The sequence below is a fragment of the Strigops habroptila genome, chromosome 11, assembly GCF_004027225.2.
Source record: "Strigops habroptila isolate Jane chromosome 11, bStrHab1.2.pri, whole genome shotgun sequence".
Taxonomy (NCBI): domain Eukaryota; kingdom Metazoa; phylum Chordata; class Aves; order Psittaciformes; family Psittacidae; genus Strigops; species Strigops habroptila.
In genome coordinates this window covers 1,330,589-1,382,878 of record NC_046360.1, presented here as the reverse complement: position 1 = coordinate 1,382,878, position 52,290 = coordinate 1,330,589, and the positions used below count along the sequence as shown (strand labels likewise).

The 52,290-nt window shown below is 56.4% G+C and overlaps 1 protein-coding gene across 2 annotated transcripts; it reads left to right on the top strand.

The window, feature by feature from the left end:
• Window positions 1–21,316: 21,316 nt before the first annotated feature.
• Window positions 21,317–49,990, top strand: FAM222A (family with sequence similarity 222 member A). Of its 2 annotated transcripts, XM_030501097.1 has the most exons (3): window positions 21,317–21,817; window positions 36,819–36,949; window positions 47,533–49,990. In XM_030501097.1, the coding sequence occupies exons 2-3, from the start codon at window positions 36,868–36,870 to the stop codon at window positions 48,735–48,737; spliced, it is 1,287 nt and encodes a 428-aa protein (XP_030356957.1). In that variant the 5' UTR covers window positions 21,317–21,817; window positions 36,819–36,867; the 3' UTR covers window positions 48,738–49,990. The 2 variants fall into 2 exon arrangements, with proteins under 2 accessions (XP_030356957.1, XP_030356958.1); XM_030501098.1 differs by lacking the exon at window positions 21,317–21,817 and having other exon boundaries at window positions 35,138–36,949.
• The last annotated feature ends 2,300 nt before the right edge of the window (window positions 49,991–52,290 follow it).

Here is a 52,290-nt window from a genome sequence, read left to right as displayed (position 1 = left end):
CCCCATTGTCACAATGTAGCATGGAAGTGGTGTGAGTGATATGAGAAGAAAGGGCTGCAGCGCGCATGGCAGATCCTTTGATTCCCGGTGGCAGGTTGGGAACGACGCAAATGGGGGCTTGCGCCAGCATCACCCCCGTGTGCAGCATCCGCAGCCCAACCATCCCGCTCTCTGGCATCACGCCTGCCCGATGGATGGATTGGGGATACAGGGTGGTGACACCTGTATGGGGGTGCTTTCAAGGCTAAGTGATGTGACCAAGGCCAGGCAGAATGGGTGGCCCCATCCCTCCCAGCCATCCTGCCCCATCCCATCCCCATCCCGGCGCTGCTCTGCTGAGGGCATGGGAGGTTTGGAGCACTGACTGGCTCCGTGGCTCCTTATGGGGTTGGCTTTGCCTTCTCAGCAGCAGGATGTGTTGTCCTGGGGGTGTATTATAGTCCCTGAGGTCACATCACTTGGGGTTGGGGTGCAGATGGGGTCTGGCTATGCCTTGGAGGAGCAGCCTTGCACCCTGGGATGCCCTGGGCATACCCATGGGCATGTATGTACCCCATGGGAGGGTGCAGGTGGCACTTCTGTCCCTCTTCCCCACTGCAGCACAGGGTTTCCATGCTCTGCAGGGACAGCAGTGCCACCCTTGGCCCCCCAAATCCCTGCCTTGCCACCCAGCAGTGCTACAGGGACCAGGACAACCCGCTGTCATGGTGCGAGCAGCCAGCACATGGCAGCCCAGTGGCACACGGATTGTCCCTTGTCTTGTCCCGCATCTTCCAAGGCTGGGAAAGAAGCGAGGGAACAGCCAGGGAATGTTTTCCATTAAGTAAATGTTACCTTTTAAAATGACATGATGTGGGAACGAGACATCAAACAGCCAGACGGATTGCCCGACTGAGAGGCACTTTTCCATATGCATTCAGCAAATGCATTTGTTTTTGAAGACGAGATCCCGGGGGATCGCAGGCGGGAGCAGGAACTTGTTCAAACAATTGTAAATGCCTTTGTACAATAAACAGCGGAGCCGCGGTGCGGAGCCTAGTGCTCCGACTGGGCAGAGCCAATGGGATACACGGAACAGTGGCATGATGGAGCCTGGGCACCACAGGGCTGGTGCTTCCCTGGTGTGCATCATGGCCCAGCTCCATGTCCTTGCCCCATGTCCGTGCCATATGTCCCTGCTCTTGCTGTGTGTTTCCCTGCTCCGTGTCCCAGCTCTGTGTCCCATCCCATGCCCTAACCCCCAGCTGCATGTCCCTGCCCCATGTCCTTGCCCTATATCCCAGCCCTGCAGACGTTGGTGGTTCAAGCTGGTTTCTGCAGAGCAAAAGGGGAGATGCGGGTCCCAGCTCGATGTTCCATGCTGGACAATGCCAAGCTGTTCCATGGTGTTCCATGCCGTGCCGGGCCATGCCGTGGGCACCCAGGGCTGTGGGTGCAGACTGGGGGGAGCTTCAGGTGGGGACAGCCCAGAGCCAGCACTCTGAAGGAGCCAGGAGCCAATTGAGATGCAAATGTCCTTATTAATCAAGGACAAGGGGAGGAATGAGCAGAAAACACCCAATACAAGGGCAGAGCGTTTTGTTACACCGGATGCTTTTCAAAGTTGCTAATGAGGCATCAGCAGCTCTTTTCATCGCCAGATTATTTGCTGTCTGGATTCTCCAGCGACCCCGTCTCCTCCCGGCGCTGGGGCTGGGGCTCTCTCCGCTTCCCAGCACCTCCCAGCCTGTGCCTGGTCCCAGCCTGTCCCTGTGCCTGGTCCCAGTTTGTCCCAGCAGCAGGAGGAAAACCAGAGCAGGGCCATAACGAACCAGCTGCAATGAGAATGAAGCACCCAGTCAGTAGCACCGCCTGTGAGGATGTGATCCTGCTCGCTGTGTCCTGCCTCGGGGTCACTGTCCCCACACTGTGTCCCCAGCTGCCCTCCCCGGGCATGCTCACACAGAGCCATGTGCTCCCATCTCCATCACTCTTCCAGGATCACTTCTCTTTCTCCCGCTGGACCCAGAAACCCTCCAGGAATGGTTTATCCTTGTGATCCCACTCTGCCTGCAGTGGGATGGGGATGCTGGGGGGGTCATGGGGCTGAGCCACCTCCACTCCCTCTACAGCCACCCTATTCCCAGCGATATTCCCCCTTCCCAGCAGCCCCGACCTGCTCCCATGGTGTTTATTCCTGAGCAGGGCTTTGTCTGCTGCCCTTAATCTGATTTCGTGCAGTTCAGCTGCAAAGGGGAGCCCTGTGCAATGAGGGGGGAGCGAGCAGGGGGGCTCCAGGGGGGTCTCAGAGGCCCCACTGCAGCACCCACAGGGGGGAAGCATCAATGGGTGCTTTAGGGAGGACTCCCGGGACCATTTTCCCACTCTGATTGAGTTTCTTGGCTTCCTGCTACGGAGCAGCTACAGAGGGACTGGGAAACTGGGAAGTGGGGTTCAGGGCACCCATCCCTGTGGTCCCCACAGCCACCCATGCCCAGCCGGGGGACCACGACCAGCATGTCCCTGATGGGTGACCATACGCCTGACCCTGCTCCCAGCCCTGGTGGGGATCTGCCATGTGTGAGGGCAGTAAGAATGTTGGCACATGGCACAGGGGCTGGAATGATCCCTTGATTCCCTGACCTGGGGCTGCCAGGGCAGTGGGATGCTCAGGGATACCCAGGGCAGTGGGATGCTCAGGAATACTCAGGGCAGTGGGATTCTTGGGGACACTGAGGACATCCGAGGCCAGAGCACTCCCGTGGCAATTGCAGGACAGGAGGGATGGCGCCATGCTGGGCCAGTGCCATTCCCAAGTGCCTGAGCACACCCGGGAGCTGGGATTTCATAGCTAAAAGCTGGTCCTGCTCTGTGTCCGTGAGCTGCAGCTTTTCCTGCCCTGGCCCTGCTGCAGGGCAGAGCCAGCTAAAAACCACAAATACACCACAAAAGTAGTCAAAATAAACCAGACTCGTTACAATGAAGCCAACCTGAACAAACAAACTCTGCCGTGATTCAATTAACGGAGCAGTTAAGCACATAATATTGTTAAGCAAAGCAAAACAGCCTTTTGATGTGTTAATCATACTCGTGCCTGGCAAAACTCACTGAAAGCAAAGAAATCTGGGCCCCCACTTTGGGGGGAGGTGGTGACACAGAAGGGGAGCGGGATCGGGGTCCCAGGATCCTGGTATTGCTCTGTGGGATGGGGATGGAGCAGGGTGGGAAGGGGATGGCGGGGACCCAGGTGCCACCGCGCTCACCTTTACATGTCAAACACGTCCCTGATTTTATTTCAGTTTCATTTAAGCGAGGCAATTTCTAAGTAGCCCAGGGTCTGCTGCAGCCGTTGCGCTTGGATTTCATACACAATGTGCTCCCAGTGGGAAAGAGCCAATATCAGAGATCTCAGGAAAACCTGCCCCTGGCTTTGGCCAGGAAAATAAACCAGAATGGGAGTCATGTAGAGCAGTGAGAGCGGTGGGATGCTGGAGCATCAAGGGGATGTCTCAGCCTTTGTGGGTCCTATGGGTGAGCGCTGGAGCTGGCAGCTCCCTGGGGCATTCTCACCTATTCCTTCTCAGTCCCATGGGGAATCTCAGCCCTGAGAGTGGAGGACTGGTGAGGCAGAGGGGCTGCATGGAGGACAGGGACTGTCCATCTCCCTAGGGAAGGATGCTACAGGCTCAGCCCCAAAGCAGCCACCAGAGAAGCCACTTCTTCAGAAGCTGGTGGCGCAGGGTCGTTCCTGTGTACTGGGGGCATGTGGCAAAGGAGGGGAACAGGGACAGGGATGGGGACAATGCGCCGAGCATGGGGTGAATGAGCAGCAGAGGGGAGGCAGCTCCCAAGCCACAAATAAGATGCAACATTTCCATTATAGTCAGCACTAAGAGGGGAGAACAATTTAAATGCAAAATCATTATCCCAGATCATATCCACAGGAATTGATTGCTTTGCTCCAGCACTCCAGCACTTATCCTGCCACGACACAGAGCTGCAGGAGCAGAGGGTCCCCATTCCCATGGGATCCCTGCTGCCAACTATCAAAGCCAAGTGAGGAGTTTTCCCAGTTCTATGTATTTGCCCTCACACCTCTCAGTGCTTCAGATGGGTTCCGGCTCTGGTGCCTCGTGCTGCTCCCACACATGACTCCTTTAACCCCCCACCATCCGTAGCAGCACAAAGGGCTCTGTGAGGTTCCTGCGCAGCCTCCGGGCTCTGTTTGTGACGAGACGTTATTAAATTGATTTTTTTTCCCCCTTTACATGCTCAATGAACATTAAAATTAAAGTTCTGCTCAGTCTCCCCCTGGGGCGAGGAGGGGCAGTGGTCCAGCGGAGGTGTGCCCATGTACCGGCACGCTGAGGCTGATCCCGGCATCACTGCGGTGCATGGGATGGAGATCGGTGTGGCTGGAGAAGGGGCACCAGGAACAGTGAGCACCTGGGAGCATCATGAGCTGGGAGGGAGGTGATGGATGCCAGGTCCCAATTTGGGATCAAACACCCCTCGTGTGGCTGGTGACCTGACCCAGTGCCAGGCTGTGTGCCCCCCACCATGGGGTGCCCCAAGGGCCAGCCCTTCTGCCAGCACCACAGAGCAGGCAGAGAGGACCAGGAACCTAAGCAAGGGAGATGCATCGCATTGGGGCACATCTGGTGCTGGGACACATCTGGGCACCGCTCAGGGCACTTCTGGTGCTGGGGCAGATGTGGGCACTGCTCAGGGCAGGTTTTGATGCATCACAAGGGAGGAGAGGGGTGGCTGCAGGGAGGTGGCAGCTCCTTGTCCCACTGGGGACCGGGTCCTGGGGCTTGGTCTCGGGGTGGGGGGGGGTCAGGAAGAGGCTCCCCTTGTCCGCCCCTTCCTCCTCCTCCTCCCCATCACTTCTCCTCCCGCTCCAGCCCCAAGGACTCAAATCATTGCCTAATTTAGAGAAATGACGGGGAGACGGTTTTCCACTGACACCGTCACTACTGGAAATTTACTTCAAGGTTCATTGTTGGCAATGTCAAAAGTGATGAAAACCAATAAAAAGAACCAGCACAGCATGAATGTCTGGGTGACAGCGCGCGGGGGGGGGGCCGCCCCAGCCCCCTCAGCACAGCCTCAGCCTCTACAGATAAAAGGTAATTGAAATGTTAGTTCCATTAATATTTCAGCGTGCCCCACATCTGACAGCCGCGCGCCTCACGCTCTCCCAGCCCTGTCTCTTTAGCTCCACGGCTGCTGGGGGAGGAGGATTCCCACAGCCCCAGCACACGGGGGGTGTCGGGCAGGGCTGGGTGACACAGTGTCCCCGAGTGGCACCACCGTGGGGACACTGGTGCATGATGCTCAACACCTCTCATGGTGCAACCAGGCTCAGCCTTGGTGCTGTAAGAGCTTGGGGTCACCCTGGCATCGGCCCTGGTGTTGGGTTGGAGGTGGGAAGAGTCACTCAGCTTGTGCATTGGCACATCACACCCCAGCACATCACACAGTGCACCAGCACATCACACCGTGCACCAGCACCACACAGTGCACCAGCACATCGCACAGTGCACCAGCACATCACACACTGCACCAGCACATCACACCGTGCACCAGCATCACACCGTGCACCAGCACATCACACATTGTGCACCAGCACATCACAGACCATGCACCAGCACATCACACAGTGCACCAGCATCACACAGTGCACCAGCACATCACAGCGTGCACCAGCACATCACACCGTGCACCAGCACATCACACCGTGCACCAGCACATCACACATTGTGCACCAGCACATCACACACAGTGCACCAGCACATCACACCGTGCACCAGCACATCACACATTGTGCACCAGCACATCACACACAGTGCACCAGCACATCACACAGTGCACCAGCACATCACACCGTGCACCAGCACATCACCACACACGGTCACGTCACACACTGTGCACTGGCACATCACACACCACGCAGCCCCCCCTGCACCCAGCAGAGCGTTTCATCTCCCCGCGCCTGCCTCGCCGCATCCTCATCTATATCAAAGCATCAGGCAAATTAAATTGTTTGCAAAGCACTGTCTGCGCGTCTGTTTTATTCGTGCTCTGGGAACACGGCGCTGCCGAGCCGCCGCGCCTGGGCCATTTTGTTGAGTTTTCCCTGTAATTCCTGTTCAAAGCCCCGCGCTCCCGCCTGCCTCCTGCCATCAGGCAGAGTGCTGCCGTGCTGCTGCCTGCGCCAGCGTCAGAGCAGAGGCTGAGCCCCAGGATCCCCATGTCCGCCCCAGCGCACCCCTGATGGGGAACATGAGGAGGGCCTGGCTTGGGGAGCCTGCCAGGGAATGGAGGGTGGCATTAAATGGTTTCCCTTTGGATTGAAGGATGAGGATGGGAGAAGCGCGTGAGCAAGGCATCTGCTCTGGGGTACAGGGCACGTGGTCCTTCCTGGGTTGCAGGGAGAAGGAGGATGCTGTTTTGGGAGCCACCAGCCCTGTTTGGGCACCCATGGGTGACACCGACTCATGTCACCCCAGCTGAGCCAGAAGATCCCAAAAGGACCCCTTGAGATGCTGGTGATTGCATCCTCCCCAGCTCCAGCCCCACCTCTCCCACCAACAACAAGCAAAATAAACTCTTGCCACTAAATTGCTTCCCATAAATCCTCCACTCCCAGAAAAAGCCCTTTTTCTTCTCCACTGAATGGTGGTGGCTGGAAACTGCCGTGTCCCAGTGCCATGGCACGGAGCTGTTGGCCCCAGCAGAGATGTTTTTCACCTTCCCATGGAGCCACAGCAGGGAAAGGGCAGACGGCAAGTCACCTTTTATTGGGTTCAAGCTCCTCCTCACTGTTCCCCTGCTGGTTTTATCCCTCTTTCTCACTTTTATGGCAAAGAATTGGATTTAGGTTGATCTGATGGTGAAGACAGTCTGCCTGAATCCATCCTGCATAGCAGCACCCTGGGTGCCCCTTGGGTGATGGGTGACGCCCAAATCCATGATCCTCACCATGGATCTCACCACAGGCACCTCCCCACGGGGGGCTGGGGGGATTATTTGTGTTAGCAAAAAGTAGATTAAAAGCCAAGAGAGCAATTCGTTGCTAACACGCTGTGTGCAGCAGGATCTGCTGCAGTTGTCTTGGTCCTGAGCCACGGTAATTGTATTCTATGAAATATTTATTCATTTTCATTTCAATTTCATTTCCAACATGTATTTCCTATAAAATGATGTGGGGGAAAAAAAAAAAGGAAGAATCACCCTGGATGCATTTATCATCATCACAGGTTTCTTCCCAAACCTTCCCCGGAGTGGCACCGCCGGGCAGGACCACACAGATTGGGTTTGTCTAAAAACTTTAAATCCCATTTTTCATTCTCTGTGGGGTTCTGAGTGCTGCAGGACCCACTGGAGCTGCACAGCACTGAGGGCAGCACCCCTGTGCACAGTGAAATGCACCTATGTGTGATGAAACACCCCTATACAGAGTGAAATATTCATATGGACACTAAAATACATCTCAACCCGCTGCAGATCCCAGCCTTGGGCATGATGCCCCAGAGCTTGGAGCAACCTGGTCTAGTGGAAGGTGTCCCTGCCCATGGCAGGGGGTTGGGACTGGATGAGCTGTGATTGCAGGGCGGGTGGCACCTGCCCTGGGGATGGTAAATTTAAGATGATGATCAATCAATCCCTGTAAAACTCCTTCCCCAGTCGTTATTTCCAGGCTGATCGTATCCACTGCCTGATAAACAGTTGATTACTTCTCCTCCCAGCCCCGCGCCCAATTTGCATACAATAAATATTGCCCTCGGAAGCATGCATGGGAGAGCTGAACCTCTGCTCATGCTTTATGTATGAGAAATAAACACGAGATCAAGTTTGCATAATCAACACAGATTTAATTTGCGAGCTCTTCCACTCGGGTCCCCGGCTGCAATCAGGCTCCGTGCGTGTGCACGCCTGACAATCCGCTTGGAAATATCTTCATTAAGTGATTGGGGACCACATTCAATTGCCGATGGCAAAGCACACGGTGCCCGGTTGGGATGTGAGCCCTTGGAATGCCACAGCAGGACAGGGCACGGCTGGGAAGCACACCTCCCCGCTTCCCACCAGCCTCACACACAGAAGTTCCCTTTACTGCCTCTAAAACAGGTTTTGCTTTACTATAATTTGTCGATCTGTGCTTCCTTGTGCATGCTAATATATGCAAAAAAACACTGGGGCTCCTATTAAAATGCCATGAAAATCTAATGAAATTAATGTTGGCAACAAATATTACCTAATGGAAGAGCCTCCGGGAAAAAAAAGAAGGAGTGCAAATATATATTTGCACATATTTAAAGAACTCTGTCAAGTAGTTTAGCTTCACAGTTTAGGTTTTATTAAAAAGGAGGGGGAGGAAGCACAGAGCGTTTAAAAAGCCCAACGTGAGCAGAAGGGCTCTCATGAATTATATGTTTAATTTCAATGAAAACTGTTGCTGATATAATTGAGACCCTCTCAGCAGTGCTGGTGCTGAGGGGGGTGAGCTTCCACTAGACAAAGTCCATGTCCAGAGAGCATCCCATCCAGCAAGCATCCTGTCTGGTGAGCGCTGAATCCAGCGAGCATCCCATCTGGGGAGCATCCCATCCATCAGGCCTTGCGTCTAGCAGCATCCCACAGGGATGGCAGCAGCACCAAGGCCTCCCTGGGGAGGGGACACCCAATTATACATGTTTGTTAACTTAGGTGTTAACACTCTAAAGCCATCTGGCAATGACAGCTTATTATAAGCTTATCTCTTGCAGAAAGCTACTCCTGATCGGCAATTACAACAGCTACTATTAATTCCTCTTTAAAGGGCCCTGGCAGGTAATATGTGCCCCTAAATTTAAGATTTGAAATATATCTAAGACCTCGGTGCCCCCTCCCAGCACCCAGTGGGGTCCCCAAGGGCCAGGGCTGTGCCTGAGGGGTGATGGGGACCTATTACTGTGGCTGGAAGACACCAGCTTGGCTGATGGATGTGAGGTTTGGGGTCTGGATAATGTCCCCTCCTTGTCGCTATGGCTTCAGAACTCAGAGCATCATCTCCACCAGTGGGATGGGGCATGAGGGGACAGTCCCCACGGCACCCACACCCCACTGTACTGCCAAGTGCTGCTCCAGTGACTGTGGCGAGCAGTAATAATAGATTTTATGATCCATAAAAGGCATCTTTAATGGTGAAGAGCTTGTATCTGTGGTGTAATGGCATTAAAACACTGCTGGCGGGCAGCCATCCCGCCTGCCAAGGCGAGGGGCTTCCTGCCTGCCGGAGTTTTCCCACTGTGTTACTGTTTTACCCATGGAAATAGAGCGAAAGCACTGAGGAGAATCTGCTGCGATACCTTTGGTGCAGCACAGTGCTTGGCTGGCAGGAGCACCACCATCCCCAGTCCCACACGGCAGCACCATGGGGATAGAGATGGGGACGAGGATGCTGGTATGACACCCGATGGCATGGTGGGGCCTTGGGGTACGTCCCTGTCCCTGTCCTCATCCCCATTGCTCCCCTGAAATCCCAGCTCTTGCCCCTCCTGCCCATGAATGATTAACTTTCTCTTTAATCTCCCTAATCTCCATGACTTCCATGGCACTGAGGCACCATCCCAGGTGCCTGACCCTGCTCCTTAAGCACTTTAATTACTCAGGAGTCCCAGGTGATGCTGGCCTGACCTCATGCACTGGCCAAGGGCTGCTGGGAGGTGATAAATGAGAGGTCTGAGCTGCAGTAGCCGTGTCCTTATGCATGGAGAGGGATGCAGAAGCTGGAGATACCCTGGCACAGCCTTGGCACCGCATGGCACAACCACGGGAGACCCGGTGAGTGGCCATGGGCACAAAAATCACCAAATTTCCCACATTGGATTTGCAGTCCTGGCTTCACATCCAGGAAGGAGCCACGCAGGACCTGCTAAGCCAGAAACCCACGTGGAAGGGGACTGCTTTGACACCAGGAGCATGTGGACATTTGTACTGGTAAGTAATCCAGAAAGCTGTTTCAGGTCAAACCTTATCATGTTTGCCCTGAAATGTGGATATTTGGGATTTCCTGGTTTTTTGGGGTCAAGTTAAGCCTTTGCAAAAGCCTTCCCATAGATGTGTATGTATAAATAGATAGATAGGAGTATGAAGCTCTATTTTTATACTTACATAAAAATGAAGTTAATTTCCCACCATTGCGATATCCAGTAACAAAAGTGGCAGCATATCACCTGGGAAGCATCCGGATGAACAGCCCCAGGAGCCATCCACCCCTGGTTCCCAGCCCAGAGCCCCTCTGCCTCCCTCGGCCTCCCCATGTGGGCTGTTCAGTCTTCACTTTAAAACCCAACACCCCCGACTTTGCCCATCTCTTTTCCCAAGTCCAAAATAGCTCCGGTGGTATCCGCTCGGCTCTTCCAGAAAGGATTGTTCAATATTTCTCGGTGAGCTGTGGGATGTCTGATGTTAGTGAGCACATTAAACAGGGGTATAAATTCGTAATGAGAGCCCTGAAATGAATGGTACTTATCATTTATGGATGGAATAATTAAAGATACTGTACTTGGAGGTTTTACATGGTCCTGTAAATTGTCATCCCTGGAAGGAGGGGAATAAGTAGAAGTGAAATGGGTTCAATTTGGGAAGCTGAGGAAGCCCCTTGGTGCATCCTGGAGGATGCCAGTGCCAGTGGTCCTCACCCCATCACTACTGGGATGTCCCTGCTCCTTCCCGTGGTTCCCCTTTTTGGCTCCTAGAAAAAACAAGTCTGGGCTGTCAGGAATCTGGAGATTTAAGCTTTTTTGATGACTTTCCTGCCCTTGGGCACCTCCTGCTGTGGCAGATCGAGCCCCGGGGATCCTGTCTGCTGCTCAGCCCTCGTGTGGGGTTATGCCATGCCTGGTATGGCACAGCACAGGATGCTGCAGGCGGTTGGGTGATGCTCTGCTCCGGGCATCCCAGGGCCATGCACAGGCCATCCCTGGGGTTTTGGGGGGGTCTGGCCATGGGGCACGCTGTGCCATGGGGCACCCAGCCCACCCAACACCCTGGGGATCCCCAAGTCACCCCGGTGCACCCGGGGGGCAGAGCCGCATCTCCCGGCACCGCGTCCTCTGTCCTATTTTAACTCAGATCATCTAAAATACTGTAACTATGGCAACTGCTGCAGGTGAGACTCATTACAGTTAATCCTCTAATTACTAACTACCTCTTCAATCAGTTGTAATTACTTTGGGGACACAGTTAACCTCTCATTAGAAACGCATGGCCACGTTTTACCAAAAGCACAAACAGTGACATGCCTGGTAATTTAGCACCGCGGCACTCAAGGCCACTCTCCTTCTTTTATGCCGGCACAATCTCATCCCTGTCATTAACCAGGAATGGTTGTCATGACAATTAATCATTCAATCCCTCATCAGCAACTTTTGCCAAATGTCACCCTGCTCTTGATCAAATGAGAAGGGAAAATTAAATGAATCAATTCAGCACCCTGGCATTTGTGCCTATTTGTTTAGGGGGGGTTGGTGGTTGATTTGGAGGTTGCCCTGCTCTGCCCATGAGCCAGGGGCTGGGGTGCCTTGTCCTGGGGCTGGGGGGCACCTGGTGCCCTCCAAGGAACCCTCCTAGTGCTTGAGGCCACCAGGTGCCCCTTTGGGCTCCCTGACCTGATATAGCAGCCCCGGGACCATGGCCACCCAGATGTGCTGTCCCCAGATGTGCTGTGGTGGCGGCTCGGCCAGCCAGGTGAAGGCTAGTGACCTGCAGAGCAGAGTGCAGTGCCTGCTCCTCCGCTGTGCCCCAATTTTGCAAACAAGCCTCTCTCTCATCATTTTCCTTTTAAACCTGTAATTAGCTGGAGTCATTTGCTGCATGCAAATCCCAGCCCTTAATTGCCAGCGCTAACCTTGAGCAGCACTGGGGCTCTCAGGGGCCTCAGCCCCATGGCCATGACGGACCCTCTGTAGCCCCCAGCTCCAGCCTGGGGCTTGCAGGGGGTCAGGGGGCTGCCAGAGCTCATGGTCCCACAGAAAATGTGTTGGGATCTCAATGCAATCCCAGTGACCCTGGGACAGGTTTGGACCCCCATCGTAGGGCATGAGCCCCCCAAGATATTCTGCCCCGAGGTGGCACTGCTCCATTCAGGTCTTCATTTGTTGTTCCTGGGGGTTGATCCAGGCCAGCTCCCATGGGATCGTGGGGAGATGAAGTTTGGTGGCTGTGCATCGACAGGGACACTTCTCAGTGCAGATACGCATTGGTACCGCAGGACATGGCTCACCCCAGGACACGGCTCACCCCAAGGGGTGTTGACCAGGGGTGGAAACATGGCGTGGTCCTCAAGGAGGATGCACCCATGACCTGCACAGCCCTGCGATGGCAGGGAGGCTGTGTCAGGCTGGGGAGGGCTGAATCCATCCCTGCCATTGCCGGGGAAGGGGGAAGTTTCGCTGCGACTCAATTATAGGAGACTGTAGAACCGCATTAGGGAAGTTGGCATTTAAAGCTTGATGCGTTTGGACAGTGTGTCTCTCCCCGGCTCGGGGAATCGATTACCCGTCAGAGGGCCGGGCGGGCTGGGGCACGATGCTCACTCCGCTCACACCATGCACAACACCAGCAGCCAGGGCAAGGGTTGGGGGTCCCCTGGGGCAGGACAGGGGTGCCTGTTCCAGGGCAGTGCCCCCGTGCTGCAGAATGGGGATCCAGGGGGTCCTAGCATGGCTCAATGCTTCCTTATTTAATAGCTTTGATTGTGAATTCCTGTCCTGTTTGCTCACACACGTGTGGCATCTGCCGCCAAAAGCATCCGGCACCCACCTCTCTTGCTGATGCTGGGTCAGTGCCAGTGCTGGGGCCATGCTCGCTCCCCAAATCTGGTGTGGGTGATGCCATTCAGCATCACATCCCCAGGATGATGTGGGAAGTGTCACTTTGCTGTAGGCTCACTTCTTTCTGCTCCATGTCCCACCACTCTCCGGGCACCTCAAGGTAGCCAGGATTCAGCTGCGGGTGATAGATGTGTGGCTCAGGAATGGGGTTGCCATTACATTGGGGTGTCCCCTGAGGGCTCCTCTGATCAGACAAATTCCCACTGGGTGCAGGGAGAGCACCGGGCACCTCTGGCACAGCTTCAAGCACCATTGGCAGTGCTGGGCTGTGCCGGTGCCACCCTTCGTGCCCTGGCTGTCCCAGCTACCTGGTGAGCCCCTGATGAGTTCCCTGTAACCTGCAGTGCGCAGATGAGCGCTGATCCCGGCAAACACTAATTGGGAAGCTGTGTCCTGACTAATGGATTTGCTGTGTTAACATCGCGCGCCCGGCCGGCCCCGTGCCTGCAGTGCAGCGGGGTCACACGCATCCAGGGATGCTCCGAGGGCTGCTGACAGCCAACACTGCTACAGTGCTCTATGCCACTGGCTCACGCCAGGAAAGACCTGGAGCAAGCCAGGATGGTGCAGCCAGGCTCAATCTCAGCACCTGGGGATGGGATGAGCCGGGACATTCCCTGCAGGGATGGGGCAGTCAGAGAGGGTGTTGGGACAGGCAATGGCTGGGATCCAGAATGCTGTCCCGTGGGCGACATCCCCTGGGCTGGCAGCAAACCTCTCCAAACCTGCTCTTGCCCACCCAGCTCCATGGTCCTCGTGGCAATGCTGGGAGAGGGATCACCCTCTCCTGGGAGTTTTGGGGGGAATAGGGGGTTCAGAGTGGCGATGGGACCCAATGGGACTGCATGGAGGGGTACAGGCATCCCCAGCAGGGTCAGGGGAGGGGGCTCAGCTTGGGCCAGCAGGGATGGAGCATTGGTCCTGGTCTATCCAGCTTTGCTGGCCTCGCAGTGACTTGTTGCTGCAGCGCTGGGCCCGCAGGAGCTGGGCAGGAGCCCGGGGCTGCGGCGCTGCCGCTCGCTCTCTTCAATTCTTTATGGCGCTGCATCTTTAATAGCTTTACAGAGCCCATTTAATGTGCTCCGAGACATGAAGTGCTGTCTAATCAGCACATTTAGGAGAATTGCCCACATCCTGGTCTCGCTGCCATAAAACAGTGCCCGCAGAAGCAGCTGTAATTAATGCCTTTTTTTTTTTTTCCACTCGCTCCCTCTTTCTCCCACTGAATCAATTTATAAAGCACAGACTTCCTCTGCTCTGGAGCTTTTAGGCTGGTTTACTCCAGCATCCGAGGTGACTCGTCAATTAAGCAGCTGTGTATAATGGATGCTTCAGAGTAAAAAACGCACTCTGATTCCCAGAAATGATCAATGCGCAGTTTTCTCACACAAAACACAGGCTCGCACGTACCCACCGGGCTCTGCTCACCCTCCCGGGGCTGAGCCACCAAGGAGGAGAGGATGGGGCTTGGAAAAGAGCTGCCTTTGGAAGGGAATAGATAAAATGGGCTGGGAATTAGGGATGCGGCTAATTGCTGTCACTCGCCTGGGCAGGGGCCTGCTTGCTGTCACCTCGAGCGGGTGCCAGGTCCCTGGGAAAGGCATCGGCCCCGAATTGAGGTTTCTGCGCTATAAGGAGCAGGTCAGTGTGGCCACAGAGTGCCTGGGGTGTCCTGTGGGATACGGCCCTGGTACAGCCCCTGGCACAACCCTGCCTGGGGCTCTCCAGGGAAGTTCACAGGTTCTGTTGCATGAGCTGGAAGTGGCTCCTAATTGGGAACAAGGAAAGGAAAAGGGAGAGAAAGTGGAGCTGAGGAGGGGGGGGCTGAGCTGGCAGGAAAGGGCCAAACACCCCCCCTGTGCCCCCTGTTCCGTTCTGGGCCACTTCAAAGCCTCCCAGTGCACAAAGGCCTTTGCTCTTCCGTAGGGATCAAAGCCCCGCGGTGGGCAGGACACCGGCAGTGCTTGGAGAGCTCAGCGATGCACAATGCATCCTCCTGGTTCCCCGCATCCCAGCAATGCCCAGCTCCATCCGGCATTCCCGCCTCCTCCCAATTCCCACTGCCATGGGGTGCAATGGGAGCTGAGCCCTCCTGCACCCTGCTCTGGCCATCACCCCACTGTGGGTGCCCCTGTGTGCCCTCAGCATCCTTCCAGTGCCTGGTACCAGCTCCCTTCTTGCTGCCCCAGGGATGGGGACAGCCCATCGTGGTGCCACCCTGAGGTGATGGTGGGGGGTCAGGAGCAGTTTTCGCAGCTGATGGCCATGATGAGCCTTTTTATTTCTCTCCTGCGAAAACACTGATATCAATCATTATCACCCTGCATCCCTGGGGCTCTCACAGCCTTGTGTCTGCGTTGTCCTGCTGAGCTTTGGAGTGGGGCCAGGCAGAATCCCATGGGGACAGCACAAGCGTTTTGATATCCTCAGCATCCATGTCACACTGTCCCAAGCTAACACCAAAATGGGGACAAACCTCTGATGGTGTAAACTGGAGCATCTTTGGGTGAGCGATCCCCTGGGGGCAGGGGGCTATGGGGCTGGGGACGCCTCTTGGCACATGCACTGCCCCCCCATCCCTCTCCTAAGGGCTCCCAGCAACAGAGGCAGTTTTCCACTCCTTTCGCTTTCTTTGCAACTTCACCCTAATAAATCCTGCTGGAAGCTGGAGCCCCCTAAGAAAAACACCATTGGGAAAATGCTGGGAGACAGCGAGGCCATGGATCAATCCCGGCCCCGCGCTGCTCCCGCGCCTGCCCCGCTGACCTCTGCCGCGCCGGGGCAGCCGGTGTCTCTGCTCCATAACCGGATTTACGGCTGTGGGCTGGAATACATCATGCAGGGACGGAGCCGCTCGTATGCTCTATACATCTCCATTAATCTTCCCTGGGCGCTGCGGGTCATCGGGCCCTACTCCTCGGGAAGGGACCTCCTGATCCCAGGGGGAGAAGGGATCGCAGTGCTGCTGGGGGGCAGATGGGATGGGAGGAGCAGAGCCTGGTGCCACGGCCAGGCTAGACCAGGGATACAGGCTTTGCCCATCGCTTTGCCAGCGCGGTGCTGCCTTCCTGGAGGTCCCAGCTCAGCTGCGATGCCTCCCAGAGCCTCAGTGCTTTTGCTTGCAGCAGCCTGATGTAAATGAACATGCAGAGTGTGGGGATCCTTCCCCCATGCGCGGGTGCCGGCTGAGTGAGGGGAACACAGACGCGAGCGGAGCGCGGCTGTCGCGGGAGACGATGCTCTTATCAGAGCAATGACACCGGCAACGGGCTTGATGCATTTTTAATAACTCAGTTTACATTCGTGACTGGCAGGAGGATGGAATCAGGTGCTTCCCTGGCTGAGAGGACGGGGAGCTGAGCTGGCTCTGCCGGGGGGCTCTGGTCCCACTCACTTGGAGCCATCAGGCATTGCTCGGTGCCGTGGGCACTGGGCTGTCCCGCCACAGTGGCCTCAGGGATCATTCACATTCCTTTTCTCCCCAGTCAGTGCCCTACCATACCAAGTCCACTGGCAGCTCAGCAGAGCCATACGGAGCTGGGAGCAACACAGGGGAGAAGGGGAACTTGCTGAAACAAGCAAATTGCACTGATTCCCCTTTTCCAAATGTCAGCAGATTTGGAGGGGAAAGAAGCAGAGAAGTTAAAGGTGAAGATCTCCTGGGAATCTCCTGCTTGCTCTGATTCTGCTCCCGCAGCCCTGCTCGCAGCCCAGCTGCCCACAAGACAGGCTCTCCCCTGGGGCTGCCCCACTCGGTGGAGAACACCCTGTAATCCAGGCTGACAGCTCAGGCCAGCTCCGCTCAGCAAACGCAATTAAGCATCGTAATCGAGTGATCTGGGGGAGAAGGAAACTTCCATTGCAGAGCAATGGAAGGGAAATAAAAAATTCCATGCAGGAGTGAGGTATGTAACAGTGCACGCAAGGGATGGGGCAGGAGCAAACCCAGAAGCAACATCACACTCGGCCCTAATCATCTCCTAATGATCATCACCTCACAAAGCCAAAAGGTTTTGGCCAAGGAGCTGGTGAGTCCCAGTGATGGAGCTCTGAGCTCTAAAGGAGGAGGCAGCCTGGCTCCATGGGGCTCTGCGGGCTGGAAGGTGCCCTGGGGACCATCACAGGGGTTGTGATGCCCATGGGAGAGGGGGACAGTACCCTCTGCTGCTCTGCGATGGCCAGGGAGCCCTGGAGACCCCCGGACCCTCCTGCACTGTGGCTCTGCCCAGCGATGCTGCTGAGCGCTCCACACAAAGAGGCTGTGAAATGGCCCCGTGCCGGATATGAAACATTCCCAGGTGAGATAAAACCAAATCGCCTGTCACTCAGCCCCGTATCTCCAGTGGCATCAGAGCCTCGTGACTAATAGGGCTTAGAAAATGCACCGCAGGCTGGAATCCGCTCTGCCTCGTGTTCCTGTCCCCATCACAAGGGCTTTTGGCCCTGCTTTTGAGCAAGGTTGAATTTTCCACACAATACAGATGAAGAAGAAAGAACAAGGCACAGGATCTGCTCCATCACTGGCAGGGAACTGAGTGTGGGGATAGGGAAAAGCAAGGATACAGGGATGCTCCCTGGCCGATGCTGGGACGCAGTGGGGCCATGCTGGGCTGTGCGTGTTTCTTGCAACCCCATACTGTGGGTGCTGTGATGTCCCCTTGGTGCTGTTATGGGGTGGGAAGGATGCGGGGGGGGTCTCACAGGAATCGTGGCTCTACTCCTTGTCTGGAAGCAGGGAAGACCCTGGGGGAAGTTGCAGGAGCCACGATCCATCATGTGCCAGTGACCCGGACAGGATATTTTTAAGCAGGAATAAAAATAGACTCAGGCTGATGATAAGCACTCGCTCCCAGCATCGCTGTCAAGGGGGCTGTGGGTGTGTTGAGGTTCAGGATGCACCCCAGCCCCTCACACCCTGGCCAGCCCACCCCAACCCTGCATGGTTGTGTCTGTGCCATGCACTGTTGGTCTCGGCTTGCTCTTAGGGTGGTTCTTGTGTCCCTGCCTACACCCTGGGCACCATCACCCTGCCCAGGCAAACCCCATCCTCCTGCAGCCTGCGAATGCTGGGTTGTCTGTGCTGGGCTGATGATGCCCCTCTAGAAAACACGCTGCCTCATGTACGGAGATAACGCAGGCTGCCGCTGGCCCCGGGACCTGACTGCAACAGAGATTTGTTTCAGTTGAATAACTTGCTGAATCTATAAATAAACTAGAGATGGGGGAAGTGGCCACAGAGCTCGGAGCTTCTGCCTCCCTGACCCCTGCAGATCCCGAACACTGCCCAGGGAGGCAGCGAGGAGGATGCTCCTGGGACACGGCTCCTTGCCCAAATAGGAGCTTTCTGTGCCCAGACCAGCCGCCTGCCTTCTGTGCCCCCCAGGTCCAGCACTTGGGGTGCTTCTGGCTCCAGGGACCCTGACAAAGGCACCATATGGGACCAGTTTCTCACATTGGGCAAACCCCACTCTCGGTGAGATTTGGGATGCAGGAGCAAGGCCATGGGGCGAGGGGCCGCAGATCCTCTGTGCCACAGCAGCAGCTTGGAAGGACCCCCACTGCTGCTTTCCTTCCTCCTCCTTCCTCCTCCTCCTTCCGCTTCACGCCTGGCTGCCCGTGGCCGCTGCTCCGCGCTCTCCATTTGCTTTCCCAACAGATGTTGGTGCTTCTCCTCTAACGAGCGTTTTAACACCGGAATCTCGCTCGCCCCTTTGACTGGGAAGCAAAAAGCTTGACATCTCCCATCAGCATCAAAGTCACTGGCCCAAACACCCTGCACCCACCGCGCTGCCAGTGCCTTGCTCCTCCAGTGCTGCCTGTGCCACTGCGGCACAATGCCGGCACCGCCACAACAGTGCTCAGCATGTGCATGTCCCCCATGTGCCTGTCCTTGCCTGCAGGGAACTGCCTTTCCAGACCCTCACCCCAGCGGTGCCCTTTGGGGAACTGCCTCTGGAAACAGCTGGGAAAACCTCCTGGGATTTGCTGTGGAATGGGGATCGGGGTTGTTAGCCAAAACTGAGCTATGGGAAGCACCCACCTGCATGCCAACACTTCTGTTAGCGCCCATCCCCTCCACCCCTGGCTGTGCCATGGTAATCCTAATGATGGGCAGGAGCTGGCAGGGGGTGAAGGCACCGTCCCCCCACTGTGTCCTTCAGCATCTCTTTGTGTCCCCGTTGCCAATGCAGGAGGGCTGCGTGCAGGGCAGGAGGCAGCGATCCCAAATATCGATGCTGGCCCCGATCAATGCTATCTCCTTTTTCCATGCCTATGAGCTCATTGATTTTTTCTTTCGTTGTTGTTACCTCTCTGTTTATGTAATGTCTGAACTTTGCACAACTGAACCGTTTAATGTGCAGAAAAGAGCCCTGTTGCCATGAAAACGGACCTGCAAATGACAGCACGAATGCGGAGATATCCCTGTTTTATTGGGCCATACTGAATGTATTTTAACCTTGATAAGTCAATAACTTTTGGTACAAAAGGAACGAAAGCAGATAGGGCTTTCAGAGCCTTGAATGCATTTAAAGAGGAGAGTAATGGCCCGGTTTTAATCCCTTGGAAATCTTTCTCATTCTGAGGGTCAGTCATTTCCAGAGCACACTGACATTTTGGTCCAAGAATTACAGCGTGCATTTGTCAGGATGAGAGATGGAAATGCTCAGCGCTCTGATTGCCAGCTTCCCAAATAATGAGGTTAAATTAAAGGGACACCATCATCTTAAAGAGCAACTTTGGGTGGGCTCCCCGGTGCTGCAGGGGAAGGAGCTGCCCGGGGCCACCCCGGACCCAGCCAATGCATTATTTATTCGTGCTAAAGCAGAAGGACTTTTACAAATCTCCCTCCGCCAGCTTCCTTTTTGCAATTCAATCCCTCTGGATGTGGAAGCGGAGCCGGTCTCACTTTGCAGAGCTCATTCATTAGCAGATTAAGGCTCTCCTTGTGTTCCCAACATCGCCGGGTGAAATTTATGTTCCGGCAAAGTATTCACGGGTTTCCCTGAATCACAAAAGTGTTTTTCCTCTGTAAAGGCAAAAAAAAAATAGCAAAGGATGTAAATGGGGAGGTCAGAACTGCTTAATAGTATCTTCTTGAAGGCAGTGCCAAAACACCCACCTTTTGAAGTCGGCTGCTTCAAGATGGATCTCTTCCTCAGCAAAAACGCCGTCCCCCTTTCAAGTCCTTGTGAGTGACTTGAGGTGGTTAAAACATTTTCTGAGAAGAATGAGGGCTCCTTTTTGTATTCTTTTTCCTTGGTGCCGAATAAAAAGCCATCTTTCTTCCTGACTTACTAATAGCTTTGATTAAATTATCTTTGAAAAATCTAAGTGCTGCTCACAAATCTATAATGGTTTTATTCTTATCGCTGGCCTAGATTGCAACACAGAAAGCAGATAAATAAGCTGCAGAGAATGCACAAAGCCGCACAAGAACCTGCCAGATCCATGAGCTAAAAATGTTTGAACTGAAACAAATGAATAGTATGAATAGCCCTGCTCAAAGAGGGAATTGATTCAATATAACGTATTTTCACAGGGAGGATAATACGTGTTATAATTACACGGCGGAATCGCTCTCCTGAAAGCATATCTAGCTATTATTTTAATTTCTTGACTTTCAGCACTTGCTGGATCACGAGTGGAGACTGGATCTTCATGTGTTTGGAGATGTTCAGTCTCCCCAAATGGCTCTGCTCTGCTCCTGCACACCGAGGCCCTGTATGCCTGGGGAGCTGCTGGCGCTTCCCTGGACGGAGGAGCTGGGAAGGCCCAGAGAAAAAGCCAAATGGACCCAAAATCCCTCAAAGCTCATGGCTGGGAGGCAGGGAGGAGGGAGGCGGTGAGCCTCGTGGGCACACGCTGGGCTGGTTTGGGGGTGCTGGGTTGTATATGTGTGTGTGTGTGTGCATAGGGCTCCTTGTCATCATTATGGACAAGAGTGAACGGGTTGATTCTCAAAGTCCTCTCTGTCCGCCCTCCCTGTGGCAGGGGGATGCCCGGTTTGGGGATGGCATAAAGGACTCCAGGACTAGTGCTAACGAGGGCAGACTCAGCTGTAGCAGCGCTTGCCCTGGCTCAGTTGCGGCTGTGCCCATCACCAGTGTGGCCACAGCTCCCGGTTGGTGACGGCTGTCCCCGGGTGACCTCCAGCCGAGGTTTCGCCTCCTGTCTGCGGGAGGGCGGACGCGGAGAACCCGTCTCTGTGCCCTCGGGGGCTGCGGGAAGATCCCCGCCTTGACTCCCCCCTTAGGGACTACAACTCCCATGGCGCCCCGCGGCTCCGAGCAGCGGCCGCGGCGCGGCGGGGTTCGCGCGGGGCACGCCGGGAGCTGCAGTCCCGCTCCGCGCGTCCGCGGGCGCGCCCGCTTCGAAATCTCCCGCGAAAGGGGCGCGTGTGCGGGAGGCCCCGCCCCGCCCCGCAGGACGCGCGGCGGCGTCCCCTTGGTAACGCGCCGGGGGCGGGGCCGAGCCGCGTGCGGCCGCCGGGCCCCGCGCGGGGCGCTCAGTGTCGCCGCCGCCGCGCACCGGGCGGGAGCAGCGCCGGGGGCCGCGCCCGCACCGCCCCGCCGCCATGGAGCGCTGAGCCGCGGCCGCCCGCGCCCCGCTCCGGCCGCACCACGGGCACCGACCGGCGCCGCACAAAGGAGGCGGAGGAGCAGCAGCGGTGCGGGGGGATGCCCGCGGGGGTCCCCGAGCCCATCCGCGCGGGGCTTATTTTGGTTTAATTCAATTCTTTTACCGGATTTTTCGCCCTTCCCGTCCCCGCCGCCGCCGCCCCGGGGGCAGAGCGCCGGGAGCCGCCGCACGCTGGCCGCGCACGGGGCGGGGCGGGCCGCCGGCGGGGCGCGGGGCCGGGCGGGCGCCGCCGCTGGTGCTGCGCGGCCCGGGGGGGGCGGCCCGGCGAGCCCCGCACCGCAGCGGCCGGAGCCGGCCCGGATCCAGCTCTGACGGTAAACGGCGGCGAGCAACGGGGAGGGTGGGGGGCACCGGGGGTGGGAAATTACCGGCGCGGTGCGGGGGGGGGTGTGTGTGTGCAGCGGGGGACCGGGGGGCTCCGGCTCCCGGGGCGCATCGGAGGCGGCGCCGCCGCAGCGCGGAGCCCGGCGCGGCTCGGTTTCCCCCGGCCGCGCAGCCGCGGGGAAGGAACGGCGGGGTCGGAGCTGCCGCCGGCGGCCGGGGCCCGGCTCGCCCGTCGCTACCGGAGAGGAACGGGAACAACTTTTGGGGGTTTTTTTTCCCCCATTATTTTTTATTTTTAATTTTTTAATGGCTTTTTTGGGTCGTCCGACTCGTGAGTGGAAATAAAATATCCACGGGTGCCTCCACGAGGAAAGCTGAGACACTTCCACCGGAGCCGTCCGGGAGCTGCTGCCGCCGTCCCTTCCCGACCGGAAAAAAAGGGATTTTCTCCTCGCCCGGAGAAAGGGGACGCGGGGAAGAGCCCAACCGGGACACCGGGGCGGGATCCCCGCCGGTGCGGGTACCGCCGGTCACGGAGGAGCCGAGAGGAGCAGGACCCAGCAGCGATGCTTCACCGAGAATCCCGTCTCCCCGCCTGCCTCCACCGAGCAGAGCATCTGCGGGAACACGCACCTCCCGACACAAGCCCCGCTGCGGAGGGAGCATCCCTGTGGCATCATCTGGATCGCTGGGAATACGATTCAGCGGGGATGAGGCATCGTGGTTCCCGAGAGCTCATGGGCAGCACGGCCGGGCGTCCACCGGGGCCGAGCAGGCTGTGCCGCCCCTCCGGCTCGCTCCCGACCGAAACCGAGGTGTTCCCGGTGGCAGGTCAGCCCCGGCATCCCGATCCGGCTCCGGGGAGAGCCGCCAGGTTGCGGGAATTGAATGGCCGGAGAGGCAGGGCCTGGATGCGGGGAGCCGGCGGCAGCTCGCTGCAGGTGACACCGTGCCACGGCTTCGGCCCTGCGGGTTTATTCCCGGGAGAGGCGGTGCGGAAGTTTTACATCCGCTCGGTGTTTTCCAAGGGAGGAATTTGCTTGGCATCGGGCAGCAGTGGCTTGCCTGGTTCTGGTTGTTGGGGCACGGGTGGCTCTGTACGAAGGTTTTGGATATATATATGTGTGTGTGTGTGTGTATATGTGCATCCTCCTGCTATAGGGATGCTCCTGTTCAGAGGCTGCAGGCAGCTCGCCTGGGTGGGCGATGTGTTTCCGTGGAGGACAGACCGTTCTGGGCCATGGGGGTCTGCGGGCATGGGCAGAGCCATGTAGCCCCTTGCTAAGGAGTGTTCTGTGTCTTGCTCGGGGTGGTTTGGTGAGATTGGGCAGTTTTGTACCTTCCTCTGCCCCTGTGATGGGGTTTTCCCATCCGGTGTGCTGGGCACATGCCACCGCTCCAGTGCTCTGGTGGGACCGTGGCTGGCAAAGCCTTGGCGCATGGGCACCTGTGCGGGGATGTGAGGTGGGAAACATGCCTGGCAGAAGGTACGTGAGATCCCAGCTCCTCGGGAAGGACTTTTCCCATTAAGGATCCATAAAACTTTCAGGAGTGGATTTTCAGGTGCTGGGGTGAGCTGTGTGCTCGGATCAGGCTGCCTGGAGGCTGTAGCAGGAGAAGGAAGCTCTCGCCGCGGTGCCTTCTTCTGACCTTGTGTGTAGAGCAGGGGAAGATAAAGCCATTCCCTGGCTGCAGGAGCCTGGCTTGTTATCCCAGCTTTAGGAATGAGTGGGTCGGTACCAGTGGGGCATGGAGCAGTGCAGGCTGCCAGAGGAGCTCGTTTCAGCTGAGGTCATCATTAAAAATTGAGATATCTGATGTGAATATTTATCCCCAGGCTGGAGCAGAGAAGCCCACGGGGGGAGGAGGTGGGGCGGCTGCTGCTGGGGGACAGAGCCACATCACCTCGGTTTTTAAGCCCCTCTGGTTATCCATCTTATTTTATGCCTAGAACACACATCCACCTCTGAGGAGCCTGTTCCCTCCTGGTGCTGTGTTTTAGTCGCAGGCTCCTGCCCTGCTCAGGAAGGGCTCTGGGTCTCAGGACCGAGGGTCTCTGGTGTCCCACGACCCCGCAGCAGAGGTCCACACCGAGCTGCTCCCCCGTGCCCACAGCATTAGTGCCGGGCTTTGCATCCCTGCCAGGCAGCTCAGTTCATTTCGCCTGAAGCGGGTTTCCCTGCATGGCCTGAACTTGTGCTGGGAAATCTGCGGTGAAGCCTAAATATTCGGTGGGATCCAGCCCACCCCGCACCCTCCTGCTGCCAGGTACCAGGGGCAGGGGTGCGGGTCCGGGGCGATGGGGAACAGAGCAGGACATCTTTCCCGGCAGGATGCGGTCCTTTGGGGTGGTGTCTGGTGCTGGGGGGGTCCGCGGACGGTGCCCCCCCGCAGGGATGCTGCAGCTGGTGGGGGGGGCCCGGGGGCTGCACCTGCAGGACCCCGCTCCCGGCCCCGCCGGCATCTGCCGCCGCATGTCCGTCTGCAGCGGGCGCATGCATGCAAAGAAATAAGACATTTCTTTCTCTTCTGCCTGCGCATTCCTCAAAAAGCTAATATTCATGAAAGGTAATTCAATCAAACCACGATGCCTATCAGCTAATGCAGCAAAGCTGGCGCAGGGGTGAGAATGGGAGCCAGGAACACAAAAGCCCTGTTTTATTACCTCCTGCTTGCCTGAGAATTGCTTTTCTCCCTCGAGTGAGCCGGCTAAAGCTGGCTTTATTATGTTAACCTATTTGCGTGTCAAGAGCTATTGTGCCTCTCTTTATCTGTGTTTGTATTTGCTCGATGCAGGGAATAAAAGGACGAGGCGAAAATGGATGGCTGGTCAGTGCTTTGCACTCTGGGGGCACTGATTGGTTGCTAAGTGATTTGCATCCCCGGTAATCGCTTTTATCTCGGAAGGATGTCGTGTATAATTATAAGCCTACTGACATCTTTTGAAATCTGCCTAATGGGTGTTTTTAATTTACATGGGAAGCAGGGGCTATTTGTGTTGCTCTGATTACAGGTTGTGTGCGAGTGTATGGTTTAAAATATAGATATTTCCGTAGACGTGGGGGACTGTGAGTGACGAGGCTGTGATTTTTGGCGAGTCCCTGCTCTCCCAGGGACGGGTGCAAGAGCAGAAGTCACCAGGCGTGAGTTTGGGGTTTAATCTCTTAGCACACCACTGTGCAGCCTGGGGTGCTGCTGGGCTGGGTTCCCATAGTCACCCTGTGAAACCAAACTCCCCTCTTCAGCCTAGGACAAGGTTTTGGGGAGGGTCATGCAAGTGAGCCCTGCTCCGGGCACCCAAGGCAGCGTGGTGGTGATGGTGGTGCTCAGGGTGGTGTGGGGATATGGCAGTGCCAGCGGTGGGGAGCCCAGGCTCAGCCCCCCATGCACAGAGTGCTGGTGCTTCCCGGTGCCGGGGGGTCAATGTTTGCCCGATGCTCTGGTTGAGCCGTGCTAAGTGGTGGTTCTGCAGAGCTGTGTGATCCTGTGCCTGTAGTGGAGCTGCAGCTGGTGGGTTCACATGGAGCCACCGTGTTTGCTCATGGCAGATAAAGCTCCTGGTGACCTGCGGTCCCATTGCCAGCCCTGGGCACCTGCACCCAGCCTGCTCCCAAGGGGGAGCCACACCAGAGCTTCCTGATGTATTAATGGGGCTCTGGTGTGCAAATGGGGTGTGCTACTGGGGTTGGGGCATTGGCAGTGCTGTGGGTGCATCGCTTGGGTGGGTAGTGGGATGTGGGTGCTCTGAGACTATCCCAGATGTGCTCGGATATGGAGGAGCCTCGGGGTGCAGAGCAGGAGCGCAGTGCCATGCCGGTTGTGCACTTGGCTTTCCTGCTTTCTTGCCTTCATGCTGGTAAATCAATGTGGTGCCTTGGGGTGGAAGGCTGAAGTGGAGGTTACGGAAAGATAAGGGGTGTTGGGGTCCCTCTTGAGGCTCTGTGTGCATTTTAAACATGCAGATATCCTGATGTGAGGTGGGTGCTCGTGATGGGCGCAGGGGCTGTGCTCCCTCTGTAGCGGTGCTAGTGTGGGTGAGGGCGCAGAGCAGAGCCCAGGGGGCAGCTCACCCACAGGGACAACTTGGACCATCTACCTTCCTCCTCCTCTTCCATTAAAGACCACAACGGAGCCTCAAGTGCACCCAAGCGCATTCCCCAGCTCCCTCTGGCCACGTACAAGGTGACCCCATCAATTTGCAGGACTGAGGCAGTTTGATGGCACCGTGGGCAGCACTGGGGTGGGGAACACGGGGCATGGGGGAAGTGTTGATATGGTGCAGTGAGCACCACCAGAGCCGGTGCCCTGGACCCGGGCGCTGCGCCCTCCCGCACGGGTCCTGTCGCACCCGTCCCGGCTGGCGAGCGGCGCCCGCACCACTATTTATGGCTGGCTGTAAACAAACTCCCAATGAAAGAAAGTTAATGACCTGAGACTGACAGGAGCCTGCTGGGAGTTTTTATAGCCCCTGGGACTCCTTTCGCTAAAGAGAGAATACATCAGCGGGTTAACCCAAACCGGCGAGAGCCGCGTGGCGCGGGGGCCAGGGGCAGCCCCAGCGTGGGGATGTGTGTCGGAGGGGCTGGCCCTGTGTGAGGAGGGGGGTTTGGTGGTGGGACTTGTCTCTGGACCCTCTTCCCCTGTGTGAGACCAGGGTGTGCAGCCCCTTCTCGCCCCATCGAGGGAAGGCATGTCCCAGGGTCGGGGGCTCTCCGAGGCTGTCACCCTCTGCCTCTCATAGGTCATTTCTGCTAGAGCAAGGGCTGGCTTAGTGTCGCTGGTAACCACACACTAATAAAGCCTTAATACCCTGCAGCGGGGAGGTTTTGCTGTCAGAGAGAAATATTCACATTGCTGCCAAATTCAGCCTTGGTTGCACAACAAGAGTGCTGTGGGGGAGACGTGAATGATGCGGCGTGGGGTGCTCTGCAGCCCCCCTGTTTAATGCTGTGTCCCGGCTCATTGCAGGGTGGGAATGTCGTGGTCGGTGCTCTCGGGGAGGATGGGATGGTGCGCATGGCGCAGGGTGCCCCGCTCGCTGCCTGCTCCCTTCCCTGCAGCCTCCATCTGCACGCGACGCTTGATTTACCGAGAAGAGCTGGCAGTTAAACCTGACAAATTGAAGGCGGTTTTAAGTGGCTCAGGTTAATTAATAGTCAGGGAAGTATCAATTTTTTAAGGGGTGCTCTTGGCTTGCAGGGAGAGCTGGAGCTTGACTTTCCCTTTGCAAAGTAACGCCATCTGCGTGGGTCCCCCGGGCAGGGGGATGGCACTGGGCTCGGTGGCATCGCTCTTCGGTTTCTGACCCACAGCCTTGTATTTCTGCTTAAATATCTCCCCTTGTGTGGCTGGTGAAGGAGGGATGGGGTCACCCTCATGGCTGCAGCACCAAAGCCGCACTGCCCATCTCGGTGCCCTTTGGGGTCTGGTTGTCCTCTCTCTTTCTGTGTCTGGTCCTGCTGTTGCTGGGGTTTGTGCCATGGCAGCACCGTAGCGCACAGCCGCGGTGCTCCGCTAACCGCAGTGCTTTGGCCAGTGGCTGTGGTATTCTTACCGCTATGGGGGACCCACAGTGAGCACCAGCATTAATAGAACCATCAGGCTCCATCGGGGGCTGGGACTGGGAGTTGATGTGGATGAACAGAAGCAGCATCCACTCCCCTTGGTTCATGCGTGCTTGATGCAGATGCTCACATCTGCTCACATCTGGTGAGCTTGAGGCATGGGGTTGCTGCTCAGGGTTCAGATTTTAAAAACATAATGAAATAAGCTTAAATTTCCCTGTAAGAAGATGACTTAGTGCTGTGGTGGTCTCGCTGTGCAGGGATGGGCACCTCCAGGCTGTGTCTGGGCTGGGTCCCAGAGCAGCACAAAACCTTTGCTGGAACACGTGCTCCATCTTTCTCAGCATAGACTGGGATGGAGGTGGAAGCGGTGGTTTTTCAGCAGCCCTAATGCTTGGGAATATGAGAGATTAAGGTTAGTGACCATTTTTTAACTCAATAAAGGGGGAAGACAAGCTGGAGTCTGCAGTCCAGAGATATAATTAGTTCGCAGCAGTGGTGCTTTCTTGATTTAGCTTCAGAGAGCAGAACAAGACAAGGATGTTATACCCAATTAGCAATAACATACAGGCTGAGCCTCGCTAGGTGAGATAACAAGCCAGTTTTATAGCTCTTCTTTACAGACTTTTTTTGTTGGCAAGGGGGGAAAGGAGGAGAGGGACCGAGCCTTTATTCCTTTTCATCTGGGAACTATTATTAGTGAGCTCAGAAAGCCCAAAGCTGAGTGATACATTGGCCAACGCAGATGATGAAGAGCCTGGAGCTCTGTCTGTCCCAGCGGGCTGCGTGGTGGCCCTGGAGAAGGCTGCGTGGGTGCCAGCCATGGCAAGAACATGGCCAAGGGCCACCCACACACCCTGGATGTGTCTTATCTGCTGCTGCGAGGGTTTATGGCACGTGGATGGGCAGCAATTATCCCTGCCCAGAGGGGGCCTGGTGCGTGTGGGGCGGCCATCGGTGCTGCAGTGTCCCCCATCCCCATTGATGTGACCTGAGCCGTGTCCCCCATCCCCATTGATGTGACCTGAGCCGTGTCCCCATCCCCACCAGTGTGACCCTGAGCCGTGTCCCCTGCGGGGTGACCCCCAGCCACGTCCTCTGCGCAGCCCCGGTCAGATGCCGGCTGCCAGTGCCACGTTCCCACTTTGTGTTGCGGATCAATACCATTGATTTTTCCTCCTGTGTAAACCTGGATGGGTCGGGGCTGCGGAGGGGAGGGGTTTGTGTGTGTCTGGCTCTGGCTCTGCCGCGGTTGGAGCATCCCGTGCCCGTGTCTGCAGCCCACCCATCCTCCCCCAGGCCTCTCTGCAGCGTGAAACTCAAGGACACCCAAAGCACCGGCCTTGTGAAAAGTCTGAGAAACTCAGGTTTCGTTAATTAGCTTTTACTAATGAGCTCTGCTGTTCATGAGGGGGTTGCAGGTGGCTCTCCCTTCTCCTTGCTCTCACCATCAGCCCCTCCTGCAATGCTTGATGAGGACATGGTTGCCAGTGGGGTCCCAGATTTATCTGGGGCACCCATGGGAGCCGGGTGGCCCAGTGCTTCCCTTAGGGCACCGCCAGTGTGGGGACATCACAGGGTGGGGGAAATCCTCCTGGTGCCCCCTCACCCTTCAGCCACCCCTTGCCATGGGGCAGAGCCAGGGGCTGGGGCAGGAGCATCTCCCCTTGCGCAGGCAGGATGGATGGGGACAGGGATGGTGGGGACAGCCTGACCCTCATCCCCACGTTGAGAAGCCGCATTACTGCTCTCCGGCCTTATTAACACCCCTCAATAATCATCAGCTCTCGTCGTAATCATTGAGACTATTAGAAAGAAATGTTGGCTCGCAGCTCATGTCAGACTTTGCGTTCTGCTTTGCAAACGCGCACAATTAATGCCAATCAGGCGGGGGAGCAGCCAGCTCGCAATCACGGCTGCTCCGGCGCGGCTGTCAGCGCGTCCCAGCCCGCCTGGTACATTTTCATACAATTGCTATAAACATCGGAGGGGAAACTCCACGTTCTTCGCCAGCCGCGGGTATTGTTCTCTGTTCCTTTTAATTACTCGCCATTCAGCAGCTCATCCGGCCTCGGATCGGTGCGGGGAGAGCAGGGCTTTGTAAAGCAAATAGGTAAATCTCAGCCATGCCTGGTTTTCCCATGCAGGGGCTGCATTAGGTTGTCTGCAGCTAAAGAAGAAAAGCCTCGTTAATTCTTTGTCTTTTTCTTCTTCCCCCCCCATTGCATTGTTTTCTCCCCATAGGGGCACAGGCTGGTCCCTTGCACCCAGGGAACCCCAAAAGCAGGGTGAGCTCAGGAGAAGTGGAGGAGGAAGAGCTGGAATTACTTGACCGGATGGTGGTATAATCCTTGTTACAAAAGTACACATCAATTATAAGAATTCCTACAGTAATCTTAGAAATCTATCTTTTCTGCTGAACCAGCTCATTAAGGAGCACCATTCATTTCCATCTCTCTGGGTGAGAAGGGTTTAAATCTCCAGAGCTTTGTATTACCAAATAGACTGAGGGTGATGGACTCTCGTTAAATATTAAAAGAATGAAGTTGATTTTTATTATTTTTTCCCTTTTTTCCCCCTCTTTTGCTCCAGAGTGACAGTGCAGACGAAGCATAAGGAGGCGAGGCTGGGGGTCCCTGCCATGAATAGCTTCCCCATGTGTCAGTGGGGTGATGCTCAATGGGTGCCTTTGAGGACCCCACAGCTCCCCTCATCCAGGGACACCAGCCAGTGCCATGGAGGAGGGAGGGAGGTTTCCTCAGGCCACCCTGGCAAGCTCCGGAGCCTGCGCCAGGCCCGGGCACCGGCACAGGCAGGGCTTTTGTGTGCCGGGGGGCAGCGGCCGGCTGTGGGGCGAGGGACGGGCACAGAGCCCCTTTGTGTGCAGCTGCACCCCGCGGCAGCGGCGACGGGGCAGGATGCGGGGATGGGGAGCAGCGGTGGCGGTGGGGAGCTGGTACCCGGGGATGGGGAGCAGGATGCAGGGATGGGAGCAGGACCCAGGGCCGGCCGGGGTCGAGGGCGGCGCAGGGCGATGTGTGCGCTGCTGCCGAGGCTCTGTGCAAACACGTTAATTTGTTTTCTTTCTTGCCTCGCCTTTCAGGGTAATTGGTTGCATTTGAAGCCTTTGTGAAAGCCTTTGATTATAGTAATTTCAGCAGCGCGATCTACCCTGGATTCCTTCGTCAGATTCTTTCACAGCCCCGGCGCTCGGGGCTGTAATTACCGAGCGGCGCACGCCGGGCTGCGGTGCATGGTGCAGCCGGACGGGCTGGGCATGGCCACCACGGTGCTGCCACGGTCACCACGGCCACCCCAGGCCCCCCGTCACAGTGGTGAGACCCCGGGATGGGGCAGGAGGAGCCGGGCTGGGTGCTTGGGAGCTTTGGTCTCTGCAGTGTTGAGTCTGTTTGGTCTCAGATGGGGATGTGGGTGCTGCACACACCCAGGCCATGGATGGGACCCAGGCTGGGCTCCTGGTTGATTGGGGTTCAGGGTGATTTAATTGCTGCTCTGGGAGGCCTCCATGGGGCCACTTGGCTTTTCTGATGGTTTGATCCTGCATCTCTGCTGGGACTGGTACCAAAATCCCACAAGTATCCCAAGGATGCTCTTGCTGCTTGGGGCAGTGGGCAGCTCATGGGCTCATCCCTCTGTCCCCTCTCCCTCCATCTGTGTGCAGGGTGGAGGCATGGTGTGACCGTGTTGAATGAGTGAGGTTTTGCTTCAAAGCCTCCGCAGGGCAGTGTGTTGCTCCTATGGGGTACCAAATTAGACGGGATACGCACATACAGGCAGATCCTGCCTGCACACTGCACCGGGATCCTGTTGGGACCCTGGTGCATGCCAGCAGAGCCAGGCTCTGCAGAAAACCACCAAAAGAACCCAAGCGGGGCCCTGACCTTTGCTAACGGGGCTGTTCCCCCCCTCCTCGCTGCTGGCATTGCGTTCTCAGCCCCACGTAATGACCTTCTCTGCAGCGGCGTGCCAGCGTCTGCCACTTCCAATTACCCACGCCTGCTCAGCCCACGCTCCTCCCCGCAGCAGCACGGGGGACTCTTCCTCCCTAGGAGGATGGCGGTGGGTTTGGGGTCATTGCATCAGGGTCCATCACTCTCCCTGCTCAGGGACCCTCATGTGGTGCTGCCCAGGGCTCCGGCTGCCCAGCCTCGGGGCACTGGAGACATTTGGGTTTCCAGAATCATTATTAACCTGTTCGAGAGCTGTTCCCGCTTGCAGCTAAAATAGATCTTTAATCTCTGCTCAAAATAGCTCATTTGATGAGAGGCCTCCTTAAAGCTGACACATAAATTTAACCAGGCTGCCCGAGCCCTGCGCGAGGATGTCTGCAAACGCTCAACAGCACTCGAATTGTTGGGGTTTTTAATTCCATCATTACGGACACATCTCATACCTTCATTCTTCCATCGGATCACTTGTAGTGGTTGAGAAGCAATTTGCCTGTGTCCTCTGCTGTGTCCCCATCCCAGCCCCTCTTGCAAGCTAAGGGACATTTTGGGGTGTTTTTTGGTGTTGGTTTTCTTGAAGGGGTTTCTCCTTGGAGCTCCTGCGGGAGCATCTCCATTGGGATGTGCACCTGCATCTGCACTGGGACGTGCACCCCCTCCATCAGGTTCTCCCTGCAGGCTCTGTCTTGCAGGATGGGGCATGATGGAGGAGTTGGGAGGTGAGGCACCCCCGGGCATACAGCTGCGTGGGGTCAGACCCTCAAGCTGAGGGCACAGCTCTGTGGGGTGCCAGTTGGGTCCTGGGCTCACCCCGGTTACCTTCCCCATAGGACACAGGTCACTTTCCCAGTGCCTCACTGCCCTGCACCCCAGCGAGATCCTGAGCAGCAAAATAATCACTTCCAGCATCATTATCCGTTGCAAACCCCAGCTTCCAATTTTAATCAGAGGAGCTGGTGTTGCTTTAAGATCCACGGGTTTTAAAGATCACAAGAGGGGTTAGAGAAAATTACCCTTGACTCTTACATGCTAATGTAATCTCTAACCAGATCTGCAGCACTGCAGCTAAAATTGCTTTTTAGATTAACATTTAATTATTAACAGGGCCCCCTGAAAGGCCCGGGGCTGGAGTGCGCGGAGGGGAGTGGATTAGCGGGGTGGGATGGAGCGGGAGGGGAGGTCGCGGCGCGGCCGTGCCTTGCTGCAGCCCCCGGTGCCGAACTCGCTGCTCTGTTTTATCCTCTGCTTGCTGTGATTTATGGCGGGGTGACCTTTCCTGTCCTCGCCCCTCGCAGGGCTAAGATGTGGCATCGCTCGCCCGGTGCCGTGTCCTCTCCACCGCCGTGGCACCATAAATCTGTTGTTGGATGGGAGATGAGCAGGAGCTGGCACAACCACGGTGGTGCCAGGCAGCAGTGCCAGCTGGAATCCCACTCGCTTTGGGATAGGATGGGCACCCTCTGTTTGCAGAGGGGAAGCCTGCCTTCTCCAGCACCTCCTCACCATCGCTATCCGATGGGAAACTAGTGTCTGTGAAGACTGGGGATGGTGGCAATGGCCATGCTGGGGCTGCCATTGGGATAGCACCGATGTCCATGGAAAAGGGGAGCTCCCTGGTGGATTTCTCCATCCCAGTGCAGAGAGATGAGGGACAGGGATGAGGTATGAGGTAGCTGCAGCACCGCGGTGGGCTGGTTTTTATACTCAGTGCACCAGGGACCAGTGAGAGTCTTTGCTTAATTTATCAGTGCTGCCAGCTCGCGCGCGTGCTGCCAGCCTTGGCCTCGCTCCCACACTGTCTGTCTGTCTGTCTGCTGCTGTCAGAAGCCTCGTGCTCCGCTCCTAGCAGGGTGACCCTGTCACCTCCTGTCCTTGTGCCGAACCCAGCGCTGCTTTTAATAGCTGGGTTGGGAAACACAGCACTGTGACTCTGCAGCATCCCTGTGCCTTCCCCCCTTCCTCTCCCACCCCCAAAACCTCCCTTTTTATGTGCTTACACCCCAGTAACGTGCATGCAAGTATGTGCACATGTTGCACCAGAGCCTGGATCGTGACCAAGCCCTTGGCCTTTGCTTTTCCCAGCGAGATGCTTGTTCCTGCCCAACGTGCTGCTGGGGCTGCTCTGCCCTTGCCCTGCCTGGCCGGCAGCATGGACCCGGTTCAGGCGGACACTTTAAAGATTCCTCTTTTTTATTGTTCCCCCCCTCCCGTCACATTTTCCTTTATCTAAATCCTTGCCCGTGAAAGCCTCCATCGACAGCTGCGAGGCCTTATCTCGCCGGAGGGACCTTTGCGGGGCTCTCGGAGGAGATAAGCCCGACTTATCAGCTGCTGATGTCAGAGGAGGTGCCAAACCCTCCCGGCACTGGGGGCTTTAGACATGGAGGGTGTCGGGTTTGTGTTTTTATTAAAGTCACAAAGACCTTGGGCTTATAAATAGTGCGATGTAGAGATAGGGCTCTGAAATTAGCCAGCACAGGGTGGGAAGGAGCGGTCGGAGAAGGGCTGCAGGAGGATGGAGGGGGATGATGTGATGCCAGGGTTGGGGAGCGATGCTGTGGGATGTGGGGCTCCTGGGGGACCCTGCCCCGGGTGTCCCCAAGGGACCCCTCTCGCCATGTGCCACTGGCTGGGCTGAGGCTTGGGGTGGTTGGGCAAAACTGCTGAGTTGTCTTTCCTGCCACAGAAGAGCCAGAGCAGCTTGAACTAAATCGGATCCTGCTGATTGGAATTAGTTCAAATGCAGATGGAGCTAACTAAGCCGGCGCTAAGCGTTCGGCCAGCCCAGCGCCCAATTCCCATCAGCTGATTCAGGGGCTTTTCTGAGCGGCATTAGTGAAATGCCACCGCGGCACAGATGCCCATTGTGCCGGCGCCCACCCTCTCGCCTACGGGCGCTTTAGGGGCTGGGATAGAGGGTTGGGTTTGTGGAATGTGTGGGGTCATTGTAGTTATGATGTGTGCCCATTGAGGTGGGGTGAAACATAGCATAGTTGGAAAACTCATCCCACTGCGTGATGGTGGGAAAAGGGGACAAAATGGGTTTGAATTAATCAGTAGCTTTATTTATCAGAGAATCCCAGACTGGTTTGGGTTGAAGGGACCTTAAAGCTCATCCAGTTCCACCCCTCTGTCACAGGCAGGGACCCCAGGACTAAGGGTGCCAACAGCTCCTGTGACTGGCCACCAGCAGCCCCCTTGCCCTAGGGCTCAGCCCTGTCCTGGAGCTATATCCTCACCTTCTGGTCAGCACGCAGATTTGGTGGCTGGTTACCCTCTCCGCTCACCCCATGCTACCCCACCCCTGAGTGCTTTCTACTTGCTCTCAGCCCTGATTCCCCTGGGAATCAGCAGGGACCTGATGCACATCCGGCATCATCCCAAGCCACGCTCCAAGCCTGTGTTTGCCAGGGACACGGGGCAGCGTCCCGGCGAGGAGCCGGCCTGGCTGCAGGGGAGGAGGTGACGTCCGCCCGCTAATCGGCCAGATGGTGACATGGGGCAGGACGCCAGCCCCAGGTCACCGCGGGGCTGAGGCTCAGGTATGGCCAGAGCTGATGCCATCCTCACTGCAGCCGTGGGTCCATCCCATGGGGATGGGGTTGGCGCGGATGCAGAGCAGCTCCGGTGCCGGTGGGCGCACGCAGGAGCTGTGTAATGAACCCCGAGTCCCGGCGGGGAGAGGCGAGCTCCCCGGCAGTCAAGTGCGCTCACTCAGCCTCTGAATAAGAAGCACTTCATTCTCTTTTCAAACTGTATAATTTCTGCCTGATTGTAATGGCATATTTTAAAATTACCAGAAATCGAAGCCAGAAAATGGATACGGCTGCTTTTACTGTGAGCTGCGTTAACAAAGGAGATGTAATGCATGAAATAAAAACACCTCCCTGCCCCCCTCCTTTTTTTTTTTTAAGACAGTAATAGGAGAAAATTGGTTTTGAAACTGAATAAAAGTCCCTTTCAGAGGAAATCATTTCTTTCAGGGTACCTTTGCTGAAAGTAAAATAGTGAATAATGAAAGGTGGTTACATGATTGTCTTTCATTTAGAGAGCGCGAGGACAGATGGAATCTGGGAGAAATGCACGATTGGAATAATTGCATGGTAACAAGGCGCTTGTTGTGAAATTAGTATCTTAAGAAAGTAGTGAAAAAGGCTTTTACTCATGAATACTTCATTATTAGGAGAAAACAGCACAATTTGGGTTCTCCAGACACCTGCTTCGTATTAGATGACTTCCTCCTCCCCTCCTGCTCCTCACACCTTTCGCTAACGAGTCTCTTCCCTTGGCCCCTGGTTTGCAGCATGGAGGGGATGGGGTAAACCCCCCCCCCCCAGCATCCTTGGGCAGAGCCTGGCCTTTGCACTGACACCCCATGTGGGTCCCATCGCCAGCTTGGGACCTCCCTGCCCGGCAGAGTGGGGCATGATGCGGGAGCGAGCAGCACGGGTACCATGGGCTGCGTGTCCTTAGTGACTGCAAAGGTGTGTTTTGAAGGGTGACATTGAAACCAGTGGAGCAAGGAGAGCCCCGGGCACAGCTCTGGAACCACATCCCTGCTTTGCTGCCTGATGGGCACAGGCTCTGCTGGTGCGAACCCAAGGCCACCGCACGCTCCCCTGCACACCAGTCGCGGCACTGTTTGCCAACACTGAGGCATGTGGGAAACGTCCCAGCTGGCTGCAGGAGGATGATTCCCGCACGATGGAGCATGTGAAGTGATGTACCCGGCTGTGACCCCCATCTGTGACCCCCATCTATGACACCCAGTAAACATTCAGCCGGGAGGGCGACGGCTCCGAAGCCACGACGCCGGAGGACGGGCACTGCTGCCTGTTTTCTGCTGCTCCTGCCCACGTCTCCCTGCCCTCTCCAAGTGGGAATATCACTCCCTGCGCCAGCCGGAGCAGTGGGAGGGTGTCAGCAGCAACTGGTTATAATTCATGCCCTCGGTGGCGGCTGCTGAAGGATGTACAATGAGCAGAGCGGTGGCGGCGATGACTTTGGCTTGACCCCTCAAGCTTTTGTTGAGCAGATTTTTGATGCCAGCTGGGAGCTGGCGACAGATCCCAGGACCCCGAGTGGGATTTTAACACTGTCTTTCCCCAGCCTTGCCCGGAGCCGGCGGGATCACTGTATTGCCAGGAGGCACTGACTGGCACGCCGGCAGAGCGGTCTGGCACTGGTGCCGGAGAGGCATCCCGGCTCTGCCCCATTCCCGCTGGGAAGGGTGGAAAGCTTTGCAGGAAGCACAAACCGCCCGCTGAGACCTTCATGTTTATTTTATATACATTCATATTTCTTTAAGGCTCTCAGAGTTGTTATCTGTGAAGGAGGGAAGGGCTCTGAGCAGCGTGCGGCACCGGGGGCTCCTGCTGCAGCTCCAGTGCCCGGGGAGCGGCTGGATGGGCAGGATGGTGATGGGCAGCTCCTGACCGGATTCTCTCTCCTGTTGGCAGGGCACAGGCCGGTGGCGGGGCCGGCGCTGCCCACCCGGAGGCCAGGACCATGCTGGCGTGTCTGCAGAGGACCCAGAACCCCCCAGCCCAGCACCTCGCCTGCCCCAACAAGGCGCTGGAGCCGCGCAAGTGTAAGTGCCCCGGGTCGGGGGGGGGGGGGGGACGGACACAGGGATGTGTCCGCTTTGATGCTGCTTCCCCTATTGAAAAAGACATTTATTTAACCGATAATTAACCAGAGCAGCAGAAGCGGGGAGGGAGGGAGGGGGAGGAAGGAGACGAGATAAGCAAATTAAATTGGGTTGCTCTGGTTGATAAGTGGAACTTCAGGACATGTTGCAGAGCTGCCTGGAAGCGGCGCAGAGGATGCTGCTGTCGCCTGCTCTGCAGCCCCCCAAACCTCCCCATCCCTTCCTCCCCTAATTACCTTCCCCATTTGGCTGCGGCTTGCCTTCCCCAGGAGCTGGCCTTTCAGATAAGCTGTAAACTAGTTACATTAAAATGGGATCCAAAAGGTCACTCCAGCAAAGCACCTGTCTCTCCCAGCCTTTGTCTCTCAATCCAAACCGTGATTAAATGTATATTTAATGAGCCTGCTTTAGGCAGGCGTGTTTGACCTCCTCGGCTGGGAAAGGCGCATTAAGATTCTCAAGTGATGAATGTGTGTTTTAAAGAGGGGAGTGGATATTTTTCTGCTGGTCTCAGTTGGATTTTTAAACATTGCTGGCTGAAGACAAATCAGCTGCTAAAGCTCTGCTTGTTAGGCTGTGACAGCCCCTGGGCATTTGTTTAATGATCTCTATTTTCATGGAGATGTGTTTTTCCCCTTTACCTGGGCACCTCGAGTGAGCCGGGCATGGGGTTTGGGGGATACTGAGGACCGCAGCATTGCTCTGATGGTGCTTGGGTCACACTGGCAGCAAGGAGGGTTGGTTTTTGGGGTGAAGCTCCCCAAGTTTTGGAACAGCATCATGCCAGGGAAAAGGGCAGCTAAGCCAGAGGCAGGGTGATGGGCACCCTCGTGTTGTAGGCAGGGAAGACGTCTGTGTGCACTGGTGATCACAGGGATAGGTGGGATTGGTGCCTCCAAGGTGTTTGCCCCCGAGCACCCATCAGGATGTCAGCAACTGGGGGATCTTGGTGTGGCAGCAAAGCTGGTAGGTGCCTGTGTGGACCCAGAGCTAACGGTGCTGCTCGGGTTGTCCCCTTGTTAGTGTCTGGAAAGGAAACGGATGTTGCTCCTGGAAAATTATTCCTCAACCATCATGCCTGAGCAGCTCAGGGCTGGCACCAGGGTCTGGCTCCAGTGCACTGTGATGCCATGGGGTGTTAGCTCAGCCATGCCCATGCGCTCTGAGGCCCATGGGCACGCTGAGCCTGGCAGGGTTTTCCAGAGGTGTTTGGCACCAGGAACCTTTGCGTCGAGCCTGGTGTGATGCTGAGGTCAGGATAAATCCACCCATCCCTGGTTGAGCCCAGGACCATCTCGGCTCATGGGGATGAAGCCTACGAGCGTGCTCCTGCTGGGGAGGTGGGTGCTCCCAAGTATTTCCCACCCCACCATAGACGATGCTAAGAAAAGGTTTGGGGAGTGGGAGCCCATATAGGGCATCACCAAGGCACCCATGGGTGGGGAGAGCTGCTCTTGGAGGGTCCCAGCACCGGAGTGACAGGGTGTCTCTGAGCCATGCTGATGGGAGGAGAATGGGTTTCGAAGTCAGACCCCAGGCTGGATGGTGCACTGAGGCTTTTGGCTGATTGCACCTCATCCCTTGGGGCAGGACCGTGCTCACCCGAGATCCCCGCGGCTTGTCCCACACCGGATCTGTCCCCTGGGGTGGATGGTGTGTGGTGGCAGCCAAGATCCCTGGCTGGACCCCTGCGCCGTGCTCGCCACCGGCTGCCGCCAGCCAGGTCACCTTAATCAAAGTTTAGCTGCCCGTATGCTTCCGCTCATTATGGGCAGACCCAGCACGTCTCGCTCCCCTCAGCCTCCCGCTTGTGCAGATTAAATTGCAGGTGACATCCAGGGCCACGCATCTGGTTGGGAAGACGATTTTCCCTCCTTTATTTATGGCACCTGCGGTAAGCGCGGTGCAGACGGGCCGGGAGCCGGGGCCGAGCCTCCTGCGCGCCGGCGTGGGTAATCGCCACAGAGCGTCCTCTTCAAACGAGGCACAATTTAGAAGTGCCTCTGATTACTTAATTTGCTCCTGAGTATCTCAGTAATTATCTTTATGGGTCTTATTTCTGTCCTCTGGCATTGTTTCTGTCGATATTAAATGAGTCTGGCTCTGGGCGCGTTGGCCGTCTGGCCCGGCACCACTGTGAAATCCTATTACCCTGCCCGCGCCGCTGATTAATTTTTGTATTAATTTCATGTAAAAGGTGAGCTGAGTAATTCTGCTGCCTGTGCTGGGAGCTGGCGGCCCCTCTGCCATCACCCCCTGGCTCTGCCCCTTGGCTCTCCTTCTAATTGCTGTCCCCCCTCCGTCTCGGTGCCCCACGTGCTGGTGTGGGCTCGGTGCATCCCATGAAATCCATCCTGGTAAATGCTATGGGTGACTTTGCTGCGGTGCCAGTTTATGGCAGCAGCCTGTTTCCAATGCTGGTAATGCCAAGGCTGCATCGCAGGCAACATCCCAGCATGGCAGTGATGCATCCTCAAGAAGGATGCAGGAGGCAGCAGGAGGGTGCCCGGAGCCCTGCCTGCATCTGCCCACATCCAGCCGAGGAGCAGGAGCCTGCAGAGAAGCAGCATCCTCAGGAAAATATCACGTCCAATTAACTCCAGCAGCCTGGTCTCTTTTGATTTTATTCTGTGCACATTACAGGAATCCTGAGCTTTATTTAAATTATAAATCAAATAATACCACTCTCGGCTTGGCCAAACTCTGCTGCTCTTGCTCTCTGCAGTGATGTCGTGGTGGCTTGTATTTAGTTACATGTTCCTTTCTGTGTGCTCTCCTTCAGCCAGCACCGGGGCTGGGTGTGTGGGTGCAGGGTGTGTGCTCCCCAAAGGGCTGGGAGCCACGTGGAGCTGGGAGTTATGGGGTGCTCCCTCTGTGCTACCATCACTGCTCACTGTGAGCATCCTACTGGTGGGGCTGGGGCTGGTGTTGTGCTGGGGGTCATGGAATCCCAGCCTGGTTTGTGTTGAAGGGACCTTAAAGCTCATCCAGTTCCAACCCCCTGCACAGACAGGGACACCTTCCACTAGAGCAGGTTGCTCCAAGCCCCTGTGTCCAGCCTGGCCTTGAACACTGCCAGGGATGGGGCAGCCACAGCTTCTCTGGGCACCCTGTGCCAGCGCCTCAGCACCCTCACAGGGAAGAGCTTCTGCCTCAGAGCTCATCTCAGTCTCCCCTCTGGCAGGTTAAAGCCATTCCCCTTGGCCTGGCCCTTGTCGGCCCCGTGGGACCTCAGCCCAGTGAGAATAGTGTGAGAAATGGCTCTTCGGGGGTGGCTTGAGCCAAAAGCCCTCCCAGGGCTCTGGCTGGGTCATTAAAATACTAATGAGAGGTGATGCTGGGGACCCAACTCCAGGGTCACCCACACCTCTCACACTGACCCGTGGGGGAGACTCTCATCAGTGATAAAACTGTTTAATTGCATATGGGATAAAGCCCCGTTTAATGGCTTCTCATTCCCCAATTCTAGTGATTCCAAGGGCATTTTCATTAGAGTAGCTGCAGCAAGGCTCTGCTTTTGTACACACCCATAAAATATCATTTTAATTTCATGAGGGCTTACACATGAGTGAAGTAAGATTAATTCTTTCATTTTCAGTTTCTGGAAGGGATCGGTTAATGATGGGTCTGTGTATTTATATACGTGCCATAAAAAGGAGTTCAATTAACTGCCCTGCCCAAAATGTGCTGTTGACTTGCACTTTCCCTGCCAGGAAACGCTGCAAAAACACTTTTCAATGGGTCACGTGCGTGGGGGGATGGATGGGAGGGGGGGGGCCGCTCGGTGCTGGGGCCACCAGGTCAGAGCCCTGGTCTATGGGTGGGATTCACTCATAATGCCCCAGCACACGGTGGGGTTTTGGGTTGTGCCCAAACTTTCCAGGGCCACAGCAGTCCACCAGGCATGGAGCAGGTTCCTGGGTACCAATGGGGCTGTGTGGGGCTGCAGACCCAGGGATGGGGCATCTGCTGCCCCAGGGGTGCCCATTCCGCTCCAGTCAGCAGGGATGGGGTGCTGTGGGCACCAGCAGCCACATTTGGGATGCAAAGCCCATGGCTTAAAATGATTCAGATGCTGTTTCACCATCAATGAACGAACAGAAGGGCTGGGGAGAGGCTGGGAGGAGCTGCAATGGGGTCCCTCCTGTCCTCGTGGTAGAATGGCATCAGGGGCCATCAGGGTGGCATCAGGGCTGTGCTGGGGCAGTGTTGGGTGGCATGTAGGTGGCTTTAGGGCAGTATTAGGGTGGCATCATGGTGGTGGCAGGGTGACATCTGGATGTCTTAAGGGTGGCATCGGGGTGGCATTGGGGTAGCGTCAGGGCAGCATTGGGGTGGCACCGGAGCATCCTCATGGCCGCGATGCGCCTCCCGCCCGGCACCGTTCGGCTTCGCCGCGCCGGTGGACGCGGTGCCACGGTGCGCTAATACCTCGTGGAGGAGACAAATGGGAAGTGACACGTGTGTGTGTAGACGGGTATTTGTGGTGACGCTTTGACTGCAGATAATAAAGTGCTCGCCCTGAGGTGATCCAATTCAGCAGCCGCCTCGGCAGAGCCGCGCGCCGAGCAAGGGGGAGAAGAAAGGGGAGGAAGAAAAGGCCCGTCTGAAATGACATGTCAGCCTAAAAAGAGAACGTGTTAACGGATGAATATCTGGGGACGGCGGAGCCCGGCGCTTCCCTTTGTGCTTTGTCATGAATTCTGTTGTCTTTGCAGATTACGGCTCCTGCGCGGGGTTTGCCACCTACGGTTATCCAGATGGATTTCTCCCACTGTTATTTCTGGAGTTGGTTTTCATTTAAGCCCCCGAAGCCGGGGCGTGTTTGTCTCTCATCTCCTCGCACCAGGGGATGCTCTGCCAGAGGATGCTTTTAGAGGCTGGGGAGTGGGGGGCGGGGGGGTATGCATCAGGAATGAAGCATTTTGGGGGGGCAGCTGCGGTGATGCTGAGGGTGATGGTGGTTATGGGTGGCTGCTGTCCTTGCTGGGGGTCTGGGGACCCCAACAGCATCCAGCCTCTGTGCCACCCATCCTGGGGACACCGTCACCATAGAAACCACTGCTCTTCTTCACAGTGTGACAGCAGCACGACCTGCCTGGTGCAGGGTGAGTGGTGCAGGGGGTGGCAGCACCAGCGGCCCCCTCTGCACCCCAAAACCAGCTCAGGGCTGGGTGCCGCACACCCCCATGGGTCACCCTGGGTCTGGGCATCCCCTCAGTGACCCCCCCAGCTCCAGTGGCACCCCCAGTGATTTGCCGTGCTCCCAGTGCCAGCACCCTGCTCCCTGCCACGCCGGCAGCCGGTGCTAGCTTTGCCATCTGCGGCTCGGACCACAAACTTCAAGGACTTTATTGATTTGTGAAATGTACCAGGTTTTGTTTGTTTTTTTCCCGAGTATTTTCCAAACATTGACGTTTCTTCCAAGTGTTTCCCAAATATTGATATTTCTTCCAAGTGTTTCGCAAATATTGAAGTTTCTTCCAAGTGTTTTGCAAATATTTAGGGTTTTGCTCTTCCGAAATCTGTTCCCAGTGTCGCAGGCAGAGAAAAATGGGATTTCTGATGCTTTTTAAAGCTTTGGAGACATTGGGATCTCCTTCCTGTGTCCTCCCAGAGCCAGGGGACGAGCACTCGGCTCTCACAGAGTTTAATTCATTTGGAGGCTGCAGCACTATTATTTTTTAATAGGAGCCATTGGCACGGTGATCACTGAGCGGCCGCCCCGGTCCCAGCGGCTCCTCCTGCCTCCACCCCCTGCTCTGAGCATCGCTCCCCTTCCCACCGCCTCCTGCCCCTCTGCTAATGACACGTCCTGCCTAATTGCTGCCCTTTTGCGCCTCTGGCTCGGGGAGGCAGAGCAGGAGCAGAACCCAGCGCTTGCTTTCCATGGCAGGATGGGAGGGAGGGTGAGGATGGGAAAGGAAGTAGAGGATGGGGAGGGAGAGGATGCTCAGGGCAGGGCAGGGTGACCCCCGGGAAATGCCCCTTCTGAGGGGGAACGTGGCAATGGGGCCACATGATAGCAAAGCAACCAGGGCTTCACGTTGTGGTTTGAAGCAGAAAACCATGGCCAAGCCCTTGGCTGTTCCTCGTGAAGGGCTGCCCAGAGAAAGGCATGAGAAGTGTTTTCCTTTGGAGCCATAGAAAGTAGGGCTCAAGCAAACCACCAGGTAGCTTCCATCTGTGGCTTCAAAATCAGCAGCTTTGTAAAGATTTACTGCCCAGATTCCTTCTCTCATTTGTTGCAAAAGATTTTAGTGCTTTGGATGTGTAAAAATAAGGTTTGTCCCATCTTATCTGGAAGAGGAGGGAGGGAATGGAGGCAGGGATGCAGTGCGTGTCTTTCGTGCGGCTGTTAACCGGTTAAGTGCCATGTGCTGCTGCTCGGGTTGTCCCCGCTGAGTCCTTGCTCAGGGCTGTGTTGGCGCCAGCGCTGATTCCCGGGATGTACCCCAACATCCTGCTCACTGTCCCCTTCCAGAGTGGGACAAGCGCCCCGGGGAGCGCAGCGTCTCCTGCAGCATCATGGCCTGAAAATTAAAGCCATAAATTGCTGGTGCAGGCATTCGCCCTCATTCAGGGACAAGGGGGCTCAGCCAGGGATGCTGCTGCCGGCACCAGGCCCAGGTATGGCAGGGGCTGTGAGGCCAACATGGAGCGTCCTTCCTGTTCTTCCTGGTCCTGAGCATCCTTCCTGGTACCAAGCATCCCTGCTTCCTCATGCCAAGCATCCTTCCTGTTCTTCCTGGTCCTGAGCATCCTTCCTTGTACCAAGCATCCTTCCCGGTGCTGAGCATCTTTCCTGGCACCGTTTTGATCCCAGACTGCTTTCACGGAGCAGACACTGATTCCCAGAGCCCCGATGCAGCTCCTGTGAGCTCCTCGGGTGCCGAATTGTTCGCCTGACTGACAGCTGAGCAGCACAGACAGGTCTATTATTGCTATGGGGCCCGGGCCCCGCGGGCCTGCAATTTAGGTCTGCGCTATTAACCTTGCCTTGTTCTCCACTTTGTAACCGCTTTAGTGCCTTTAAAAGTGTACAGTTAAAATCAGGGTTAATTAGGGGCCCGGCAGCTGGGCTTAACTGGCGCCCATTGTGTCCCAGTGGAGCCAGGCTGGGGTAATTGGGGACTGTTGTGGGTTTGTGCTGGTGGACTCCTGCGAGCACAAGCCCCATGTGGTTGGTCTCTGGTTGGCTTTGGTCTCTTCTGCCCTAAGGATGGCTTTGGTTTGCTTCCCTCACCTCCTTTCTCCCCATCTTTTCTCCTCCTTTCCCAGTGCTTGAGGGCTGTGACTGCAGATGGACATGGCACGGGAGTGTCTGGGGATGCAGGGCATGGGGAGTATATGGGAGATGCTGGGGAATGGGGGATCCTGGGGATGTGAGGGATGCAGGAGATGCTGGGGATTCAGGGGATATGCAGGATGCAGGGATGTGGGGGATGCAGGAGATGCTGGGGATTCAGGGGATATGCGGGATGCAGGGATGTAGGGGATGCAGGGATGTGGGGGATGCAGGGGATAGAAGGGACATAGCACACATGCATATGTCAGGGGAGGCTGTTGGGGGGTTTCTCAGGGCACCCCCGTCCCTGTTGGACATTTTGCTCAGACCCGGCTGCTCGGGGCATGGCGGGGCCAGAACTTCCTGACCCATAAACAGGGATTTATTCCGGCTCGCGGCACCGGTGGGGTCTGGGATTTACATCTGTGTCTCGAACCGGGTTTGGTGGCCAATTTGCTAAAGTAAAAAGTTGTTTAGCTGGAGGCGTAATCTTATAAGCCTGTGCTGCCATTATAATGGCTTCTCGTTTCTGCCTGGCTTTCCAATAATGCTGGGAGCAGGAGCTTGGAGTAATATAAAAAGCCATCGGATTATTACTGCGGGCAATGCATTTTCCATTTACAGTAATAAAATACTGAAGAAACAAAACAATTTAAAATTCCAATAAAATTCAAACCAAATCTTTGGCTGCTGAGCAGATTCAATTATTTAGCTGTTATTGAGTGCAGGCTGGAAAAATAGAGCAGGTCAGGGAGGGAGGGAAAGCTCGGAGCGGGGAGTGTGCCGGCCGCATCCTGTGGGAACACTGGTGAGAGAGGGAGCAGGGAGCCAGAGAAACAACACTGTTGATGGGGGCCTGTCCCTGTGCCCAGTGCCTGGATTTAGGAGTGAGATCCCGGTGTGATGGCTCCGATGGTCCAAGTGGAAGAGGAGGGGGCAATGCTGGAGCGAGCGGATGGTGTGAGGCTGCCTGTGCCTGGCGGGTGCTGGCGCTGGGTGGTTGGTTGGGTGGGTGGTTGGTTGGGGACAGTTTGCCTCTCGCAGTAATTACAGCCCATTGGAAAGCAGTAATTACTGCGGAGAGGGGGAGCACCGGAGCTGCCGGAGCCGCTGGAGCCCCCGGCACACCGCTTGCTCTGTCATCTTCCCGGCGGGGGTTCGGTGCGTCACCCTCAAACGTGACAACACACCGAGCTGGTGGCTTGTCACAGCCAGCCCGGCTGGCACAGAGAGGCGGCAAAGGCGGCTCCTGGCTCTCCCATCAGCTGGCTCGCCGTTGGGTGCGGCATTCCGTGGGCACACGCCGGCACCGGGGCTCACAAGTGGGATACCCTTGGCCAAGCTCGGCTCAGCAGCAGCTCTGCCTGTGCCACAGGAGCGGGCAGCACCCGGGGTGGCTGCATGGGGCTGTCCCAAAAGCATCCCTGCAGTCCCAGTGCTTGGGGACGGCGTTTTGGCCGCAGTGGCCACGGGCGATGCCACCTCCCTCCTCCCTCCATCAATGTCCCCTTTTCTTTTAATATTTTCCCTAGGAAAGGAGCGTTTCCATGGAATGGGCTCATTAGGGATTCTGCAAATGTCACCAGCTAATTAGTGTCATGTTAATTGAGTATTCACGATGCTGCCACCTCCAAGGACAGCGGTGCCGGCATGAAGGGGAATGCAGATGTGTGTGACTCCGTGTGCCGTGCCCGTGCCCTGCTGCACGCTCCTGTGTGCCCTGTGCAGCTCTGCAGGTACCACCCGGGCCCTGGAGCTTCACGGAGGTTGGATGGTCCATGCCAGGGATGTGCCTGTGGCGCAGCTTGGGATGCCATGTGCCTGCACGTGTCATGCCATAGGGAGCTGCGGTGCCTCCTGTCTCCCAGCAGCTACATTAAATCCTGCTCAGAGTCCCTGGTTTTAATTGGCTTAATATACTCGTTAATAACAACGTCTATTTAAGACACCTGTAAAAAGCCCATAACATTTGCTTAATGGGGGGAATGGCTGGTGAACGCTCCGCCGTGCTGCCTCTGCAATTACTGCTGCACCACTCGGGTGGAGAGGATGGAGAGAGGCCTCGCTCCTGCGTCCCCAAACAGCACGCTGACATGGAACGTCCCCCTGAATCCTGGTTTGAAGGTTGTTCCCACACGTGCGGGCAGCATCACTTGGAGCAGGATTGAGGCAGGCCACTGTCACGGCTTGGTTAGGTGTGCTGGATGCACCTGATGGCGCAGCTCTTCCACGGTGACTTTGCGACCATGGAATCCCTCAGGAATCCCTGGTCCCGGTGGCATCCGGAGCTAAGTGCTCCTCTGCATCCCTGCAGGGACGCTGGGTGCCTGCAGTCCCTTTCCCTGGGTACCTTGGGGATGTGCTGCTTGGGAGCATCCAAAATTGTCCTGAAGCAGGGGAAGGGCTCCTCATTAGGGGGGGTCCCAGCCCTAATCCCCCCCAGCTTGACCATGTCTCCCTTGCAAAACCTGTCGCTGGGGCACACTCTGGATCTGTCATTCCTAGGATGCTGCAGACATCCCCTGGCAGGGCCAGGGAGCAGACATCATCCCCTGTGTACTGGCATGTGTGTGCATGTGCCTCTGTATGTGTGTGTGTGTGTGGAGATTTTAAACACCTAATTTATTCCATCTACTAGATAGATTTTGTAGATTTAATCATTTTCACAGTTGGTGGCTCATTGGATACTCAAGATAAACTCCAAATGAAAGTATAATGGGTACGACAAATGAGTTTTCACACCAGAATGGCAGAAACTTGCTCGGGAAGGAGTTTGAAAGGAACAAAACTATATACATATATACATTTTTTTCCCGCAGTGGCTTTTGCTGACTCCAGTAGGTTACCACAGTTAATTTCACCAGTTTTGTTCATCTGTAAAATTGCATAAAAGTGACATTTTTGTGCTCATTATAGGAACTGCTGATTTATGGCTGGTAAATGCAATGCTTTTCCATTTTTGGTGAGGTTCTCGTAGCAGCGCAAAGCACCCATGAAATTGCTTGTATAATGTAGTTTAAATCCAATCTCGGAGAAAGATTCCCCTGTTGGGTAAAGTGACATTTCCATTCTCCACACCGAGTTTATTTTAGGCCACTTACAAGTGACTCCGTCAGCGGGAGGGGGCAGGTTGGTGCCGTGACCTGGTTTCTGCCGGCAGCGGGTGGTGGCTGATGGGGTCCCGGGTCCCCACTTCCCAACGGCACCGGATTCACCCTACGCTTTGCTCCCGCAGGTGAGACGGCGGCACCGATGCATTCCCCGCGCTACCCCAGCCCCGCCGAGCTGGATGCCTACGCACAGAAGGTGGCCAACAGCCCGCTGACCATCAAGATCTTCCCCACCAACATCAGGGTCCCCCAGCACAAGCACCTTAACCGGACGGTCAATGGCTACGACACCACGGGGCAGCGGTACAGCCCCTACCCCCTGCATGCCGGCGGCTACCAGGGTCTCCTGGCCATCGTCAAAGCCTCCGGCAAAAGCGTGGTGAAGAACTCGGAGGGGAAGCGGACTAAGCTCTCGCCCGCCCAGGTCGGCGTCGCTCCCTACCCCGCGTCAAGCACTTTAGCTCAAGGTCCCTCCTGCGCCGGGCAGCTGAGCTACCACGGTGGCCAGAAGCAGCTGGAGGGTCCCGTGCCCCCCAACGTGACGGTGGCAGCCTCCGTGCTGCCGCTGGCGGGCAGGAGCCTGGCGCTGCCGCCGTCCAACCTGCCCTCCATCCAGAGCATCATCTACCAGATCAATCAGCAGTGCCAGGCGCAGGGTGCCCAGCCAGGCTGCCCGGCCGTGGTGGCCACCAACCCCAGCCCGGCCAAGCACGGCGCCTTCACCGGTGCCTACGCCGGTGCCGTGCTGCCCGAGTGCCGCAAAGGTGCTGAGCTGGCGCTGGGCTCCAACCCGACCACGGTGCTGGGACCCAAGGCGGGTGTTTACCCCGAGGGCATGGACTACCTGGTGTGGCAGCAGAAGCAGCAGCAGCAGCACCTGCGGATGTACAGCGGGGGCAGCGGGGGGGCCCTCAGCAAGTCCCCCGAGACGTGCGCGGGTGCGTCGCGGCCCTACGCGCTGGGCGGCGCGGCCGAGAAGGTGAGCTCGTCCCCCTTGAACTGCATGCACGGCAACTTCTCGGTGGGGCAATACTTCGCCCCCCCTTGGAACAGCATCTTGGTGACCCCCAACAGCGACTGTTACAACCCGCCGGAGCTGGGGGCCGGGCCCCGCGAGCTGGGGGTGCCCCCGGGCGAGGGGCTGCCCAGCAAGACGCTCTGCAATACCTCCATCCTCAGCAGCAGCCTCCAGTCCCTGGAGTATCTCATCAACGACATCCACCCGCCCTGCATCAAGGAGCAGATGCTGGGCAAGGGCTACGAGACCGTGTCTGTGCCAAGGCTCTTGGACCACCAGCACGCCCACATCCGCCTGCCCGTCTACAGATAAGGAACCGATGCTGCTTTTCCCAAACCCAGGGCGAGGATTCCGGCGCGAGCCGCGCTCCCCTCCGGCACCGCGCGGGTCCCGGACCGCGGCAGCGACGGTGGCAGGGGGACGGGGAGGGGGACACACGGGGTCGGCTGCCGAAAGGGCTCCCGGGACACTGGCATTTCCCCGGGGTCCCCAGACTGGATACACCCGCATCCCGCTGGAAGGACGAAGGACCGCTTGTCTATCTCTATAGCTCAGAAATCATTTTATCTCCACGAATGTGAACAGGGAATCGCTACGAGTTGCTGCTATCCAGGGAGAGGAGGCTCCGACCCTGCGGGCACCCGGCCGGGTCCGTGCGGGGCTGAGCCCTGTGCCAGGCTCACCGCAGCCGGTCCCAGCCCGGCGCCCGCAGGGAGCTGGCGCCTGACCTGTAGCTGAAGTCCGTAACTTGCACTGCTTTGATTAAAGCTAATAACTGGGGACAGTCTGGAGGCTATTTAAGAGAAAAACACTTGAAAACTTGAACAGATTATTTTGTTTTCTAAGTTTTGTTATTTTTTTTTTAGTTGACTAGGCTGTACATCTACGTGTTGGCTGCTACAGAGTCTCCTCACACCCCTCTTCCTCCTCCTCATCCTCCTCCTCCTCGCCCAGCCCCACGTTGGCCACTGGCTCTTATTCCCATTCAACCAGGGGGTTCAGTGCCCAGAGGGACCCCCCCAGCCCCTTTCCTACCCCCAGGTCTCACACTTCCAGGCTGTTTTATTTCCCTCTTTACTGTCAGTTCTACCTTGGTGCTGGGTTAGAGGCGACCGCGGTACTGGGGCACTCACATACCTCCTCTTTTTCTCTTTTCAGTTCCAAAATGCTCATTAGGGTCCGTTATTCACTATGTGTAATTACGTCTTTAATAGATTTATTCATTTAAAAACGGCTCCACACCACAGAATACAAAGTGTTTTGATGTCTAATGGATAAAGAACGAAAAATACCCCGATGAAACCCAAGGTGATTGTGCTCGGAAGAGAGGTACTGTATCCCTGAAAGGCCTGTTCAAGCACTAAGTGCATTTACAAATCTCTGAGAATGTTTTTTCTTTTATACTAAAATTGACCATTATATTCTACTGTGAGAAGTGCTGCTGCACTATATTGTTTTAAAACAAATGAAGAAAAGATAAAAAAAAAAAAAAGAAAGAAACACAAAACCCACAAGCCGTGTGTCCGGATGGTGTTTTTCCCAAAGTAAAAGCCAGGATATCGCTGGATGTGTGTGCTCTGGAGTCTCTTTGCTTTGCTGTGGCATCCCCTGGGCTCCCCCCGTAGAGCCAGGACCCCCCCTTTAACCCAGTGATTTTTAGGGCACCTATAAATAACGCACTAACGATGCTGAGCCATTAATCCGGCCCCAGCGCCAACCTCCGCCTCGCACCCAAAGGGCGGCAGGCACGTGGGACAAATCCCCAGGGATTAGGGCGTTGGCCCCACCTGCACCCATGGGATGCTCACCCCTCGCAGCCCCGAGGCCTGGGTGATGGGCGCCAGGGCTCCGATGCTGCATCCCCATCCCGGGACCCTCAGCTGCTGCTGGTGCAGTGGTGGCATCTCCCCTCCCATCCACCCGCTGCCGTTTCCCAGTGCCAGGGCACCGTGGGGGTCTCTGGTTGGGATCGGCTCTCCCCTAACCCATCCCACTCCCCTGCTCCGCTCTGCTCTGCCCCGCCAGCAGCTTCCCAGCCCCAACAATGAGCTGGTTGCATTAGGATAATAGTATTAAATCCCAAATAGCTCTGAGCGGAGGATGCTGCTCCGTGTCCAGCAGCGGTGACATATGGCATTGCCGTTATCCCGGTGGGAAGGGGGCTGAGGGCAGCGGGAGCTCCGCTGCCTGCTCATACCCCTGCCCGTGGCTGCCTGTGGCCCCCGGACCAGGGTTGCTTCATTTCCCACTTATCCTGCAGAATTAGGATCATTTTTAAACCAGATCCTGCCCACGCTTGCCCGTGGCCATCACTTGCAGTGGGACTGGTCCCAGCAGAACCCCCCACCAGGGTCGCAGGCAGCGCTGCCCACTCTTGCGCTCTGGACGGGGATACCCAAAACGCAGCATGGCCATGGGCTGGGAGCCGCTAACGGGGTGAAGAGGCCGGTTTGCTGCGAACAAAACTCCGTATATTCTTATTTTTGGCTCCTGTGCTGCTCCCTCCAGCCCTGCTGAGCACAGGGACGGGGATGGGGACACAGGCATGTGCCTGGAGCTGCGCCGTGGCCGCGGCTGCAGCCAGGGAATGTGGCTCCATTTGTCTTCTTTGCCCTCTTGCCATAAGGGCGGTTGTGCTGATATTTATGGGCTGCCGGGAGGGGACCGCTCAGTCACCGGCAGCGAGCGGCGTGACAGCGACCCAGGGAACAAAGAGAAATTGGGACAAAAGGGGAATTTCACAGAGGTTAATGTTGCTGAGGGGGGTGGGAGACGTTCCCAGCCTGCGCGTTCATTCACATTAGACTGGCTGAAGACACTTAGATCTTTGTCATTAAAGAGATGCCACATCAAAAGGAACAGTGGTGCTGGGCACAGGGTGGTGGTGCTGGCTCCAGCCTCCCCAAGGGGCTCCCCCTGCATTGGGGGGCACTAAAGGGGGGGACCAAACAGAGGTGGAAGGAGCCTCACTGGGAGCCCCAGGAGAAACTTTGCTCCGCTACCGGTGCCCCTCGGAGCACGGGTTCATTAGTGCTGCCTCCATCATACTTCCCACATCATCATAAATCAGGGCTGGAGTGACGGCACGATCCATCTTACAGGTCCCCAAGTCATTACATTTCATTAGGAGGGGTGCGGGGGGGTTATTATTTAGCAGGTTAATTCTCCCCTCTGAGAGCTCCCTCTTGGAGGAGGGTTTCGCTCTGCACAGGAAGGCTGCACGTGTGTAATGCAGAATAAATGGGTCCCTCCTTGGTCTGCTTCCATCCCGGACTGCCGCAGGTGAGTCTGTGGGAGCCCGAAATGGATGGAGATGGGGCAGGGATGCATGAGGATGCATCCGGGCACCCAGGGCAAAGCCACCACCACCTGTAACCCCCACATGCCATTTCTGCTGGCAAATGATGCCATTTTCAATCATTTCTGATGGAAACGATGCCATTTCTGCTCTGCAAACACCTTCCTATTAAAATAACACTAATTCCCAAGGCAGGTGAGCAGGAGGCGGGTATGAAACCGAGCGGCCGTCTTTGCTGTTTGAGAGTGAGGAGCAGAGACAGGCAGTATGAATTGCGCGGCTGCAAAAGGACTTAAAAAAGCCCATCTCTCACTTTGATTGATTTCAGCTTCACAAATTAAGCTTTGGATTTATCTAAAAATAAATTTGCTTCCGCGCTCCGCATTCCAGATGACAAGAGCTCTTCTCTTCCCTTTGTTGGGCTTGTCAGCGCTGGCGGGGAGGGGCGGGAGGGGGCCGTGCCCCAGCACCACCAGTACCCCCAGTCCCAGGGAGCCCCAACCTCCACAGCGGTGCCTGAATCATGGAATCCCAGCCTGGTTTGAGTTGAAGGGACCTTAAAGCTCC

What these genes read in the sequence shown, in the direction of transcription:
- FAM222A (XM_030501097.1), top strand. Translation starts at nt 36,868, where the DNA reads ATGCTGGCGTGTCTGCAGAGGACCCAGAACCCCCCAGCCCAGCACCTC. An exon ending in GGCGCTGGAGCCGCGCAAGT is followed by an intron (nt 36,950 to 47,532) that starts GTAAGTGCCCCG and finishes TTGCTCCCGCAG; the next exon opens with GTGAGACGGCGGCACCGATG.